Source organism: Diadema antillarum, unplaced genomic scaffold (assembly GCF_040938485.1).
Source record: "Diadema antillarum isolate AM-2024a unplaced genomic scaffold, OU_Dant_1.0 seq00000230_RagTag, whole genome shotgun sequence".
NCBI lineage: Eukaryota > Metazoa > Echinodermata > Echinoidea > Diadematoida > Diadematidae > Diadema > Diadema antillarum.
Genome location: NW_027271280.1, coordinates 1 through 62828, shown reverse-complemented (window position 1 = coordinate 62828; position 62828 = coordinate 1). Strand labels below are relative to the sequence as shown.

Here is a 62828-nt window from a genome sequence, read left to right as displayed (position 1 = left end):
GCGATGAACAATTTTGAAATTGCACAAATACAAAGGCATCATTCTAATATCATAATAAAATTTATAAAGTTGAATTCACTTGATGGCATGAACAGAATGCTACTGCGGTTTCAAGTCGTGATTAAATAATTACAAATCATGCTTGACTTAGATGGCACTTCATAAGAGTCTTAAAATATAGCGAAGCTTGATCATCGTATCTAAATCTGTGTACTGTAATACTGGTTCACCTACAATTGAATGCAAGATGGTTTAATGCAGAACAAAAATTTGAAATTCCACATACTCTAGGTTCAAATATTTCTACTCAATAATCTATGTGAGAGGAATATCTGCATAATACTTCTGCCATAAATCAACATGATGAAACAAAAGGATTGCTAGATGTGAGTAGTTTGACATATCCTCTCTTAAAACACTGTCTCTTATACGATTTTCCTGCACATCAACAGAAATTTGAAACAATCGGGGAAATCCGAGACTTGACTTGAATGAGTCTATGATATGTCTTTGCACACCTTCTAAAGTCAGAGAAAGAAATAACCTGTTCTGCAAATGCAAGACATTCAAGAAGTTTAACAATTTTAGGTGAAAGAAAATTGCTGTGCAAAGGATAGGGGGAAAAAATGAGGTCCCTGGACACTGATGGCTACTTGGAATGCAAGAGGACTACAAGATACATCGGCAGGGCAAGATTATACCACCATTCATGCACAGTTACTACTTCTGTTTGTTGGTGAGACTAGCTTTATAGATCACTTATAAATCCCTAGTGGCAATACTCATTCATAACAAAGCTTCTTGTGTTCAAAGTTTTAAACAAGGTTACTGCCTCACAACCACACAGTCAAAAAAAAAAAAGTACTTGAATCATTATTTAGTCCTCGTAACCAGGCTAGTGATGCTCATTTTAGGTGTTCAAAGTCTGAAGACACAAAAACTTGTTTGTCCACACTTGACTTGACATGATCAACCATCTAGAAATAATGCAAGCCAAATTCCCTCTCAAAAAAATGCCCCCCCCCCCCAAAAAAAAAGGAATCAGAGAAACATACCTGTTATCCTCATAAGTCTACAATGCTGTAGCAAATGTCATTTTTCACACCAACATCTCTAAATACACAGGAGTCGTATTAAAACAATTCCTCTTGCATTCCCGTATTTCTTTAGACTGTTATTATACCCTAAAACAGTAAGTTTATGAAAATGTGACATCAACATCTACAGAAAAATCAACAAAAAAAAGCCGAATAGATGCGACTGACGTCAGTATAAATTTTTGGTCCAAAATTATACTCTGGAATAATAACATTCAAGAACACTGTACACTGAATGCAATACTCGGTATCGCCAATGCGCAGAAAACTTCTGTGCATGCTAAAGATGCACTGGGATTCCTCGGTGCCATTGTCGCTTCCATGTCTCATGCACATCGCAGTTCCCATACAATTCAATGGAGTTATTTGTCTGTTTTTCCGTTGTTACTCCTTTTTTCTTGGCTATAAGTCAGCTTTAAAAGAGTTGAAAGTTCTAATTTTTGCCAATTTGTGGTCACTAGAGTCATGGTTCACTACTGCAAGGCTTCAATGTGCTGGTCACATGACGGAAAGTGAAGAAATTTTCAACAAAAATACTCCTGGATAAAGACAAAACGTAACCTGAGTGCATATGCAGCCAAAACTGGGGCAAGTTTGTCCCCTGAGCTATTCTATAATGCATCTCAAACGCTGCTCTGCGCACTGGTGATACCAAGAATTCATCATTATACAAAAACAGTACATGTACATGTTCACGAGAAAGAGTTGATACAATGATTCTATAGTAAAATAGCAAATAATTGAAACAATAAAAACAATAATGGAAAGTTGAACATGAGTGGAGTATGATTACAGAATTAAGCTATTAAAGAACATAAAATTATATGCTTGGTGTGATCTATATAAGTTGATGCTCAGAAACTGCTATACCATAAATTTAGACTAAGAGATTCTCTTTTTAACATCTTGCTAAATTGATTTTGTGTTGCTGAATATAAACGTTGAGCAATACCATATGATAACAATAGCTATAAAATGTCATAAATTGCAATGACTACAGCAGAGGTATCATTGGTACCCAAAGTTTTATACATGTATATTTTACATGAAATTGCCTAAAACTCTTGTTCAAGAAAAGTTTTGATAAACATTACATATCAACTCATTTTCATCAGGAAAATATTTCCCACCATAGCAATGCTTGGAAACCTTGAACGGATTTGACATAAATTTGCACAAGTGCACCACTACAGCCAAGTAGTGTTTGACATTGAGAGCTATACTGCTGTTGAAGTGATGCCAGCCAGTCACAGTTCCTACAACTGAAGGAGATATCAGTATTTAATGCATCAAAGTCGCGATAGGTTACCTCTATTTATTGTACTAACAAGGACTGCCAAATGATAAATCCAATATGGGCATATTCAGAGCATACAGTGTACATAAAACAGCAGCACCTGCAAAGTTAAGAATTACTTCATTCAGCAACATTATGCAACAGCTCAAACTTCTTTTGAAATATAACCCAAATGAGCTGGTATGGTTGATCAACTTTTCAATATAAATACATGTACGTTCATAAACAAGACTTGCTCCATAACTGCAATAGCCTCTAATTAAACTTTTGGTTGAGAGAATAAGCAAAAAGTCTCACTACAGACAGAATTTGTTTCCATCTTGCTTTATAAGATATCTAGTAGTATTCATATAAAGTGACCACGGCATTATTAGTGTTCCCATTTGAGAAAATATCCTTCAGAGGTACATTGCATTCCACTAGCACACAATCCAGTCTGGTGAATACAAGATAGAATGGCAGGATACCAGAGTAAAACCTCTTATGTAAATATGTTCCGTATATATATAAAGGATTTTATAATATAACGTATCTTGTAATACCTAACACTGCATATCTACCAATATTCTTACACTCCTACACCATCATTGAATTTACTGGAACATTTTCCCTTCTTTTTTCTTTTTTTTTCTTGTGTGTGTGGGATACAGTGACAGGTATCCCTTCAAACTAGTACTTACTGTGAATTACGCACCGATGTATCAGCAATCGATTTGTAAAATCTGAAAACTCTGCGTGATTATAATTTAGAGTACCTTACATTCAATGTGGCACACACAGCAAAGGTCTGTTTGAAGATTCACAAGTTCATTGCCTGTATTTAACTTTTTCAGCATACCTAAGCTAACTGGATTCATTCTTCTGTTACACTTTCCCTGATTTTGCAGCTACACAATTTGTATTCCATTTAACTTTGAAATTAGTGACTTTGAATTGTAATTATTCTTTGCTCTAGTAAGCCTAAGAGAAAAGAGTCACACCCTGTAATATCAGGGTCTAATTAATGATATTTGACACTGATTGTATATGACCTTGCATCTAAAAATGAGCTCTTCAGAATACAATGCCTCTTACAATATCTGATGTGTATTTGAAGAGAAACTGCAACTGTCTCCTGTCACCTTTTGTATCATTCGCACTATGGGAGCATCTGCACATTCAATACACCAGTAGTATACTTCTATAAATTCACTCCAAATCAAGTTACTTTCATCTGCTCTCAATATCAATATGCCAAAGAGAATACATTTTACAGCTAGGTAGGTTTACCAAATGGAATATATTAGTCAATGTATCTTCAGCACTCAAAAAAGAAAAAAAGTCCAGTGAAATTTCTCCAGTAAGGACAGAACATTTAGACATTCCACTTTACTTCTGCTGTCCTTAGATGTAATGCTTGCCTATGAACTTGACAACAAAAAATAATTTTGGTTTGAACAGCCCGTAGGCAGGGTATTTTTCATCCATGGTATACACTATCTGTATTTACCATTTAAACTAAGCATAAAATTCAAGCTTCAGAGGCCAGAGTGGTATGAGAGTTGCATGTAATCCTACACAGGATGGTTTATTTGATGAAATTGAATGATGATGAAAGTATAGATATGAAATGACATAAATGATCATAATGAAAAGATGAGGAGAAGAGGAGCTGTCATCGCCAAAATTAATACAAATGGAAGGCAAGGTACATATAAAGACCAACTTACATGAAGGTTGATGAAATTTATCTATGATGCCTACCACTCTACATCTGGCCTGAGAAACATTACAAAAATAACATCTCTAACATGTTACCATATAAACATGGCATAAGATGAATGGCAGAGATAGGGAAAGGTCACAACCAACTCCCTACCAATATCTCATGAACTTTATAAGGTGATGTGCTTCATCTCTGATAAATCTTTGGCCAGCAGTGCGTATGCATCCCGTGCAGTCTTTATGTTGGCTTCTGCATATACGACAAGAGATTTCTGAAATTCCACAACCCGTTGCCTGTTGTAGTTTTGGAGCTGTAGAAATAACAAAAGACGGAAGTGCTTCACAACAAAAACAAAAAGCATCATGTCTATGTCTTTTCTCTACATTCAGCTGAAATACAGCATGCCAAGACAATAAAGTTTAATAATCCTCAGGAAGCAAAATTGAGTGACTTTCTGATACAATTCACCCTCTGTGACATTCAGAATAAAAGCAAATCAAGGTTTTTTTGGTGTGATTTACAGTCAGTCTCAAAATAGACTTGTGATTTTCAACACCTCCGCCACGTCCCCCCCCCCCCCCCTTCTAGATAAAACAGACTATCAACTGCACACTTTAATGCATTCTGCCTAGACAGTTGTTATGCAATTCATAGTTACATTGTGAGACAGCTACCCAAATCGTTATCTAGGGCAGAGTTTTTAATGCCAAACTAATATTCCACGTTTTGATCAAGTTTAAAAAAAAAATAGAAATGTCGCTATGGCGACTGGTATGCCTCCGCCATAATGCATGATTCTCCCAATAGGTGTATAGTACAATGTCTTCACAATGTGTGATGACAGTTTCACATAACTGGCAAAATACTGAAATGACAGGTTTGTCAGAAATGTCTTGAATGTTCACTTTCCTTGAACTAGGTTTGCTATAATTGTCTAAGAGTGCAGTACATGTATTTGGGGGAATTGAGGATTTTTACTCGACTTTTGACCGACCCTTTTATAAGTTTATGCATTGAGTAAGTTTCAAGGTACAAGTGTATGAAGAAAAAGTGTAATTACAGTAAAGAATAGCATTTTTTTCTTTTACGTTTTTGCCTGGCCTTTGACCCTTAACTTTTGACCTTTGACCTTCTGGCAGGAAATTTCCCAGAGAATCTCCATTAGGTAATACATGTATATATTAAGTTTTAAAAATAATCCTGCAAGCATTGCATACTAGTATATGAGGGAAATAGTGAAATTTTGAGGAGTTGACCTTGATCTTTGACCCATGACCCTAAATTCCCTAGATAATCCCTGCCAGTAAGTACATGCATATGTACCAAGTTCCATGAAGATACATTGAACCATTTGCGAGAAAAGTGAAATTGTAACATTTTCACCTGACCTTTGACCTTTTGACCGTTGACCTTATGACATGAAACTCTCCCTGCAGAATCTTTACGCAGTTGTACATGTCTACACTAAGTTGCAAGAAAATACCTTCGTTCAGGCATTGCATAGATATAGGGGAAATAGCAACATTTTTACCATTTGACCTTGACCTTGACCTTTTGACCTCTTGCAAATTTCACTACAAAGCTACTCAACTAATGACCCATCATATGTCATCCTTGGACCAAGTTTGGTGAAAGTTGCTTCATCCAGTTTTCAGTTATCACGTAAACAGATAAATTTTAGCATTTGACCTTGATCTTTGACCTTTGTCCAATTTCACTCAAAAACTAATCAAGTAATTGTCCCATCATACATCACACTCAGACAAAGTTTGGTGAAATTTGCTTGATCCACTCTTTGAGTTATCACGTAAACAGATAAAACTTCATGATTTGACCTTGACCTTTGACCTTTGGCCTTTAGCCGATTTCACCCAAAATCTAATCAACTAATTGCCCCATCATACTTCATTCTTGGACCAAGTTTGGTAAGATTCCAGTCAATATTGCTCAAGTGACCAAATCGTCTGTTGAGAATGAGAAGGGCATTAAGTCTTCTCGAACACTATGGGTTTTGTGGTCACTTAACGCCCTTATCATTCTCAACTGACGAAATGCATTGGTATTCTCCTAAATTAGAAACTTGAAATTGAGCAACATATCTTTTATACACACACTGGAAAGATGAAAAAGAAAATGCAAAATCATCATTAAAACTCACTTTATTGCACTAGATAAATTCACTTGCATATCATAAACTTAGATGACTGTGAAAGTCAAAACCAACTTGGAAGCAAAATTACCTGAAATTGTGTGATATGATGTCTGTAAATGGCATGATCATAACAGAAACCCACATACAAATTATTATATTTCATACTGATTATATGATGGGAAAGTGTTTGGATACTATACTGTACCTCTTTCCTGGCTATGCTTGAAATGTCATTGAAATCCTTCTCTTTCTGATCCTTCACTTCCTCAGCCTGTGTGTCAAAGAGGCATTGTACAGGGTCAATGTATTGCAATGCACTGATTTGAGAATGAAGGTCCAACAGTTTCATTCCCAGTCAGGTTTTGAAATCCCCATATACAGTGCATATCAAAAACAAACAAACAAACAAACAAGATTTAATTTCAAATTTGTGAAGATTGTGTTAACTTTACACCAAAGTGAGTAGCAACATCTTAAAGCCACACATCTCCTCTTTCTAATTATATTCTATTTATTCTTACATGGTCATGGATGGTTGAGTAATCATTCTTTTTGGACAATGGGTCAAATTGGACTTGGGACCAAGTTTCAGTTAGTAAGACCAGCATAAATCCTTTTCAATTCTCTTTTTTTTTTTTTTTTTTTTTTTTGAATGTTCAGAGAGGTGAGAGAAAAGCTGAATGTCTGGGCTGGACTTTGTGGAAATGGTGTGCTCCTACGGCCCTTCTTCTTTGAAAACAACATGAACGGAAATGGATACTTACAAATTTTAAATGAACATGTGATTCCTGAATTAATGGAAAATTTTCCTGTGCAACAAAGGGGTGTGTTCAGACGCCTATGGTGGGCACAGGATGGTGCACCAGCCCATCGACTAGTTGCAGTAAGAAACAGATTGGCTGAGGTATTTGGAAATCGGGTGATTGCCTTGTATCATGATATGAAGTGGCCACCACGATCTCCGGATCTGACTTCTTGTGACTTTTTTCTTTGGGGTTATCTCAAGAGCAAAGTGTTCATTACCCCTCCACCTGACATTGCAACTCTGAGACAAAGAATCACTTATGAGTTTGAAGCTCTACGCCACCAAGCCTCAATGATTCGCAGGGCTGTGCGTGAGATGGAGAAAAGAGCTAATCTCTGTGTGGAAAGGAATGGTGGCCATGTAGAGGGGCATGGGATGTAATGTTAAAAAGAGATATCCGAAAGAAGGCAATGGTAATTTGCGATTATTAATTTCATTATTCCATTTGTTAAGTTAATTTCTAATAAGGTGCATTGATTCTTGCAGTATCTAAACCTGGTCCCAAGTCCAATTTGACCCATTGTCCAAAAACAATGATTACTCAGCCATCCATGACCGTGTATGAATAAATAAGATATCATTGGAAAGAGGAGATATGTGGTTCTAATATGTAGCTACTCACTTTGGTGTAAAGTTAACACAATCTTCACAAATTTGAAATCAAACTTGCGGGGGGGGGGGGGGTTGGGTTATATACGCATTGTACATTGTACATAACTTAGTAGGTACAATGCAGCTGTAGGGTAAGAGATAGGTCTCAACTACAGGCTCCACTACCTATGGGGTTTACAATTACAGCACAGAGGCCAGCAATTAAGACCACTAATACACTCACATCAAGACCTATCATACCCGCAGAAAGGAAGATAAATGTGAGATCAATTTAAAATGTGTGCAACATTGGAGTTACATCTCATTCATTGCAAAATACACCATGCACAAAAATTTTTAGTTTCAAGATTTCCTGTTCATGCATCTTTCAAGTGTTTGGCATTCTTTTCACTATAGATATTAGAAAGGGGTTTACAGCTAACCCCCTCCCCCATCCCCTTATAAATGGATTAGTAAGTATACAGTTGGCACACTCTCTGAAAAGAAAGGTACCAGGTAAACACAAATCATTATTAAAATGCATCATATGCATACATGCATCCAGTCTATTCAGTAAATTTGTCCAGTACTTCCAGCCTTGCATCCAGCATACTATACTGGATGTAAGGCTGGAAGTGCATGTATGAACTGAATTTGTGGTTTGAGTTGATGGCAAGCCAAAAGGAAATGCATCCATTACTTTTGCCATCAGGTCACATGATCAGAAACGGATTGCTGGCCCTGTTCTATAAAACAGATGATGCACATGTCTTTTCATGCATCAGTAGAAATAGTGTGCATGCAGTAACTATCAATGGTACTTTGACTAAATCCACTCCACTTACCTCATGGGTTGAACAGTACCTTATGAACGAAATTTCTACTGACCCACTGAGACTTGTGCATCATTTGTACAATAAAACACTGTGTATCATATATGCCATCAGTGTAGCCCAACAGGCTCTATAGTTGTAAGACTGTTCAGTTGTTTTGTTGTTCTTTTTTTTTTCTCAGTGGCAAGATATGAATACGATGCATGTCAAATGTGTAGGTACTCCAATTAATTTCTTGATCCTCAATAAGAGCACAATATTGTACAACTGCATGTCTAAAGAAAAAGGGAAATAAGTAAATGACTTTACTCACCACTGCTTTTTTCTGAGGGTTGGCTTTGTTCAGTGTCTTCACTGCATTATCAAACTCTACAAGTTTGACTGTTCTTCTGTGCAACATTTCCTTTCAATAGAGAAAAAAAAACAACAACTGTATTTGTACAATTGAAGGCTATGTGACCACTAATGCAGACATGGAACATGTTACTGTACAGACATTAGTCCAATTCAAATCAAAATCTTGTAATAACTGTCAAAAGACATCAGGGAAACAAAAAGGCATATATTCAGCAACTTGGAATAAAAAAAATATACTGACCTTCTGGTTCTAATGCAAGTCAAGATCTCATAAAAATGTAAATAAATTCTCTATGCTACCACAACATAAATACAGATACTCCTTACAATATCACAGTGAGTATTATCACTTATTATGAAGCTTGTCTTTGCTACTAGTATCTAACAAGTGTCTCTTACTTTGCAAATTCCCTATCAAATTTTAATCAAGACATATGATTGAATTATTACTCTACTTTATTCAAAATTTAATGAACAATTCTCTTCAAATTCATATCTACAGGTATGAAAGAGACAATAGCACATGTTAGCAATACCTTTTCAGCTTCTGCATATCTTGCATAAACATCAAGGAAAAATCCTAACGAAGACTCGTGGTTTGCAGTGAACACATCCACGGCGTGAGCATAATGCTCCATTGCTCTAGCAAACAAAAGCTGTGTCCTAACACAGGAAGTGAGACAGTGTGAGATAAAGAGAATTAGACAAATATAACAGCAAATGGAGAGGGTAAAATCATACTGGTAGAAGCAACATAAAGCCAATGTTTCACTACGGGTACCATCACTTCTGATGGCTATATTATGTAGATTTACTGAAACTGGTGATTAATAGCTGCAATATTTTCACAGCTAGGTGTTTTCAGGGCCTCATGAGAATTTTCTACTCTAGTTTGAATTTTTCCAAGAAGTGAATAATCATTAATTCATTGACTGCGGGAATCTACCAAGCCTTGTACAATTGTTTGAAACACGTGTATGATTTAAATATAAGAAGAAATAAAATGGCTACAATATGTATCAATCATTTCTTATAATTTACAATCAAGAAGTAAAAAGTCATCAAGCCTCAAAGGCATGTTCTGACATTGCCAAAAGTTGGAGGTAACCGACATTATATACTTTACAAATTATAATATCAAGGAATTACATCAGTAGTTGACAGAGAATACAATAATCCAATATTTTACATTCATATGCTTTCATATATATATATATATATATAAAAATATGTATATATATATATATATATATATATATTAATATGAAGGGTCTTATTGCAAAACAAGCCAACTCTATTTTCGATAAATTGAGATATTTGTGATTAAAGCTGCTTAAAAAAGAAGAAAATAACAAGAAAATACAGGATATTTTTAATCATAACTTCCAAAATATTCCTTGCTACGTTACAAGTGAGGTATTACTGGAGAGGTTTTGTTTTGCTTTATCTGATGATGGACTTTAATACTTTGAAATGTTTGAACATGGCGCTCAGCTCAATTTGCAATAAAACTCTTCATATATAGGGGTAATTCCGTGAAGTTGGGGCACAAAGTGTGACATTTTAGCATAACTCAATACTAATTATGCTATACATTTATTGTTTATAGGCTTTACATTTGTATTGAGACCATACATTTACCTAGAAATTTTGTGCCATTCAGACTCAATTTTGATGAAGTTATTAAAACGATATGTAACGGTGTCCTGTAGCATCGAGACGTGTCCATGTAGCATTGTGATAGTTAAAATCTGGTCCTAAAAGACAAATTAATGCACTTAGCTTGACTAAAATTTGATATAATATGCATAATTACTAGATTAGTCAGATGGCTAAATATCTTAACTCTCCTTTCCAGTTTTTACTTTAATGTGTCACTATGCTACGCGGTGTCCACCAAATGTCACAAAAAAGGACACCGCATAGCATCGTGATAAAGTTTGTAATTTTCTTTTAAAATCAAAACTGTGTACAGGAAATTTTAGATATTTAGCTACTAAATACGCAGTTATTTTCGTGAGGGTTTTATTTTCGCGAATTTCGCAAGCTTCGGGCTGATCGCGAAATTAAAGACACGCGAAAATATTACCCCGTCATACCTTATGTGCAAATTGATGACAAAATGCATCCAACGCTGGCCGGACCAGAACGCGGCTGTTACATCGGCTAGTACGTACACATACTATATTACTAGTACGTACGCTACGGTGCGACCAACTGTGGAAATGCAGTACGATGCTAAACGTGCATTAAAATGTGCAATCTCCGTGCTACGTTACCCTACACGAACGAACACCGGCTCGACATGGTTGGGTACACGGGTGAGGCCTAGAAATGCATGTAGCCCGACCAGACGCCGTGTGCGCAGGGCCGTGCAGACGCCAATGCGCAGCTAGGTGTAGCTAGCTAGCGCAACACTTGTGTACAGCGACAGGGCCATGTATATAGGATGCACGTAAAACTTTCGCTAGCGCTAGCGCAGCTCTGAAACTTTGTCGTCTATTGTTGCAACATTTGGTAGGTACTGAGTACTTGTGAATGCCGTAATTATTTCATTTTATAAATCTTCTACTGTGTCGTTTCTATTTTCATGTTTGGGAGTCACAATGCAAATGGAAAAACGTTACGAGTACGTTGGCAAGTGTTTGAACGTGTTTCTCGGGCTTGGCAGTAGACCCTACTACTACTATCAATCGCGAATTTAACAACATGCGAAAATGCCACTGATACCGTGATTCGCGAAAATATCTGTACGCGAAAATATTGGCGCATACAGTATCTCATTCATATCTTGTAAATATGCATATTGCATCAAATTTTGGTCAAGCTAATTGCCATAATTTGTCTCTTAGGACCAAATTTTAAAATATCACGATGCTATGTGGACACGTCACGATGCTACAGGACACTGTTACATATTGTTTAATAACTTCATCGAAATTGAGTCTGAATGGCACAAAATTTCCAGGAAAATGTGTGGCCTCAATGCAAATGTAAAGCCTACAAACAATAAATGTATAGCATAATTAATATTGAGTTATGCTGAAATGTATTTTTTAAATATCACGATGCTACATGGACACTGCCCCAACTGCATGGAATAATAGCACAACAAAATTAATGAATATTGGCAACACTGGATATGCCAATCCCAACAGAGAGCATCCATTACCATACTGTGTTTAACCAACGCAACCACTTCATTATTAACTATCTCTCTCTCAAAAAACAAAAACAAAATAATAATAATGAATAAGATATTGAATCCCCAATAATGTATGGGATATACACTCACTGGGTTCCTTCAATGAGCTTTTCATCTTTCTCTGCACTGCTGACAAGACACAAAGCTGTAGAAAAGTGGTTAAGTGCTGAAGATAATCCTGTATATGGAGGAATGAAAGCAAGACCAAAGAGATTAGAGTGAGCAATGCCTTGAGATCCCAAAATGAGCTTCTGCTTCACACAAAAACAGTTCAGTAAATATCACTGAGAAACACAGTAAAGGGCCTCTGTTTTCCTTTAGATTTTGTCCCTTAACTTGAAATGTCATTGTGATTAGCTTGTAGTTGAATCATTGTGAAAATTCATCATTTTCACATTGATTCAAGTACAAGATAATCACAAAGATTGACATTTTACCTACATGTAGATACGATTGCTTTTATTCCTGTAGAAGGATGTCTACATGAAAGGGAGATTAAAAAGGAAACTGATGGTTGATGGTTGGCAGTGCATCATGTAGGGTTGTAATTCTGAAAAGAACTTATTAGTATTCTTTCTTGGTGGAGTTCTGAAAAGATGTGTTCAGTATGCTTTCTTGGTGGAGTTCTGAAAAGGAAGGAATAGCATTCTGCACTATTAATGTTTCAGACAGTTTGACTATCTGAGTAGTTAGAATTGCCAAAACTCGACCAAAAGGAAATAATGTCAGTCCAATGCATGGTGTATTACAAAACACAGTGTAATACATGGCGTATTACAAAGCACAGTGTATCAGCAATCTAATGTCTCTCCTTTCAAGAACCAATCTGAAGAACATAACCAAAACTTATAACAAAAACTTAATATATTTCCCAAAATGTTAATCAACAGAAGCACACAAGTACCTTGTATCTATCTTTATATGAGTAATTAGGGACCAAACATGACAGATCTACTGCAAACTCAAGTTTTTACCCCATTGTAAAGGGCCATGCATCACAAAAACAACAAAATTTGCAGGCTCTAATTTTATATGAAAACTCAAAATACGTAAAATGGGTCAACCTAGTCAATCTTTAGTTTCTTATGTTATCTGAAAGTCAGAGCAATTCGGCATAATTCTTAAGTTTGGGATCATACAACCAAGAACAGTTTTTTTTTCATTGTTTTCTCGAAAAATTTTAGAATATATATTAGGTAAGTCTTAGAGGCCCCCTTTGATTTCTTTAAAAAACACCAAAAAAATACACACTCTTCACTTTCAACTCTTGATAACTTTTGACAGACGCTGATGCTACTGCTTTGGAAGTTAGCACTACGCATGGATAGCATAAAACTTCAGTTTATTTGATAATCCCTTAAAGGCGCATAGTCCCGGTAGTGTAGAGGGCGCTGTTGATGATACTGCCGATCACCGTTATCATTGATACGAAGATTGCTGAAGTTGAGCTGTCATCCAGAGTAAAGCGTGTAGGTCTTGCTAGGTAACGTTGCCTTCGTTGTCTTCTCTGCGCATCACGCAGTCTGTAGTAATGCCAGGGTGCGTGCATATATGTGCTTCTTATTATGACATCACAAAAGAAGTTTGCTACAGCTGTCATTCCCCTCAGCCGAATCATGAGCCGAACTGTGATCGGACCACTGACTACAGTGGATCGGACTTCTTCGGACTCGGGGAAATGGGTCATAGCGTAAGCGCTAAAGAGGAGTCGATAGCGTTGGTCTCTATAGGAAACTTGCACCGTGCGCCCACGTACGCATTCGACTAAACCCCTGGGACCATGTGCCTTTAAATGTGGTTGCTACAGAATTTTGCATCCCATCCTGTTTTTGCCCAATTCATTGCACAGAGTACAGCTTGGTGAGATTAAGCCCTTGACTACACCCTAAATGTCAAAGCCTCTTTTCAATACACACTATTTCAGAGTGTGCACTTTCTTTCAAATATTGAGATAAGTTAGGAGAGTCTATTTGTAATGAGTTATACATCATTTTAAAGCTTATAGTCTGCTCTTTCAGAATCTGCCCTTAACTTAAAATCTATGCCTAGTGACTTTTTGATGGTTTTGTGATGAAGGGTCACATATATCAATCATGTCTAATATCCATATTGGAAATAATCTTCCTGCAAGTGTGTAAGATCCTTATCATAGATACAGAATTTCACATTAACCTGGCATGAATATGAACACATTGCAAAGCAAAATGAGAATGATTTGGATGAAGAGGCACTCCAAACTCACGCTGCAAGTGATTTGTTCTCAGTTTGAAAACTCTACTGAGATCCTTCATGATAGGAAGCACTTGGTTGGCTCTATCCCTGTCCTTCTGGAACTCCGTGTCACTATCTTGGTGACTACCTTTCATCACTTCAGACATCTTCTGTGTCAGGTTAGATAGTAGGCCTCGCTTCACCTTGGCCCTCACTGGAGGCTGTGCAAGAAATAATAGGATATGAGCAAATGTGAAACTGTGAATATTAGGTGACACACACTGTTTTGCATTTTCCAAATAGTTTCTCTTTCTGGTCACAGAAAATATTGTTGTTATATTTTGTTTGTTTGTTTGTTTGTTTTTTTGGTGTTTTTTTTTAGGTCTACTTTAACCCTATTCTAACTGGGGGGGGGGGGTCAATTTGACCCCCCCCCCCCGCAATTCCGCAACGCGCAAAGATTTTGCCGCATCATTTCATTACTTTTTTTCTTTGAAGTCTCCCGCATATTTTGAGACCAAATTTGCGATGTCCGGGTACACCGTTCTGAAGTTACGTAAATGTTTTGCGTATGCATGTCAACCCGAAAATGGCTCAAATTCATGATATCGTGTGCAAATCCAATGCAAATTGTGTTTTTGGGTTAAATTGATATGAATTAGATTATTTCAAATTTTAACCATTGAAATTAATCAATTTTAATGTAGATAAGCTTGAAAAGGTGCCTGCAACAAATTTTGGCCAAAAAACAGTAGAAAGCAAAAGGTCAAAAAAAATGAAATACATAAGAAATTAACAAAACAATAAAAAACAAAAGAAACTGATTTTGATTGTGCTATTTTTTACAAGAAAATTGTTCAATGGGTCTTGAGGAACTCTTACAAAAAAATTTAGCAATCATTCAGTCTTTTTAATGGAGTTATAGGTGAAAATATGATTTCAGGCGTAAATTTGCATAATTGATTTACTAAAAATAGAAAATCAAAACTTTTATGTATGACCATGTAATCTTGTAGTTGAAATCCCGCTCTATGTTCAGGCAAAATTTTGTGGCAATCGCGCGATCGGCGGCCGAGATCTGAAGGGGGGGTCAAATTGACCATAGCCCAGTTAGAATAGGGTTAATAAAGTCATGTTCATTATTCCATTACAGTTACCTGGCTTCTGGAAATCTGCGCACATGATTACAGAAAACAAGCTGAGCACTGGATTTATTACTTTTTTATATATTTTTCTTTTAAACTGATGTGTTGCCTTTTTAGAATCCACTCACTTAAAACCACTTTCTCCTAGTCATACATTTCTCATGGCATCTTCATCATCACCTACCCCCCCCCCCCTCTCTCTCTCTCTCTCTCTAATAAAATATAGATAGGAGCATCTTTACATAATTTGTAGAATTTCTTTGTGAATATCATCTGCTATATATTATCTCACTGGTCACTAGACAACTTGGAAAGAATCTGCATGAACTGACGTGGGATGGAACAGTAAGCACTGTATCTTAATTAGCACAGCATGTGTGAATGATGTAAATGGGGTAATCCTATCAAAAGACTTACTGTAAATACTGTGATGCATACTACAGAGAGAAGATATATTGTGTGTTTCATCCCTAGCTGAATACCATCCAAGGCATGCACTATACAGACCTTACCTCAATCTCTGTCAGAAATTTAGCCAAGGTGGAATCTTTGCCCAGCACGTTGTGTCTTATCACATAATGAAGATATTTCTCTAGGTGACGACAATCTTTGTGGAACTCATCTCCTGGGTGGGGCGGGGTGGGGAGGGGGAAGAAAGAAAGAGAGGAGTGAGTCTAGAGCTCACCAAGCATCACAGTCTCAATTTTGGAGGTATTGCTGTAGACAGACACAAACATCTGAAGCACTGCACAGCTACACAAAGGATACTGTGCCATGAAAGTAAAGACAAGTGCTTAAACTCTTTACTGCATGTCTGCATTTAACTTTCTAAAAAATGCACTTTGTTCATCCCCTGAAGCTTGGTCATAATGGCACTCGGAGAAATGCACCTGGTTAAAATCCATTCCATTTTGATATTGTTCTCTCATGATTACAATGAAGTCTGATGAACCTACTTTGTGCACTACACAATGTTTGCTGGTTACCAACTTAAATTCCAAAGACATCAAAGCATTTACCTTCTATAACTCCTCACCCTTTGCCTCTATTTTTGCTTACCACAAATCAGTTTCATAACATTTAAAAAAAAAATCAAATCTGGCAAACTTATAATCATGGCAATCAAGTAAAGTTATGGAATGTTAAAAGAATCATACACTTTTATCAACATGCAGAAAATTGAAAGAGGCAATGGCTGGCATTCTGATAGTGCAGACTACAATGTGTAAGTTAGTCTGAGACTATAGTCCAGATTAGCAGCTAATTAACTGGCAAAATTTAGGTGAGGCCTAACTTTTAGTATTCCGATAGCAGTTTTTGCCATGACCCCAAACTAAAGTGTGAACTAAATCATACACTTTTTAGTTTCCAGTGACAGGTAGTTTTTTAGTCTGAAATAACTCAACAGTTCGTACAATATCGTATGTACCGTGGCTTGACTAGTAACGGCTCATCTACTGAAGCCAGCGTGCAATGCAATGGTGATCGGAAAAATCTGCTCAAATTTCACAGATTTTAACAGTGCGTACTGTGTATACGTATCTGCCCGTGTACAAATCTTCGAAATGCAGTTGTTAACTTTAAAGATAATATGAAGTTTTGGTACCTTTACAAAGTTTCCCTGAGATTGCCTTGTCTTAGTTTGTGTTTCAGGTTAAAGTACCTTTCATATAACCAACACAGTGAGACTTACTCGCCCCAAAGTGCTCTCATATCTTAGTAATCATGCAATAATGGTTTCGGATATTATATCATTCTCTTATGGCAATAGGATGTGGTAATTAGCAAATTTTCTCACCATACACGTATGTATGAGTCTGTAATATCAGCTTGTCAGGTATGTTGATTCTTCATTTTTTCAGTTAAATAGGTCCTGATTAAGTTCTGATTAACGAAGCTTATGGGTTAACTTTAGTTCAGGGTTTTGGGGGTTTTTTTATTGTAGAACTCCACGGAAACTTCCTCAGTGGTTGTTCACTTTCTGCACAAGACTGTCATGCCAACATACATTATGTACGTATTACAGTCCCCAGATATATGCAGTCTGCTAATGAGCCCAATTCAGGCCTATGCAGTATGCTAATGAGCCCCATTCAGGCCTATTCAGTATGCTAATGAGCCCAATTTAGGCCTATGCAGTATGCTAATGAGCCCAATTTAGGCCTATGCAGTATGCTAATGAGCCCAATTCAGGCCTATGCAGTATGCTAATGAGCCCAATTCAGGCCTATGCAGTATGCTAATGAGCCCCATTCAGGCCTATTCAGTATGCTAATGAGCCCAATTTAGGCCTATGCAGTATGCTAATGAGCCCAATTTAGGCCTATGCAGTATGCTAATGAGCCCAATCCAGGCCTATGAAGTATGCTAATGAGCCCAATTTAGGCCTATGCAGTATGCTAATGAGCCCAATTCAGGCCTATGCAGTATGCTAATGAGCCCAATCCAGGCCTATAAAGTATGCTAATGAGCCCAATTCAGGCCTATGCAGTATGCTAATGAGCCCAATTCAGGCCTATGCAGTATGCTAATGAGCCCAATCCAGGCCTATGAAGTATGCTAATGAGCCCAATTCAGGCCTATGCAGTATGCTAATGAGCCCAATTTCAAGTTTTTTTACAGCTTCTTGTCGATCTCGCGATTCAGGGGACTATGCCAACATGAGAGAAAAAGCTACATAGTTTTGGCAGTGTTGTGCTTCGTTGTGTTGCATCAGCCAAAAAGTGTGAGTCTTGTGTACCAGACTCTTTGTTGCACATTTTAGCTATGGGGCAAGTCCAAGATAAGGTCCCCTCAGAAGGCAAAATTTCATCTTTGCTCAATATTGACATATTTGGTATCATTTTGAAGCTTATGAGTTGAAGTTTTGATATCCATGGAGGAAAAAATGATATTACGTAAATTTATGCAAATTTCAAGGGCTTCATTTGCATAAATGTAAAACACAGCGTTACGTATGGGACATTTATAAAAATTCATATTTATTCAAAGGAAAGCAAATTATATTTGATTAATATGTGGACATAAGAAGTTCATCAAATAGTTTAGCTTGGTATGAAAATTTAGGGATTATGCAAATGATTATGCAAATTAGCTCGTGTCCTATCATGAGATGTCCCATACGTAACAAATTGAGGTCATTTTTTTAGGTTTTTTCTGAAATTGCTAAGGTCATTTAAATGCCCTTTTGGAAAGTTCTAATTTATTGTTTAGAGAAATTAAATACCATAGGAAAAAGAAAAAAAAAGTGAAAGAAATATCTTTTATTAGGCATTGAAATAATGTTACGTATGGGACAAATGCGTTACGTATGGGACATCCTCATATATATTACATGTGAATACATGTAGCTAGCTGGGAAGGTCTCTCAGTACACAAATGGTCAATCATCCTGAAGAAAGCATCCCAACTTTGTAGCTACTTTTTGAGTTAAAGACACTTGAAACAATACATGTACTTGACTGAACAATTTTCAGAAAGGGGGAGGGGAAGATGGCAAAATACACAATGAAAATCAGCATTAAAGGGATGGTATAGTTTTTGTGGAAATGGGGATTCAGTTTTCAACATTTTATGAGATGACTGGAAACCAATAATATGAACTAGACTAGAGGAATTCAAAGTTAATTTGATGGAGATCCAATTTGAAATGGTTGTGATATCAAAAAAATATATATATATAAAGTAGAATTATTTTTTTTTTAATTGCAAGTGATACACAAATTGTCCTTATTCAGTTTTCAATAGTAGCCATAACAAAATTCATGGGTATACATACTGAGGGTGTGACTCAAATCAATGACCTGACTGCTAGACAGACATCATACATCAGCTTGATTACTGGAATTCCATGCAGCAGGTATTGCTTATTTATTAAAATTAATATTTCTTGTGTCAAGTTGTTTTTTATTGGAACTAAATGGCAAACTGCCCTTCATCAATGGAAGTAAACACTTTAAACTATTCAATTTTTTAGTAGTAACTATCCTGATAAAAATAGGGCATACATACTCAGGTTGGTCATAAAAAATATAGAATATGATTGAATATGATTATGATGGTAAATATTTGGGGGATATTGCTCCCTTGACAATCTGGATCAGTATTTTAATAATTTCAACTGATTCCACCTCAATGATTATGCAAAAATTTGTTTATGGGTATTTTGCAAAATTATTAAATTGCAAAATACCCATAAACATAGTTCTTCACACACTAAACGAATGGGGGACAAAGGGCATGCATACTCAGGTTGGTCATAAAAATATAAAAATATGATTGAATATGACTATGATGGTGAATATTTGAGGAATACTATTTCCTTGACAATCTGGATCAGTATTTGTGTAGTTCCAACTGATTTTACTTCAATGATTATGCAAAATACCCATAAACATGGTTCTTCACACACTAAATGAATGGGGGACAAAGTGTCCCATACGTAATTGTCCCATACGTAACACGTCATGTCTGTCTTTAATTAGAACTTGTAATTAGAGCTTTTTGCCTAATGACATGAAACTTACCTGTGATAATCTTGAGTGTTGTGACTTTCATCACAGTGAGTTACAAGTTGTAGAATGAAATACTTTCAGAGAGTTTTGAGGTTGAAAAAAATGTTCAAAAAAACAAAATTTTTCTGGTCCCATACGTAACGGCACATATTTTCTCTTCTAGAATATAATTGTCATGGTCATTTTTCTAAATTTTTTACATGATTATACTTCTCCTAGATATCAATCATGATAAAGTTCAATATGATCAAAGGCCATTAACACTATTTTTCAGGTCATAAAAGTCTCTGAATGTCCCATACGTAACGCGCGTGTTATCTTGGACTTGCCCTATGATGAATATCTAGTCTACACTTAGTCTGAGGTTTAGGTACAAAGTCCTTGCTATCAGAATACCAACTACTGATAATCTATACTTGATTGATTTCATCACCTCTGATAATTTGAATACTGTAAAACGAGAAATGTTCGCGTGCATTTTAATTTCGCGAATTTCGCGAGCGCCAAGATTCGCGAAATTAAAATGCACACGAAAGTTCATGTCTACACTATATGCATTGAATGCTGGTGGCAGTTCGCGAAAATTTAATGCCGCAAAAAAGGCAGTCGGCTCCAATTCACGAAAAATTCATGCCGCGAATATATCATGTTTTATAGTATGATATAGTGGTAACTAATATCACTGATTTTCTGAAACCATGGGAAACTTTAGAATGCCTTAACTTTTAAATTTCATGCCCAATTTTGATGGAAATGATACTGAATTCACTGTTCAAACCAACTTAAATGCCATGTGGAGTTGTGGAATCAAATCTAGTTTTCTTTGTTGTGTACATTAGACACGGAGAACATAGCAAAGGCATATTTGGTAAATCATGACGGTATAGACGAGAAAGCATGATCTGCCACGCACAAATGTAATTTGGCACATTTTTGTTTTTTTGGAATTACACCACTTTACTTGGTGACATGGTCATTTTTGCCCAAGTGTACAATATACATGAACTAACCTTTCATCTTTGTGCTCTCTTCTCCAAGTTCTTTTTTTGACTTAGCAGCTGTGTCTGCAGCTGAAGCGACAGGTTTTGGTGGTAAAGGTGGCATCTATACATGGGGAGTAACCACAAGCAAGCATGTGAGATCAGCACGCACAATCATTTACGTACAGTGTGTAACTTTTGGCTGTAAAGTCATATTTTCCGCTACCATTATATTCATTTAGATTTTCTTCATACTCTCTATGAAAAAGATTATCAATTATCACATAATAAAAATCCAACCAAAAAAAAGTATGTGATAGCACACTGGATAATGAAAATGAGTTTAGTGCTGAAATGTCTGGCATTTCACTTCCCTATCACACGTTTGTAAGAAAGGCTCAAACATCAACATTTTATTAACAAAAACATTTTGCTCATAAATTCAAGAATTCTTCATCTTTTTATAATTCCTGTAGTATAATTCTAGCAACTGGAGAATGTAAAATAATAACAAAAATTATAGGTGCGTATATCCACCCTTGTACTGAATCACTGCTCTACCTTAAATGTTCAGGTGAATTCATTTTGATTCAATATTCAGTAATTTAGCAACCAGCCTAAAAATCTGATATTTGCCAAATACTACAACATATTACTTCACGTTTTAAAAAAAAACTAGAAATGTCGCTATGGCGACTGGTATGCCTCCGCCATAATGCATGATTTTCCTAATAGGTCTAGATAGTACATGTGGACAATGTGTGATTACATTTTCACAAAACTGGCAAAATATTGAAATGACAAGCTTGTCACAAATGTGTTGAATGTTCACCTTCCTTGACCTTGGTTTAATTGGATGAATAGGAGAGCATGTATTTGGGGATTTAAGGACTTAACTTGACTTTGACCCATTCATACATTTATGCATTCAGTAATTTTCATGGTACCGGTATGGAGGAAAAGTGCAATTTCTGTACTGAATAGTAAATTGTTACCATGTTCATCTGGCCTTTGACCCTAAAATTCATAAGATACTAGTAATAACTTTCAGGTAGAACAGGCATAAATATGCAGTAAGTTTCACGATAAATTGAGCCACTTCTGAGATATGGAGGAAAAGTTAGTTCAGCACTTTCACTTGATCTTTGACCTTTTGACCTTTGAGGCAAAAAAAAAAAGAAAGAGAAAAAAAAAACTCTCCAGAGAATTTCTATTAGGTTACACATGCATACACCAAGTGTAAAAAAAATAATAATAACTAGACTTAGAATTTGTCAACACTGACAAATTAGGTGATCCGATCTGTTTGGAAATCAATGATGTGAGTCCTGATCCAAATAGGCATGACCATACATGTTTTATCGGTGTTGAGGGGACATTGGCTGTGTGATGTTTGGATTCTCATTTAGAAAAGGGAGTCAGACCTGCCATCTTTGGTACCGAATTTCGTATACAGTAACGAAGATACAGAATGAAGTACAGTATACAATATGACCTTTGACCCCACTTTGCACTCCCAAGATGACATCTGAGCAAAAAGTGGTTATTTTGTGAAATGATTCTTGTAACATGGTCTTTGCGTGTGCAAAATGTGGAAAAAGATAGGACATGTATTCACCAAGATACAGGATGAAACATTTTTTATCTTTGACCCTAATTTACATAACCAAGATGGTGTCCGATAAAGTAGCTGTTATTTTTTTGAAATAATGTATGTGACATGAACTAAACATGTGCAAAATATGGGGGTAATAGGGAATGTCTTTCTTGAGTTATTGCAAAGAAAGTTGCAAAAAGAAAGAAATATGAAAAAAATACATCGAAGCTAAGCTTTAATTTTAGCAAAGTGTTATGACGTGATTTCGATGTCGTATGAGTAAACGAAGGGCACATAACGATAGCGCAAAGTCTCAGCTACAACATATTAAAATCTAGGAGAAACTCACCGAAGGGTCAGTGAGCTAGTGCTCAATAAAGACAATCATGTCAATTTTCACATCTAGAAAAATTCCCTCCCATAGAGATAACACGTCATTACGAAGATACAGAAAGAAGTACATATGACCTTTGACCCCACTTTGCACAGACAAGATGGCATCTGAGCAATAAGTGGTTATTTTGTAAAATTCAATACATCAAAGATAAGCTTATTTCAACCACGTTTTTTGACATGATTTCGTCTTCGTATGAAGAACAAAAGGCACACTAGCAATAGCGCAAAGTCTCAGCTACAACATATTAAAATCTGGGAGGAATTCACAGAAGGGTAAGTGAGCTAGTGCTCGATAAAGACAATCATGTCAATTTTCGCATCTAGAAAAATTCCCTTCCATAGAGATAACACGTCATATAGAGAAAAAGGTACATATGACCTTTGACCCCAATTTACACAGACAAGATGACATCTGAACAAAAAGTGGTTATTTTGTGAACTGATCCTTGTAACATGGTCTTTGCGCGTGCAAAATATTGGAAAGATAGGATATGTATTCGCCAAGATACTGGATGAAACATTTATGACCTTTGACCCTAATTTACATACCCAAGATGGTGTCCGATCAAGTAGTTGTTATTTTATGAAATAATGTACGTGACATGAACTAAACATGTGCTAAGTATGGGGCTGATAGTCATTGTTGTTGTTCATCTATTGCACAGAAAGTAGTAGAAAGAAAGAAAAATAAAGAAAAAATTATATTATTTTATAGAAATTTAAAGGAGAAGCATAAAAAAATCAGAGAAAGATGAAGCTAGGAAAGGAGATTCAGACGAACTAAAGAAAAAGAAGAAAAAAGTGTTTAAAAAATATTAAAAAAAAATATTGGCAGGAGTGAGCTTCGAACCAGGGACCTTAGGATTACGAGTCGGATGCGCTATGCAATGACCTATTTCATGCTCCATAGGCCCTGTGTATTAAGCAAAATGACGCTGCATCGAAACTACGTGCCATTTTCAACCAAGTTTTTCGACGTGATGCCGACGTCATATGAAAAAATGAAGGGCACATTAACGATAGCCCAAAGTCTCAGCTATAACATACTAAAATCTGGGGAAAATTCACCGAAGCATAAGTGAGCTAGTGCTCGAAAAAGATAGTAATGTCAATTTTCACTGCCAGAAAAACTGCTCTCCCATAGAGATAACACGTAAACTGGTCAAATTTTACAAGGATACTTTCAATCCATTTTTACGAGGTGATGACGTTATCCAATCAAAATGTTTTTATTACATTAATGAAAGAACATTTCGTAAGCTACAACATACTGAAATCTGGGTGAAAATTGGCGAAATTTAAGTGAGATACGCTCGAGTGAATTTGAAATTTGATGACGTCATTTTGAAAATTTACTTTTTTTACTTTATTAAGAAATTTGATATCTTTTCATCATTTTTTCAGTATCGCCAACCCATGAAATGACATGTACAACTCACCAGCTTTTAAAATATGTAAAGAAAATGGGGGGTCACCGTTCATCCTGACGAGTAAAATCAGATTTAAATTTGGCGGTTTTTTGGCATAGTTGCACTGTATATCGCCATTGACGCGCGCGCGGAATTTCAACTTTGACGGGCCCGTATGACGTCATATTGAGTCGGATTGACTTGAAATTTGATAGAAATATACCTTGGCATTTCAGACATGCGATGCGTGTGAAAAAACGGGAAATTTCTGTTGCATTTGAGCTGTGCGTGCGTATATATGCGCGCGCGTACGCGTCCGTCCGATTTTTTCAATTTTTCAAAAAATGCTCCAAATGGTCTGAAACGTGTGCAAAAAAAATTTGAGCTCGATTTGAGCATACAAATATTTCAACGCGCGCGTACGCGCACGTTTTAAGGCATAGATGAATTTTGAGAATATGAGTAGAATGCGCTTGACTTGAAATATATGTGACGTAAATTTCATTGAAAAACTCCATTCCATTAATGAGATATGATTGAAAATGTGTTTTCATATAATGACGTCATAGTGACGTCACGGTTGACTGATCACTATGATTTTACTTGCGCTGCCGTCTTTGCGATATGATACATATATGGTATAAGTTTGACATTGATAGGCAATGCACTTTCTGAGCTAACCTCTGCACAACTTTTGTCCAGAAATAAAGAAAGAAAGAAAGAAAGAAAGAAAGAAAGAAAGAATCCGTACAGATACAATAGGTGATCCGAGAGGATACTCGGATCACCTAATAATCCTGCTGGCATTGCATGAACATGAGGGAAATAGTAAAATTTTGAAGTGTTGCATTTGACCTTTGACCCCTAACCTTTGACCCCATGAACCCTACATTCTCTAGATAATCACTGCCAGTCAGATGTTCCATAAAGATACCTTGAACAATTTTCCAATTTACAGAGAAAAAAAAAGAAGTTTTAATACTTTTAATCGACCTTTTGACCTTTGACCTTTGACCTCCTGACCCAAACTTTCACCAGAGAATTGAAATTGGGTGATACATGTATACACTAAGTTTCAAGAAAATATCTTCTGGCATTGCATAGATATGGTGGAAATAGTGAAATTTTATGTATTTGACCATGACCTTTTGACCTTTGACCTTGAGCATGTGCACCCAAAAGTTGATAGGCACAACTTCATCCCCTAATACACATACATGCCAAGTTTCATTAGGATACCTCAACAGGTTTTGATAGTTACCTTGTCCACAAAATTCATTACGGACGGACGGAAAGACGGACGGACGGACGGAAGGACGGACGGACGGACGGACGGACGGACGGACAACCCGAAAACATAATGCCTCCGGCACCACTTCGTGGCGGAGGCATAAAAAAAAAATGTTCTACCCTCAGATGATAATGCTATAACTAAAGATTTTGAGAAATGACACTGTTGTGACAATCATTTGTTTCAACGTAAATTCTGCATGGTACATTCACTGAAGAATGTTATGAGACATACAATGTGTACACAACTGTATGCCCATGAGACAAAGGCATTGAATACATGCCACAAATGGTGGAAAAAAGACAAGTCATATCACATCTGGTTTTGCAATTAGATTGTTGCCAAGAAATGACTCAAAAAAAGAAAAGAAAAGAAAATGAAACCAAGAAGTGTCACCACACTGCATAAATGTATGTATAATGCTGGTGATAAGCATAGGTGACTCTTTACAATAAACAGACATCCTTGGGACTAAGAGCATGTGACGTGGACACAGACATTCAACAGGCATATGAAAGCAAGTTTTGTGAACTCTTATCCATGTCAATGTTGCTGTTGTTGTTGTTTGTGAACTCCTACCCATGTCAATGTAGAATTTTGATTGGTTGACCAGTGTGTATACTCCACTCCCATAACCTATTTTTGTTGACCTGAACACCAAGGTTGTCATCAGAATCATGTGGTAGGCCAAACCACACAGAGTGGCTGTATGATCTACATTGTACTATGCACAGTACACTATCTACTGACAAGGGTTGAAGACTAGTCCCGAGTATACTTGGAGAGGTGTGTATGAGAAATGTGTGTTATAGCAAAATCAGTCTGTCCTCAATGGGTTTTAAAAAGAGTAAAATGAACATATCATGTGTGTACATGTACTGTAATTGTTGGAATTGCCTAAAGTCTTACAAAGCTCTGACGCCATTCTAAAAATGAAGCAATCATACTCACTCCATATCATGACATTTTGAAAATTGTCAACATTATTGGTGGTAAGACATTATGACTTAACCCGTACCTTATGGGAACCTGGTATACCAGCTTCCCGTGGCGTCAACTGATATTATGAAAACTTGGCATACCAGTTTCCCAAAATGTAGACCAAGAGTGCCTGCATTTGTGGTCTAAATTCATATTTCATTTGTGTTATATGCTGCCAGAAAAATGGCTGTGATAGAAAGATCAGTGTTTCTTCTATCACTATCAGTTTTCTTCCTGTATGAAAATTTGTGTATCACAGTATCATTTGCCTTTTTTTTCCAATGTAGTGTGCGCTTATATTGCTATAAAGCCCGTATGAAGATGTGCGTAGCGATCAAGGCAGAGCTCATCAGATTTTTCTACCTATATTCCAATTCTACCTTCTTAGCAATCTCTTCCAAAATGTAACAACGTCAATATTAGAATGGTACAACACACTGTCATTTCCAGTAGAAGACAATGTTTAAACCAAGCTAGCATTTGTAATATCAAAGTCACAATGGCACGAAAAATGATGCATCACGCGTTACCCCGGGGTACCGTAGTACCCCGGGGTACCACGTTGTGTAGCGCCACCTCACGTCTACTTGAGGACAGCCGCAGAGAAATGCATGCACTGTGTGTGCGTCTACATTCATTCCCATGCCACTGCATGTGATACTATGCATGCATGGTATGCTGTGCTGGCAATATAGCGTGTGCTTCAGTGCAGTGCAGTGCAGTGCAGTGGCTAGCGCGTGCTAGCTCCAGCACCAAAATAATTTCCCACTTTTTGGCACCCAGGGTACAACCTTTTAAAAAAAAAAATAATAATTCAACAAAATGGCTGATGTTTATTTGGTACCCAGTGATACCATTTATGTCATCAAATACTGGTAGGTTGTAGGTTCTAAAGGGGCTCTACCAGGAAGTACCTTCAGTGTAGTGTAGACTGAAGGAGAATAAAACTCTCTTGATTCCCTCCATGTGACATAGTGAGGATGCTTTATCTACAGAATCATTCATGGGAGGAATAGATTTCAAATGTTCAAATTAAAATGTGTGGGTTGCATTTTCAGTACACACAGATTTTTTTTTTAATGGACCCCCCCCCCCCCCCAAGAAAAACTAGATATATCGCTACGGCGACTGATATGCCTCCACCATAATGCATGGTTCTCCTAATAGGTGTATAGTACAATGTCTTGACAATGTGTGATGACAGTTTCACACAATTGGCAAAATATTAAAATGACAGGTTTGACACAAATGTGCTGAATGTTCACTTTCCTAGAACTAGGTTCAATCGGATGAATGATTAAAATGTCAGAGTGCAGGTATTTGGGGAACTGATGATTTTTACTTGACTTTTGACCCTTTTATAAGTTTATGCATTGAGTAATTTTCAAGGTATTGAGAAAAAGTATAATTTCAGTATCAAATGGGAAAATAGCATTATCTAAACCTTGCGTTTGACCTTTGACCTCACAGTTCCACAGAGAATCACTGTTAGGTAGAACATGCATAAATATGTAAGTTTCATGATGATTTGTACCTCGAGTTACTTTCGAGATATGGAGGAAAAAGTGCAATTTAGCACTTTCACTTGACCCTTTACCTTTTGACCTTTGACCTTTTGGCAAGAAACTTCCCCAAAAATATATATTGGGTAATACATGCCATACATCAAGTTTAAAAAAAAAAACCTTCAGGCATACTGCATTTTAAGGAAAGTAGTGATATTTTGAGGAGTTGACCTTGACCTTTGACCCCTGACCTTTGACCCATGACCCCCAACTTCCCTAGATAATCACTGCCCATCGGTACAAGCATATATACTAAGTTCCATGAAGATACCTTGAACCATTTGCGAGATATGGAGAAAAACATGAAATTTCAACAAAAAAAATTCACAAAATAACCTGTGACCTTTGACCTTTGACCCTGTGACCCCAAATTCCACACAAAGTATTATCCCCCAAAGATATACCCTCATACCAAGTTTGATGTAAAACCACCACACGGTTCTTGAGATATCGACAAAAACAAAAAGGGACGGACGGACGGACGGACGGACGGACGGACGGACGACCCGAAAACATAATGCCTCCGGCCACTTCGTTGCGGAGGCATAAAAAAGAAGAAATAAACACAGGAGTGTATGGTAGTGTATTAGAACTAACTGTGAAAGACTGCTTTGTGAAGTATGAAAGAAATGAGATTTTTCTTCTTTTTTTTTTTTGTTCTTGAGCTGCAACTTTGGGATTTTAATGCTCTATCCTGTTGTATGTTACTCACTCTACTCACTGAAAAAAAAATAAATAAAAAAGTAATAATGATTGGAGAGTAATGTAAGGACAACCTCATAAGCTTCGCATTTAGTTTCAAACATAATCAGAAAGCTTGCATTTTATAACATGGAATATGATTCACTGAGTCATTTCTTGATTGCAGACTATAAAAGGAGAGACTGGTAGAGTGTATAGCCACTGGTTGTACTCACTATGATACCACCAATGTCGTTGTCTGTGCTGAGACAATGCTGAAGCCACTCAAAGTCTTCATAGATCCTCTCCACTGTCACCTCTGTCTGGTCTTCTTCAAGCTGTCATTCAATACAAATTTTATATTACGTGTTTAATACTTTGCATTCATATTCAGGGGAAACACAGGAACATACATGTATGAAATACATTTACATACAGGCTTACCATGGCCTTCAAATACCTGATCTCATTGACCGAGCTTACAAAAAGACTAAGGACTTGTTCATCGACTAAAGTCAATGCATTTTACATAAGTTCACTGACAAACATCTAAATTACTATTATGTGTACAAGTACACTGTATTTCAGTGTGCTGTGTGCATCATGCATTCATCTTTTGAAACATGTATGGAGTATGCCTAACTGGTGGGTATCAACGAAGCAATCCTATACCCATACCCATAGGCATGAAACAAATGATGGTAATAAACTACTACTAGTGGGATTCAGCACATAGATTTATATCAAGTCTTTGTTTGTTGTTGTTGCAGTTGTTGCTGTTGTTGTCTATTGATACAGGCACACGCACTCTGAGTGTGATTGTAAATATGAAATTTATTATGAAATAGCATTATCTCATAATTAAAAGAACGACTGAATAATAGTTAAATCAGCATATCAGCTCACTGATACATGTTTGGCAATTAACGTTTACTCAATGATAATACCAGGCCTGTACCATGCCAATATTCCTGGTTTCCTACTGGTTTTAGGTTCATTAAGTGTTTTGCTACCTAGGTGTTGTTTTTGTAACACAGAGCTCCTCACCAAGATACTTTGAGTTGTAGAATCCAATGAAAGCTCTGTACAGTCAAATCTGCCTTTAATGGCAGCCACCTGTCTTGCTAAGTTAATTAGGTCTCCATCGAATTGAAACTACATGTATCAGTAAAGGAAAGTTTTGCTTCACGATGGAAGCATTTCAGGATAAGTTGAGCAGACGTGGACATACAACCTAACATCTCTTCTCTCAGCACTTTCATATGTACAGATAAAGTCTGTTGAGGTGAAACGCAGTGAAAACAAAAATATTCAGGCCTAATTCCCTCATCTGTCCTACCTTAATAGCCTTTCATCTGCGCACCATATACCAGGTACACACTTCATGCAAACATGGACGTCATTACTGTGGTTCCAACTTTTAGAATTATGTTTAAAAAATTACATGTACTCATAAAAGGGTTATTCAAATAGGCAAGATCACTTACAAGTCTTATGCACTGTATACCGGTGTGCTTTCAGCAACACAAGGAATTTCAAACAGCACATGTTTTCAGACACTGCCTGAAATCCTCTCATCTGCAGCTCAAGCATGAATGTACATTGTACATTCAATGTACAGTAGACCGGCTATCAGGTATTTCACCAGCAGTGGATTGGTTCTTAGGACCAAACCCTCCCCCCCCCCCCCCTCAAATTTTAGAATTTGGCCTTGACCTTTAACCTTGGGTATGCATGCCAAAAAGTTGATGGGGCAGCTTTGTGCACTGGTACATGTTTATTCATATGCCAAATTTCAAAGTTACGCTCTCCACTAATGGATTATGGACGGAAAGATGGACGGACGGACAACCCAAAAACACAATGCCTCTGGCGACACTGGACAGTGTACTGTTTAAAAGCTCTTGCATTGTAACAAAACTGGATTGAAAATCAAAATAAATAATAATCTAATTTACAAATGTGTAGTTTCAGTTTTCTATAACCAATTATGCAGGGTGAAAATATAGTACTTGATTGTGTAGACTGAGACAATACTGATCAAATTCAATTTCCTCAAGGAAATAAATACTGTAAAAGTGGTTTCTTTCGCGGTGGTTTTATTTTTGCGCTTTCCGCGCTTTGAGGTTGAACCGCGAATTTAACATCACGCGAAAATGTTTTGAAAAGTCGCACGAAATTAACCACGCAAGGAAATATTTTGAACTCGCTGCTAGTTATCGCATTGAGTGTATTGATGGTCAACACATACACAGCAATACCGCACAATGTAGGTACAAGCATGTTATAAGGTATTCAAGAGACGGGATTTCAGGTAAGCCTGCATTTAATTTTAATTTCTATTTAATAAATAAAAGAATAATTGGATTATAGTTTGGGTTTTCATGTGCATAATGAAACAGTTTTTGCTGACTGTGAATTCACAGATTTTGCCGACCGCGAATTTAAACACACGCGAAAAAGTCGGCACCGATGGAAACCGGGAAAGTATCTGTACGCGAAAGAAACCACTTTTACGGTATCCAAAAAACATGCATGTTCACATGTATATTGCAGACATGCATCATTGTTTTTAATTTGCCAATAATCTGTAAACTTTGCATTCAAATTTTGTTCATACATGGGCAGAGCTAAGTACTGCATTCTTTTATTTCCTGCTCTTCTACACTGTATTCTCTTCTTTTTTTTTCCTATTTTCTTTTTTTTCTTTTGCACATACATCTGCATTGATATGCATCATGATCAGAAAATGTTTGTGTAGTTCATAATGTTTATAATCCTGGTGATTTTTCAAACCTTAGGCATGTTTTAGGAATACCATACTTCCAAACTTGGTGTTTCTATCCCTCTATGGGAGCCAGTCTCATCTGTTGTCAATCTGGGAGGAAGTATCCACACAATGTGTCTGAGATGTCACTTCCTCTTTGCCAGACTCAAGCCTTGCTCTCTAGTGTGGTCATGAACTACATGCTAAACCTGCTTAAATACAAACTACAGCTGTACTGTCAGGCTCAATACACAGACTGGTCCTAAGGACTGAATATTAGAACTTTAGAGGAAGCTTCCTTGACATTGTGTGGGATTCTACACTTTTTATCTGTCTTCGCCCCCCCCCCCCCAAAAAAAAATAAATAAATAAATAAATAAAAGAGGTTTCCATTGATACAAAAGACCCGATACAAAAGATGCCATGCTCACCCGACTATCGTAAGTTCCCCTTCCACGCATTCTAGCACACTATAACCAGAGAACAGGTCTTAAGAAAACTTTGGGGGGCAGCTTTGAGGGCCTCGAGGGGGTATGGTGTTCATTTGTGTATTTTATTTGTTATAGGTTTTATGATTTTGGGGAGGGGGATGTTCTGGCCTCAATGGCACTGGGGTCATGGTGCCCATTTCTATAAATTCTGTCACCCTGATGATAATGCTTGTCAAGTTTGGTGACAAATGTGACCATACACGTATTGAACATTTTGAAGAAGAAAATGACAAATGTGAAAAATCTTGGCCAACTTAACCCCCATACCCTATCACCCACCCATCCCTGGATCTGCAATGAATAAACTTGAACCTACAGTATAGTCACCAATCTACTTGCTCACATAGCACTACTTACAGGCTGTAGCTTATCACCTCCAGATGGTTCTATAGAAAAAGATTAGTAAAGATTGTATGTAGGCCTACACATGTGTACATATTTCACCAAGCTGGCAATAATGCCTACCAAGTTTGAGAAAAATTTGTGATGCATCATGATGAAAGCCATGTCGGGAAAACATATATATTTTTTTTTTTTTTGGGGGGGGGGGGTTGGGGTTGGCAGATCAATGTTATACTTTCAATTGACATTTCTTCAGAGATTACTGGTTTTAAAGTTCTGCTGTCACACAATAACTTTTCATCCACTGTTATTGCTCTTTTAAATCCCTGAGTAGGCATACTCTCAGTGAATCTTCCCCTCATCACTGGATCAAGGCTAAAAAGTATTTTGCATAATAATACTATTCTGAAGCACAGCTTGACACACACTCTACATATAATTAATACCCCTCTTATAAAACATTACCACAATTTGCTTAAAATGGAAGAAAAAAAAAGGTTGTACAGGCATTGTAGATGAGAGAACAGAGATGAAGTTTGTACCTTAAGCGTCTTGATTTTGAAGTTGATGTTTTCCCCATTCTTTGTTGCATCACTGATGGTAACTTGGTACCATGGTTCAAATGGCACTGCTGAAGGCCCATCCCCATTTTCTTCGACTGGTTTGTCCTGGTGTTGATGAAAAGATGTTTAAATCAAAACAGAAAGAGAAGCATGTAAACATTAAGAATCACAGTACGTAATTAACATGAGACAGAAGTAGAGCCAATGAAAAGGACAGAAGACATTGGGAAATACCGGTAAATGTAAAAAAATTAATGGCTTTAAGTTCACCTATACCGTACCCTGAGTATATATATGAAAGTGATATTTTTCACAGCTGGGTGATGGTTCAGGTGTGAGTCTCTTCAATCTGTCTCCCTCTACAAATTAAATTTGTTAAGATCGCAACTGCTGATCTGTAAATTGATAGACATGTCGGAAAAAAAGTAACCAGTGGGACTCGAACTAATACTGCTTTCCGACATGTTTGTTAATTTACAGATCAGCAGTTGCGATCTTAACAAATTCCATTTGTAGAGGGAGACAGATTGAAGAAACTCACCAACAACGAGTATTATGTTTGCATAAAAATATCATGTAGAATCTACCTGAGGCATGACCTCTGCAAAATATTAGAATTCTTGTCCCTCCAATTTTTATTAAGTGGGGCTTACATATAAATTAAGAGTACACACAAACAAAAACAACTTGAAATGGACTAGTCAATCACCCCATTCTTTCAATTGAACAATGGCGCTATTGATATATTTTCCAAATACGTCTTGAATGATAGTGATGTATGCAATGCATGTGAGTGACTGATCGACATGGAATCATGGATCATGGATATTATTCATAAAAACGTACACGAATAGTAGAAGGTGCACACATCAGTACTGGCGCTTACAGAGCAGAACTTACACATATGTACATGCGCAGCACACAAGTGCCAAATTGTTAGCGATATGATCTGACTTATTGAAATGTGTATACTTTCAGGGGTTATCATGTGAATTATGGCTGTTTCTGGGTGTGTGTGTGTGTGCATGTGTGTGTTTGTGTTTGTGTTTGTGTTTTCTGACTGGACACACTATGATTTCCAGTGTATTTGGACACTTTAAAGCCATTATTTACAATGTGCAGATGGAAAAAAAAAAAAAAACAGGTTTAGTGCTTCAAAATAGTTCTAAAATGTGAGTTAGGGTAGGGATCCGATACGGCGATAGAAACATCCAATTAAGAATGTAAAAATGTTAATCAGTATAACCATATCAATTTAGTATTGTTGAATATTATGTGAACAATAGTTTCATTACAATTCATAAACCACACAGCTATGGTTCACTGAGAAAATTAGTGACGTCTCCTTATATTTGTGGCTTTATTGCAAAATTCGATATGGTACCTGTATTGCAATACAACTGAACTATGCATGATGTACATAGTTTATGGTTCTTTCCATAGAATTTGGGCACATCTAGGCAAAATCTCATTAATTACCTACACATAGGCACCTACAAATGCAACTTTTACCCAAAGTTTAATGTTTTGTGTATGTGCATGTATGTATAAACATTATGGAATACCAAAAAATAAAGAAGTTATACTTTAAAATTTAATCTAATTGCAGGGCTGTAATCAATCGACAGCCATGGCCATCCCTGCCTCTTTGGTTGGTCGTGATGACCCCTAGAGTAATTCTCAAGGCCATAAATTTACCTGCCCTTTTTCTTTTGGCCGTCATGCCCCTGTGGTCAAAGGTGTGCCCTTTTGCTTTTAATCAAAACTAGACAGAAATTTTCTTCTTCTCATCATTTATGGAGAGTGGACATAGCGACATGTGTGTGTAACAAAAAATCACAGTGTGAACTTGCCGCAACCATTTTTTTATATCAGATGTGAGATGGATGAGAAGTGAAGAGGAGGTCTCATGAGCACTGCTGAGAGGGAGCCTCTTGAGTAGGGTAATACCCCCAGTATTCGGTCACTTTTAAGCTTTTTTGCAATATTTTTCAAACTAAAATAATACTACATCATATCTACAGCAATGTATGTGAAATATATCAAATTTCTTTAATCTCAATTTTCATTTAGTTAAATATCACACAGAATTTCACAAAATCCCAAAATATATCACCTTGAAAATTCCCCAGAATACGGTCACCGCGACCAGTATTCAGTCACGCGATATGCGCGTTCAAAGTCAATGCGTGTTCAAGGCAGCTGAAAAATGCGCCGCATGCTACCTTGTTGGCGCAAAATTGCATCGGCGACGTTGCGGCGCCCGTTGGTGACCGAATACTGGGGAATCGGCACTTGCATTCAACCCTTGTACATTGAGACACAGTCTGTATCGGCACGTAAGGAAATTTTGCTTTTCTTTTGCGTTTTTGAGGATACCATCACACCCCAAGCTTGCGATAAGCAAAAAATCCCCCGAGAGAACAGCATATTTCTCGATTTTTAGCGCTTTTTCGGCAACCCGTACTCTTATAATTGGATTCAATCCGCGCGCGCTTTTGGAAAGTAGCGCCGATTCTGCACTTTTGATGGTAACATTTGAAATTTTGGATGGATTTTTGGAGGGGGCTAGGAGTTTCCTGTTGTGAATGAGTGTGCAAGTATGTGAATTGATGTGATTTGAGTGTGTTGTGACAGTTGAACTTACTAATACTGGCTGGTGGCAAGTGATAAGTGATGGAATACCGGTAGCTGACCGAATACTGGTACCCTTACCCTACCTACTACAAAGGTGCTCATGAGAAGGAGAGTGCCTTGTGAGACTGAGCCCCCCTCATACTCGTGAGCAGATTTCCTGGACTGATATACATACTTGTACTGTAGATGCACTGTGTAGAGCACGTAGAGCACGTAGAGCACTATTCAAACCTTTACATCGTTCCTTCACACAGTTGTCAGGCTGGTCAGGGTTTAAGTCTGGCGAATACTAGCCCGACCAGACGCTGTTAGACTCTAGTACACTGTGCAAATACAGCCCTGTCGCTAGACGTATAGCGACTGGGCTGTGTATTGTATAGTAAGGTGGAAACTAGATCTATATCTATTCATAACTTCAGCGCCAGAGGCAGAGGTCTACCCCCTCAGCGGCCTAGATAACCCCGGGGCGCTCCTTCACACAGTTATAAAATTAAAACTGTGGTGTGGGAGAACTGGTCGCAGTTTACCACTTGGTTACCCCCTAGCCCCGGAGACCCGCCGCTCTGCGTTGTACATTGTACGTTGTACGTTGGGGCTGCTGGTCGCAGTTAGTTACCCCCTAGCCCTGGAGACCGCACCGCCAGGCGCGGTCCTGGCGGCTTCCCCGCAGTTTCGCTTATGTGAGAATAACGAATAGCTCCCCTATTCTGTGTGCTTGTGCAAGTGATTGTTAATTCTGTGAACATCGGTGAGCTGCTTATAAGACATCATTTTGTGCATCACAAGCAATGAAATGCCACAAACAGTCGCCGATGATAGTCATTTAGGTTTCATCGACCCATGTAAGTATTCCTAGTAGTTTATTCTGTTGAAAAATTAAGGAAATATAGCGCCGTAAAGGCACCCGTTTGTTCAACATTAAGATCTGAATGGGAGCACGGCGCAGCCGCCACACGCAGCCGCCACACTGCGTGTGGCGGCTGTCGCAGTAAGTTACCCCCCTAACTTGTTGGGGCCTAGATCCTAACGTTAGACTATTATCGTACGAAATTATCTTTTTCCTCTTCTTTTTTTTTCCTCCGTTTTGCTGGGGCCATGGCTATGACAATGTCAGTCCGGGAAACCCGCTCATGAGGACCGCCCCCGCGTACGAGGATGGTCCCTCCTCATGAGGACCTCCCCCCGCCTCATGAGGCCCCCCGCGAAACGCCTCATGAGGCCCCCCATTCACTTCTTATTCATCTCACATCTGACGTACAAATTGTCGCAACTTTGCACGGTGATTTCTTGTTACACACACATGTCCACTATCCATGATGAAAAGAAGAAAAAATCCTGTCTGGTTTTTTTTTCAAAAATCGAGTTTTAATCAACCGATGCAGAGCGCCCATCAAAACACGGGCGCCAGTGCGTTCGCACAATGCAAGACTGCCGCACCTAGCGGCCTGATCCGACTAAATATTTTCGATGCTTTTTTCTGCGGCTCTCACCTCTCCGCGCACGAATCAGCCTCGTGAAGCTGAAGTCTGACATATTTTTACACAAATTCGTAACGAGAAAAATTAAATCAGTACTATAAAAACCTGATCTTGTCCATATATTCCAAATTACTATTCCACACTGATAGAGTAGGTGGGTAGATGACATACTCCAGTTTGTTAGCAAAATAATCACTTTGTAGGTATGACGAGTTCACTTTCTTCGTCAATTCCGCCCACGATTCCGCCGCCCGCTTACCGTTTGGGCGCTTTCTCTGGAATCATCCCGTGACGCGACGTGACGTACGTCGCATCACATCACGCATCCAGCACATACCAGTCTGGTATGTGCTGGATGCGTGATGTGATGCGACTGGTATGTGCTGGATGCGTGATGTGATGCGACGTACGTCGCGTCGCGGGATGATTCCAGAAAAAGCGCCCAAACGGCGGAATCGTGGGCGGAATTGACGAAGAAAGTGAACTCGTCATACCTACAAAGTGATTATTTTGCTAACAAACTGGAGTATGTCATCTACCCACCTACTCTATCAGTGTGGAATAGTAATTTGGAATATATGGACAAGATCAGGTTAGTATTGATTTAATTTTTCTCGTTACGAATTTGTGTAAAAATATGTCAGACTTCAGCTTCACGAGGCTGATTCGTGCGCGGAGAGGTGAGAGCCGCAGAAAAAAGCATCGAAAATATTTAGTCGGATCAGGCCGCTAGGTGCGGCAGTCTTGCATTGTGCGAACGCGCTGACGCCCGTGTTTTGATGGGCGCTCTGCATCGGTTGATTAAAACTCGATTTTTGAAAAAAAAAACAGACAGGATTTTTTCTTCTTTTCATCATGGATAGTGGACATGTGTGTGTAACAAAAAATCACCGTGCAAAGTTGCGACAATTTGTACGTCAGATGTGAGATGAATAAGAAGTGAATGGGGGGGCCTCATGAGGCGTTCCCCGGGGGGCCTCATGAGGCGGGGGGAGGTCCTCATGAGGAGGGACCATCCTCGTACGCGGGGGCGGTCCTCATGAGCGGGTTTCCCGGACTGATGTATGGCATGGCCCCGGGCCCCTGACCAGTCCTTGGCATGCCATTTCAGTTTGAGGGGTGTTATTAAATTTTAATTTATATAAAAATGCCTAAAAAACGTTAGCTTTGTTTGAGTGAAGTCTGCCCATCATACCCTTTGACCCTGGTTTCACTAAGGTAATTTTATAGACTCCAATTTCATTTTGGACTTGCACAGCCTAGCGACCCATCTCTCAAAATAACTTGTAACTAGAAAACGTAAGTTACGATTAAATTAGAGAGCTTACCGTGGACATGACAGCTGAGCAGCACTGGTGCAGACTTTTGGCTTGCAGAGTAAACACCTGTGTGTGTGACTTCTTATGGTAAACTTCCGGAAAGTGTTTACACCAGTCCTATGAATCAAGAGGCTATTGGTGATAGATAGGCACAGGCATAGGGCAAGGCGCTAGGCATTCAGCGCAACATACACACTTCAATGGAGTGCCGAACACCCATAGATCAGTGAGCAGGTGAACGTACGGAAAGATATGGCTACGGCTGTACTTGTTTCGTGCACCTCTGTAGTGCAAGCACAACGTGTGTGCGCGTATTGTTGCAGTGTGTCGGCTGTTATGCGTGGGGGTGGTTCATGCTATCTGTAATCGCGGCCACTGCCCACTTTTGAACGAAACATATCACGACCGTACACAATCACAGTATCTTTTGGACAGTACAATCGTGTAGCTTGTTTCGTGGGAAGTACCAGTAGAGCGCCACCTCTACCTGATAGCTAGCTCAGGGGCCTGTCTCTTATAAGGACTTGTGATAGAAATCAATCACAAGTTTCTTGTGAGCTGCAATGCAAGTTGCGATTGATTTGAGGACTCGTGATTGATTTGAAGGCTTTATAAGATAGGGCCCAGACGGGAGGCGGGAGCTCATGAATGTGTTAAAAATTGGCGTCTAGGAAAGAGCAATCATCATCTTTTGCATCTTTCATCACATTTTCAAATGATTTGCATCCTGAAGTAATTTCCCCCCATGATAATATCAATTGATATTGATGTATCTTACACGGATATTATTGTCATAGATGAAAAGTATGTACATTGGGACGTACCAGTAGTAATACTTCATTTGCTGTTATACTGCTCCTAATAGGGAGCCTTCCCCATTGCTCATTAATACCGCGATATAAAATGGAGATGCAGATGTTTTGTGTTGAAACTTGAAATCAGGATTTAGCAGTTTGCCTTCGTTTTTCTCTATCTCCCTCCTCTTTCTCCCTCTGTTCCTGCTCACTCTTTTTATCTATCTATCTGTTTTTGTTGATCATTTTTCTCTCTCTCTCTCTCTCCTCTTTTCCTTTCCCCTTCCCTTCTCTATTTTTGGAATCCTATTTATGTCCCACTTTTGTTTTTTATTTTCATTGTTTTTGACAGTTTTAGGTCTTTGCTTGTAAATACACGTACACTGTATAGGTATGTGTATATCACAAGGAACAGATGATTAAATGTAAGCAGTGTTCCAGGAATATTTGCAACTTTTTGAAGGATTTCTTTTCTTTCGGTAGATAGGGTCAATGAACTTGGGAGTTCAAGTTGCGCGTATTTGAGGTTTGCATACATGCACTACAGCACGTGTTCTGTTCAGGTGTTGAACAGCTAGAAGCTGATGACGTTAATAAAACAAAAAGCTTCTATACTGGGGAAATTTGGGGATTTTCAACATGGGTGGAAATGAGCTGCTTGGTGGAGGGCTGTACTTTCCGAGTGCTTTAACTAGTTACATCAAACTATTTCGCCTTTCCAAGAGAGCCAACATCTTCAAGTGTGCACACCCATGCACACGTGGAAGAGGGCTCTATTTCCTTTCTATGCACACCTTTATGTTTCACCTCTTACAAATAATGTAGGCCCTACTAAAAATGAATCCCTCATACCCATGTCCATAACAAAACTAGGGAAAATACATAAAAATAATATACAGAGAGATATTAGTGTTTTGCATGAAATCTTGCTACTCTGATCCAAGCACTCACAAACACACACACACACACACACACACACACACACACACACATATCTGGTATCAAATATCAAGTCTTTCATGATTTGTCTAAATGTTGAGATAACTGTAGCTACCATAATATTTTGCAGTGCCTTTATATTTGTAAATTCTGTTAGTCAACTGTTGATAATTTAGAAATAGACAAATAAATGCACATGTCCAATTTCAGGAGTACTTTTTTTATTCCACTCCCTTCCTCTTCATTTGTGCATCTATTCTACTCATGTTTTGCAACACATATTATTCAAGCACCCTGTCATTTCACACGTACCTCTAAATAGCCATATATTTTGGGACTCCATAGCAAAGGGAATTTCATTGTTCTTTCTTCTCAAAGTTCACTCAGTACATAGGAATGACAGTAAACTTTTGGATAATTCATATTTAGTGTTTATTGTATGAACATTGTGCCTGAAAAGAGAGGAAGCCATTCTAAATTCTTGAAGCCACTTTATATAAATCACTGTTTTTTGGGATGTTGCTCAACAAGAAGTATGACAGAGATATCTTATACAATACAGTCAAATGTGGAAAAAAAAATACTTAAGTCTGCCATCTGGATATCAGGTAACTCTCATATAATTGTCATTTGTATTAGATCAATTCAAATGAGAATTTCTCACTTTTCAACCAAGTTAGTAATGATTATGTCTTTATGATGTTGAAATGTCTTTCAAACTTACAACGGTCAAGAGTAAGTTGATTTTTTCCTAGTTGGCTTCAAATATGTGTACAGTGTATACACAAAAATGCCTTGAGTTCTTCGGAAGAAATAACATTCTCATTTTTTAACATAGATGAAAATCCAATACAACCTGTCAGCATTCACTACAAACAAATATTGGCTTTTCTTTATCTTGACCTCAAAATGACATAGATGTCACAATTGACACTTCATAAAATCTAAACCCAGTTTAAGAGGTATGCTCATTAAACACAATCATCCAAACTCATGTCACCCTATACTTGCTAATCCTAGTATTGCTGAGACAATGCTTGAAATTACTGATAGCCTATGCAAACTATGTTGACTATCTGTTTTAGAAAGAGGGTTAGGGGAGGATCTACGGTGTCTCCATCACTGTTATGACTGTATATTCTTCTTGGCACTGTATGCTGTATACCAAACAAGTCCTGCTACTGCTGTGGCAACGAGTTCAGTGCTGACCCATGGTCCCTTGGACACACCCTGGAAACAGGAATTAGGAAAAACAATTCAAAAGTCACATATAGTTATGTACATACAATATACGGTGCACTCCCATAATAACGAACAAGGTTATAACGAAATTTTGTTTACAACAAAATAAAAATTCAGGCCGCAACATTATCGGCTCTACATATTTTTATTGTTTATTTGTTCGGTTATAACAAAATTTCAATATATCGAAAAAAACTGCCGGTCCCGAGGACTTCGTTATAACGGGAGTCCACTGTACACCTTAATGTAAAATGTTAAAATACATTTATGAAAATGCTTCGAGGAAAAGCAAATCCTTAAATTTCTTAACAATTCATATCACACAGTAGTAGAATGTACTCTTCAAAGCTTTTTCTTCAAGGAATGATTCTAAAGCGACATTAAATTTTTTTTTAATAAATGTGCTGTGAACCCAGGTTCTTTTTCAGGGAGTTGGTGACACTTGAAAACTATAGTAAACGCACAGTCTCTCCATTCCCATTATGATACTTAGTTATACTAGGTGTTTCAAAAAATATTTCCCACTTTTGATCATAAATATTTCAAAAACTATTGATTCGATAAAATTGTCATTGATATGAGTAATAGCTAGATAGTGTACAATTTGGTTGAAGGTGATTTGCACGTGAAAGCATAAATCAATTTCATTAAATCTAAGATTGATTTTGAAGTAAGGTTTCAGATTTTGGTCAAATTTTAACCCTCTGTACAAAAATTGAACTTCGCACAGGAACCAATGATGTGTATGTGAGTGTGTGCTGACAATGGCCCTGAACAATGGACATGCCTGAACCACCTGTTGACTAGGCGTCAGTCTGGCGCTCCCTGGCACATGAATGCTTAATCAATAATTCATGTGGATTCCCCTGGGCACTGCTAGTCTGAATTCATGCACGGTAAAGTGCTTGTAAACACCACATTTCATTTCAGCTGGCACTCATTTTCAAATTTTGCTTCACATATCACTAAATTTGGGATATAAATAAGCATAAATGATCTAAAGTTCCTCATTTTAATACAACTGTCTACTAATAGTCTGATATTTTTTTTTGCTTTTTCGATAAAAAGAGATCATTTTTGGTGAAGAGTTCAGCAGCATTTATCATTGGGGCGATTTGTTTCAGAGTAGATTTATTTAAGTCTCCATATACACAAGTGTAAATATACTCTAATTGATTTTCTTTACTTCCTGTCACCACCTTTACGATAGAACAGAAGGTATTCACTGTAATTTTGTTTTTCAGAAGTAGGGAGAGCACTGATGCGACTCAACGACAGTATCGACAGGCGTTTGACTTTACACAGATACTGCCAGAGGCTGAATAATGACTAGTTGCGATAGTGGAATTTCTCATGAATGAATAATGAAGCATTCAAACCCTGGCCATTGTTCAGGACCATTGTCAGGGTGTTAACCACACACTCCCATACACACCCATTGACCCCTGTGGAAAGTGAAATTTTGTACAGAGGGTTGAAAATAGAGCAAAGTCTGGATCCTAACTGTGAAATTAATCATGGATTTCATGAAACTTATTTACGCTTTCATATTAAAACCACCTTCAATCAAATTGTACACTATTCAGCTATCACTCATATCAATGACAGTGTTATCTGATATATAGTTTTTGAATTATTAAGAATCAAAAGTGGGAAATGTTTTTTGAAACACCTAGTAGTATGTACACATCTTACTTTTATTTTTTCACTATTTATTTGTATTCAAATGCCTATAAAATACATATTGCATGTCCAGGTACATATCAATGATCATGGAAATGGGACAAACTGGAGCCTCTCCATGTTGAGGAAGAGGGAAATCATGTGGAACGTAATTGTCAATTTGCAAACAGTAGGAAAGATTCCTTTCTTTCAAAAAAAAAAAAAAAAACGAAACAAAAATACTATTCTCCTCTTCAACACTATGCTTGACACACAGAGTGCAAATATGCTAGCACCATCATCCAGATAGAGAAACAATTATCTGGCATACATTTCTTCTGTTGTTCTAATACATGTAGTTTATCTTTTGGTTATATCCTTAGAGAGTTATACTCCAGGAGGACAAATCACTTAGAAAGTTGTACAGTAGTTGTTCATGACATGCAAATGGAGTTGTGTATTCATTTTGAGTTTTAAGTATGGGCCAGTACTTACACACAGCTTTAAATATATTCTTTTTTCCATTACGACTACACAGATTTCTCCACTTATTTTGCCACCACACCAGCAACAGAAAGCTAGATATCATATTGATGAAATTGCCTTAAAATTTGGACACATGTGTTTGAAATTAGTTTATTGATTATTTAGAGTCTAGTTCTACAGGCAAACATCTTAAAGAAGACTCTGTGGTATTACATGCTACAGATGGTCATATCTACTCTTTCGCAAATCAGAGGATAATGACATTTGAAATGGCAGTTGTTGATGTTTGGGTCCTGTACCATTTACAAATATATGCTAAGCAAACATGCATTTACCTCACTGGTCATTGTAAATTCACACTATGTATCACACTGGATCATTTCCTATTTGAACATACAAATGTAAAGCCAATACTTACAGGGTGCTCAGCTGGAATGGTGAGAAGAGGCTTCACTTTTGATTCTTCTCCTGCTCTTTGTGCCTGTGAATGACAACAACAATTTTGTTGTTGTAGTTGTTGATAGATCTTACACACTCTTCAAATCATTTCTCATAATTTCAAAATCATTGCCAGCAGTCTCAGAAAGCATCCATTGACTAGTAATCTAGCATGGTTATCATTTTTCGAACCACAATAGACAAATCATATTTATAACTCATAGGTATTAAACTGTCATAATTCAATTTTGGCTTTAAAAAAAAGGATTATACAAGTTAAAAGTTTGTCTGAAAAAGAGTAAATTTCACAAACACAACTGAAAAAACTTTGGTTAAATTGGATAAAAGTTAGGGAAGTTATGAAATTGTGAAGTTTTTCTAATTCTCACAAGCCATAGAGTTTGTATGTAAAATCTTGTAATTTCAAATCTTATGTTCCAGAGCAGTCCTGCCCCAGTTTCAAATCTTAACATATCTGACTAATCATTACATTGAAATCATTCAGTCACAAAATACCATTATGCTTTTCCCTTTCTTAGCACAAGAATTCAATTTTTTGCCATTTTTTCCCCTCCACACAATGAACGGAAAATTGTGAGGTGATGACATCATCAGCTAACTCTCATATTCATATCAACTGTTCAGGAACTGTTCTGCAAAAGTTAGTGAATCTATAAGATTTCAAAATTTGCTTACTTGTAATATTTTTTTTTTTCAAATCAAATTCTTATTTTGTGCTTGTAAATTGTGTTTCTGTCTTTTCTGATTAGCTTCAAACTGGTCCAAATTCCTCTGTAAAAGGAAGACTTCTTAGAATTTCAAATACAATGAGAGAAACTTGTATGTGGTAAAAGAAAATATGCACATGATGTATTTGGCTCTACACGACACCACACAGCATTTCTCAATACAAGGAAATTCAATGCCATACCTTCCTAAGTGCACTGAATCCTTCTTCGTCATAAATGCGGACATTGTAGGTTCCAGATGGAGCCTTTTTATGTTCCTCAGTCCAGCTCACCTACAATTTTCAAATGATCAGAGTAGGTATATGACAGGCCACTGAAGTGGTAACAGAGCTTAGACATTTATTTATTTATTTATCTACTCAGTTATATTTAATGAGAGAACAAAGTACATTGTAGTCACATTCAGGGCCCAAGGGCCTGCTTTTCAAGTGATCCCTGTTACAAATAGCAAATATTGCAAGTAAAAATCACATAATACAACAGCAACAAAAGAGAGAGTATGAAATGAACATGTAGAAACAAACAAGATGTGATATCTACATAATTAAAAAGATACAAAATTAAAAGATAAGAGCTGTAAGAAATAATCAGATGCAAGGTCAAATAAATCATGTTAAAAAATTGTACAAAACAATGAACAAGAAGTGATATATATGCTAACGAGTAGAAAATGATGACATAAATGGTATCCCGGGGTACCAAATAAAAATCAGCCATTTTGTTGAATTATTTTTTTTTTAAGGTTGTACCCTGGGTTGCCAAAAAGTGGAAATTATTTTGGTGCTGGAGCTAGCGCGCGCTAGCCACTGAACTGCACTACACTGCACTGAAGCACACGCTATTGGTAGCACAGCGTACCGTGCATGCATAGTATGACATGCAGTGGCATGGGAATGACTATGTACACACACACACAGTGCATGCATTTCTCTGCGGCTGTCCTCGAGTGGACGTGAGGTGGCGCTACACAACATGGTACCCCGGGGTACTACGGTATCCCGGGGTAACGCATGATGCATCAAATACACAGTGAACACACTTTGATAATACTGGAATATTGCAAATAGATATACACAGTGATGATGGATGTAATGGTAGTGTTCTTATCACTGTATGGCACACAGAGTTCAATGTTTGACAGAAACATAAAAAATTAAACACTTTTTAGAGGAAAAAACAATCTATGAATTCATATAAGACCATTGCTATATTAACAATCTAGCAAGCTTGGGGTAATTCCACGATTATGTACATAATGTATTCATCTTTTTCCCCTTAATAACAAAACTTGGAGGAAAAAATATCAAAGGAATCCACTGTCATTTGCATTAAAGTGAATTTGATTGTCTCCAATCCCACACGTACATTTTAAATGATGGTTTGAGATCTTGCAAAATCAACGAAAAGAACAAACTAGAGCACTCACAATCGAGCACATGTATCCCCCGAACCCGTCCCATACCCCATCTGGATTACTTTTCAGACCAGAATGTTGTATAATATGGCAACTGTCGCAGGATACAATAAAATCCAATGAGAAATGAGGCTAGTATACATCATGTATATCTATAGCACATACAAGGAATATGGCATGTCATGCTATAAAAGTTTTAACAATGAGAGCGCTGGCAATGAAAACTTTTGTTACCTAGAATAACTCCCAATAAACCTCCATAGCAAGTTTGAATAAAATCCGACAAGAAATGTGGCTTATACAGCATATACAGGTAATGTACAAGAAATGTGACATGGCCTCCAAGTTGGAACACTGAGGGCGCCATCACCACAAACTGTTATGCCCTTCATGCAGAATGACCACCCATACACCTCTTTAGCAAGTCTGAGTAAAATCCAGTAACAATCAAGTTATTGCCTATTACATGTATAAGCATGCATTTTTGCAAATTTTGACATGATCAGGGTGACCTTTGACCCTGTAAAAGGTGGAACAGTGAGGGCAGCATTATCAATAGGTGTAGGTGTATAGATTTGACTATGATACATTTACATACCGAATCTGAAAAAAATCGGTCAAGAAACAAGGCCAGCGTTGCACACACAAGCAGACCCCGTTAAATTTACCTTTTCATGTATAAAGATGGAACAAGCGAGGGCGCCACCACCAAAAACAATATAGGCATCTTCATTTTACTATAATGCACCTTTTTGCCAAATTTGAAGAAAATCTGATAAGAAATGTGGCTGAAAGAGCACACACAAAAAATGTGCATTGGCATCCAAGTCGGAACACTGAGGGCGCCACCACCACAAACTCTTGTGTCCTTCATGCAGAATGACCACCCATACATCTCCTTAGCAAGTCTGAATAAAATTCATTGAGTAACAATCAAGTTATTGTGGATATAAGCACTTCTGCCAATTTTGACATGATCAGGGTGACCTTTGACCCTGTAAAAGGTAGAACAGTGAGGGCAGCATTATCAATAGGTGTAGGTGTATAGATTTGACTATGATACATTTACATACCGAATTTGAAAAAAATCGGTCAAGAAACAAGGCCAGCGTTGCACACACAAGCAGACCCCGTTAAATTTACCTTTTCATGTATAAAGACGGAACAAGCGAGGGCGCCAACATCAAAAACAATATGGGCATCTTCATTTTACTATAATGCACCTTCTTGCCAAATTTGAAGAAAATCTGATAAGAAATGTGGTTGATATCTAGAGCACACACAAAAAATGTGCATTGGCATCCAAGTCGGAACACTGAGGGCGCCATCACCACAAACTGTTGTGTCCTTCATGTAGAATGACCACCCACACATCTCCTTAGCAAGTCTGAATAAAATTCATTGACTAACAATCAAGTTATTGCATAAATAAGCACTTCTGCAAATTTTGAAATGATCAGGGTGACCTTTGACCCTGTAAAAGGTGGAACAGTGAGGGCAGCATTATCAATAGGCATAGGTGTATAGATTTGACTATGATACATTTACATACCAAATTTGAAAAAAATTGGTCGAGAAACAAGTCCAGCGTCGGACACATAAGCAGACCCTGTTAAATTTACCTTTTCATGTATAAAGACGGAACAAGCAAGGGCGCCATCACCAAAAACAATAGGCTTCTTCGTCTTACCATAATACACCTTCATGCCAAATTTGAAGATGATCGAAGAAGAATTGCAGCCAGTAGAGCGATCAAAAGAAAATCTCTGCGGCGGACCCGCTGGACACAGCGGACGCGTCGCAACGAGGCCAAATCCATAGTATCCTCCGAACTCTGTTCGGGGGATACAATAACATCTACTAAATTTGAAAAACCTTTATGATTTCTGAACATCCATGGAATTAGTTGATACCTATATCAAAGATTAAAATGAAGACATTTCTTTTATTGATGTCATGTTCTCCTAACTGTGGAATTGCCCTTGGGCATTTGAGTAAATACAGATACTCTGGTAAAACTCTACAAGTCTATCATCAGACCCACACTAGAATATTGCAACTCGGTATGGTGTCCAATGTCAAAAAAAGATGAGGATTTGTTAGAGAAAGCACAGCAAAGAGCCACACGTCAACTTCCACATCTTTGCGATGTGGAATATCCAGACAGACTGGAAGCCCTGGGTTTGGAGACTCTTGCATACAGGAGACAAAGAGCAGAGGTTCTACAAATCTATAAGATCATGAACGGGATTGATCACCTTGATGTACACAAATTTTTCCAATTGGTAGATAGCTCCAGAACCAGAGGCCACAGCATGAAAGTCAGAAAACCCAGATCCAGATATATGTTACGCCACAAGTCCTTCTCTGTTCGCAGTTGTAACAACTGGAACTCCTTGCCAGACGCAGCTGTCAGAGCAACAAGTGTAAATCAATTCAAAACTATCCTTGAGAAACACTGGAACAGCCATCCCTAAAGTACAGCCCATATCAGAGGGATAGTGAAACCTGGAGGGGCAAATAAGCAACACTTTACGTTTCTACATCCAAGTAAGTAAGGGGCTAAATGTATTGTGTTGTGGGAATCATTTCAAACTCCTTAAATGTGACAAATGAGATATTATGATATTTTACCTGATATTTGTTGTCACCAGATTTAGATACAGGCAGCTGCATTCCTTCCACCTCTGCATACAGGAAAAGATTCTGCAAAACACATCACAGACAATAATAGATGGAGAATGGGAGGAGCATAGATAAAATATAACAAATATTGTTCTTTTGAATAACATCAAATAATCAGCTACACAATAGCTACAATGTGTATGTTTGAAATATGAAGTTGCTTCACCAGTTTTTATTGTTTTTAAAGATGCAAAATGAAGTTGATTCATTCTTTATCGTCTGGTTGTACTCTATGTTGTTCATAACGAAATGAAGGATTGTTTAGCATGCATACAGTTGCATTTGATATAAAAAGGTAAGACAAAGTAAAAAAGCTACAGCTTGAAATGTAGTAACTTTTACATTTCACAATGCAACTAAGGACTAAAAGGTCAATAAAGGCTTAGGTCATGGTGAAAAAAAAAAGGAAAAGAAAAGCGAGACAGCCTGAGTTTATATACCTGACCACGGCTTACAGAAGATTTGCATCATTTCTTACATCAAGAAGATAGAAACTACACTATCTGTACTAACAAATACACGTTTGTAGGGTCTACTTACTGAAACACCATTTTTGCAGGTAAGCCCAAATTCCACCAGGAACACAGTTTCTGAAGACAGGGCTGCATCTGTTGTGGTGTACACTTGATTTGTTGAGCTTGCACCAATGCAACTTTCAGCTATGAATTAAACAAGAGGAAATGGTCACAGTAACTTCCTTGGTTCAACAAATTTATCATGTACAATGTAGACATTAGACAAACATGATTGTTGTAAATCAGAATTAGATCTAGTTCTTTTAAATTGATGATACAATACAGTCAATCACTACCAGTTTGAATTTACTCGTGGGCATACGCAATACATTACAATTGTAACTGTCAGTGTCACTACTGTAGCAGACGTCCAGTACAGACTACTAGACTAGACTTTGGCATCTTCACTCTAAACATGCAATAGAAAAGGTTTCTACACACATCAATATAGACCTAGTGTATGCCACAGACAACTTCAAACATTGTAGTTGAAATGGACACTTTGCACTTTCCACTTCCAATAATCTGAGACTGATGTGGTTCAATTTCTAGCAATCTGATCGGTTGTACTTCACTACTTGTGCTTATTGTAGCGATGATGATAGATACTGTGTGATAGATCTGTGACTGTAAACTTTACTAATTACAGTAGGCCCTAAGTGATATTAATTATTATTTTTAGTATTACGCGAAACGGACAGATTTGATATTTTTTTGGGGAAAAAATTCTCCTCCGAATACGGAATTCAGAGCCACAAAAAATTTGATACGATCCACTCTCCTACTCCTAACGTTAGTCCTAATACAACTAGAACCTAGTCTAACTAGGTCTAGCTACGTCAATCTACTCTAAACCGTCGTCACATTCACATACTCCGTACCGTACACTGAAATCAACGTATGGGACCATTTGCTCACTACTGTACTGCTGTATTCATGCATTTGGAACCAAATCTTTTTGTGTAGCGTAATTTAGACACATAACTTTTGTGCAACAACCGGTGGCCTGCAAAATATGATTTAAATATTAAAGTCACATAAATTTTGCCAATCCATGACATACCAAGGCTGAAAAAAGGTGCAAAGGCGATGAAACATGCACAGACGATAAGCACACGCTGGAAAGCCATGGCGAAAGGAAGCGATCACAAAGCGACACGTAGAAAATTGTCAGAGCACGTTCATACCGCCTCCCATTTCATTGTCGCATGGCCATGGTGCGGTGTGGGGCAGCTGGCGATGAACAATGGCAATGCAAGCGATAATACCGTTGGAAAAAGGTGCGTTCTCACCGACAGCTCAAAGACGTGTTTGATATTACAATACCCATGTGAACTACTAGTAATAATAAGTATTTCTTCTTCTTCAAGATACTCCTCAACGTTCTGTATGGAACCAAACGAGGAGGAAATGGGGAGCGCGCGATATTGCTCTGTTAGTCCTTGTAGCTTGAGTCTTGGTTGCGGAAAAAAAGTGGTTGCTTGAATGAAGTTTAGAAGTGTCGCTAACAGGGGCCGCGGAATCGGGGGGGGGGGGGGGGGGGCTGCAGCCCCCCCCCCCCCCCCACACACACACACACACACTTTTGGTTCGTGAAAAAAAAAAGAAAAAAAGAAAAAAAGGAAACAAATAGGGGAAAAAATCACAACACCCATGAATTTGAATTTTCAAAGATTCCGCCCTTACATAAAGTTCCCGTCTAAGTACCAGCGTATATAGCAAAAAAAAAAAAGGGGGGGCGATGGGGTGGTGCCCCCCCCCCCCTTGAGAATCTGAATAATTCTGAGTGCACAAGACTTATCACTTACATTCCGAAAAATCAATAGTTCCCTCATGTACAAGGGGGATATCCCCTTTTAATCAACCCTTTCCTCTCTCAGTTCCCCCGATCATTTTTTTTTTAATTATTTCCCAAATATTCCATCAAATATGTGTATACGAGATACACCGTCTCTCAATTTCAACTTTAAAAAGGCAAAAGCTCCCTCGTACGGGAAGGGTGGGGATAGCACTCTCCCACGCTTTCTCCCTGATTGCCCCCCCCCCCCCCCCCCCGCCCTGTGCATACAAGTAGACTATAGCTACACTATGAGTTATCCCAATATATGCCACAAAATGTGTACACCAAAACGTTTAACTTGCAATCAGAAAATACAGAATCTCCCTCGTATAGGAGGGAGAATAGGGGTTATCCCCTCCCACATCATCCTGTTATGTCTCCTTCCACAGACTTGCACTTCTCTGATTGACAAATTTCCAGATATTCCAACAGAAGTGTGCGCCAGATTGTTGAATTTCAGTATAAAAAAAAAAGCTCCCTCGAATATGGGAGGGGTATCTTGCCACCCTCCCATTGATTGGTCCCCTCTATACACTTAGTACACTTTATAGGGGAATGACAATTTCCGAATTTCCCACAAAGAGTGTGCTTCATATCGTTTTATTTCAATTTTAAAAACGCTAAAGCTCCGTCGAGCGGGAGGGGCCATCCCCCTCCCACACCCTCCCCCTCTACCTCATTAGACAATTGTTATAGACTTTGTACATACACACATGCACACGCGGAATAAGAGCTAAATGCCGTGATTTTGCTATTAACACTTCCGTGAAAAAAAAGCCCATATTATTTCCGTTATTTTTTTTTTTGGGGGGGGGGGGGAGCTAGAAAAAATTCCAAGTATTGCATCAAAAGTTTGCACCAGATCGCTGAATTTCAGGTCTGAAAATGTAAAATCACCTTCGTGTGGGAGGAGAAATATCCCTTATGTACATCCTCGTGTGCATGTCTTTTCTGATTGATTGCTTAACAGACAGCGTTCATGAAATTCATTGAAAGAATTAATATAAGAAGTTTATCTAAATGCTACCACTTTATAGGCAAATAGTATTGTTCAATAATAATCCACATCAAAATATCCTGCTACCTTAAACAGTGGTGCCCTTTCAAGTCGATAAAACACGCAAAAACATGCATCAAATTGCACCATTTACAACATCAAAATGCAAAAAGTTCTCATCGTGGGAGGGGGGGGGGGACAACCTCCCCCCCCCCCTCCCACACCCTCCCCCCCCCCCCCCCTCCCACAGGGGATATGCCCCTATCTACACCCTCGTGTGCATGCTTTTTCTGTTTGATTGCTGAACAGACAGCGTTCATGATATTCAGTGTAAGAATTAATACAAGAAGACTAGTGTATCTAAATTATACCATTTTATAGGCAAATTGTTCAATAATAATCTACACTAAGATATACTGCAACCTTAAACAAGTGGGACTGTTTCACGTCGATGAAACACGCAAAAACATGCATCAAATTGCACCATTTGCAAAATCAAAATGCAAAAAGTTCTCGCCGTGGGTGGGGGGACACCCCCCTCCCACACCCTCCCCTACCCCCTCGCTCGCTCCGCTCGCTCGGGTTCAGTCGCGTTCATGATATTCAGTGAAGAGAATTAATACAACAAGTGTATCTAAATTATACCATTTTATAGGCAAATTGTTCAATAATAATCTACACTAAAATATACTGCTACCTTAAACAAGTGGGACTGTTTCACGTCGATGAGACACGCAAAAACATGCATCAAATTGCACCATTTGCAAAATCAAAATGCAAAAAGTTCTTACCGTGGGAGGGGGGACGCCCCCCTCGCACATCCTCCCCTCCCCCTCGCTCGCTCCGCTCGCTCGGGTTCAGTCGCGTTCATAATATTCAGTGAAAAGAATTAATACAAGAAGTGTATTTGAATTATACCATTTTATAGGCAAATTGTTCAATAATAATCTACACTAAAATATACTGCTACCTTAAACAAGTGAGACTGTTTCACGTCGATAAAACGCGCAAAAACATGCATCATATTGCACCATTTGCAACATCAAAATGCAAAAAGTTCTTACTGTGGGAGGGGGGACACCCCCCTCCCACACCCCCCTCCCACACCCTCCCCTCGCTCGCTCCGCTCGCTCGGGTTCAGTCGCGTTCATGATATTCAGTGAAGAGAATTAATACAACAAGTGTATCTAAATTATACCATTTTATAGGCAAATTGTTCAATAATAATCTACACTAAAATATACTGCTACCATAAACAAGTGGGACTGTTTCACGTCGATAAAACGCGCAAAAACATGCATCAAATTGCACCATTTGCAACATCAAAATGCAAAAAGTTCTCGCCGTGGGAGGGGGGACACCCCCCTGCCACACCCTCCCCTACCCCCTCGCTCGCTCCGCTCGCTCGGGTTCATTCGCGTTCATGATATTCAGTGAAGAGAATTAATACAACAAGTGTATCTAAATTATACCATTTTATAGGCAAATTGTTCAATAATAATCTACACTAAAATATACTGCTACCTTAAACAAGTGGGACTGTTTCACGTCGATGAAACACGCAAAAACATGCATCAAATTGCACCATTTGCAAAATCAAAATGCAAAAAGTTCTTACCGTGGGAGGGGGGACACCCCCCTCCCACACCCTCCCCTCCCCCTCGCTCGCTCCGCTCGCTCGGGTTCAGTCGCGTTCATAATATTCAGTGAAAAGAATTGATACAAGAAGTGTATTTGAATTATACCATTTTATAGGCAGATTGTTCAATAATAATCTACACTAAAATATACTGCTACCTTAAACAAGTGGGACTGTTTCACGTCGATAAAACGCGCAAAAACATGCATCAAATTGCACCATTTGCAACATCAAAATGCAAAAAGTTCTTACCGTGGGAGGGGGACACCCCCTCGCACACCCTCCCTACCCCCTCGCTCGCTCCGCTCGCTTGGGTTCAGTCGCGTTCATGATATTCAGTGAAAAGAATTAATACAAGAAGTGTATCTAAATCATACCATTTTATAGGCAATTGTTCAATAATAATCTACATCAAAATAAACTGCTACCATAAACAAGTGGGACTGTTTCACGTCGATAAAACGCGCAAAAACATGCATCAAATTGCATCATTTACAACATCCAAATGCAAAAAGTTCTTACTGTGGGAGGGGGGACACCCCCCTCCCACACCCTCCCCTACCCCCTCGCTCGCTCCGCTCGCTCGGGTTCAGTCGCGTTCATGATATTCAGTGAAAAGAATCAATACAAGAAGTGTATCTAAATTATACCATTTTATAGGCAAATTGTTCAATAATAATCTACATCAAAATAAACTGCTACCATAAACAAGTGGGACTGTTTCACGTCGATAAAACGCGCAAAAACATGCATCAAATTGCACCATTTACAACATCCAAATGCAAAAAGTTCTTACCGTGGGAGGGGGGACACCCCCCTCCCACACCCTCCCTCCCCCCCCCCCCCTCTCGCTCGCTCCGCTCGCTCGGGCTCGGTCGCTTCGCTCCCTCGCAGACTAACCGCCCCCCCCCCCCTAAGATGAAATCCTGGCTACGCCGTTGTTCTAGCAGCCCTTCTTTGGACCTTGCCAATCTCTTGAATGTGTTCTTAATTGGTGTAGGGCAACCTATGGGTCCCAGACACTAGAAGAGAACTGTATTCTACAATTGGGCGAACTAGGGCCATTCTCAGAAAAAGTGTGCAATTAGGCCTACCGTTGTACAAATGACAAAAATTCAGCATCAAAGATTTCATTCATTCTTATCGATTCAGAAACTTCAATACCTTATTCAAGGAATACAAAACAGTCAATGGGTGATTTTTGAAAGCTCATAGTGTTTCTAGAAACATTTCCAAACGAAGAGTCCTTTTTAGCATGTTAAAACCATGCACATTTCAGATCCTTTCAGAGGTAGCATCTTAGAAAACTGTTGATGTCTGCTTATGTAAAACTACAAGCTTAAACATAAACAAACATCATGAAAAAATTCTTAGCCTTTTGAGTCAACCTTGATCTAATCTGTAATAAAAATGATCGTAATTTATAAAGTGAAGGCTAAATAAAAATCAAGAACATAACACATATTTCGGCTTAAAATATGTTACCCTAAGTTAACTTTTTACCTGCATTTGAATTATATCAATAATCTCATTGATTATGTATGAAACTAAACGAACAAGTAGGCCTATTATACTTCTCATAAATAACAAATGCCAGGTAACATCTCTGCCAGATTAAATACATTTTGGATCGAAAGAAGAACGGTGTACGTATTTGACGCATCAGACGTTCTGTTTGCATACAATTTAAAACCCAACACCAATCATGCCAATATATTCATTTTAACTTGTAAGAACATCACAATATGATTATTTTCGTTAAAACACCGCACTCTTCAATAAAACGTTGAGATGTTCGTGAAATATGAGAACCAAACAAGCACACAAAATCCACAATACTTTTTTTTTCTGATATAGTTCTGAAATTTTGCAATATGATACACGGAAGACGGTAAAAATGAATTTGGAAAAGATTTATGCAAATGACACACATGAATTCAATTTTCCTTTGTTGCTGTCTGTAATCAATAAACAATGGTAACGTATCTGACAAAATTTATGTTCATTGACACAATAAACTACCGATCAAACCCCGATCAGTGATTCAAAAACCTGATGCAAAACGTTAGACATCAAGTCCTGTTGTCATTTTCAGAACATAAACATGCAACGAAGGAAGTACTCTTGACTTTAAACATAATGCTAAGCGCATTTTATGTAGATAAGATGCGAAATTATAATGAACAAAGGTAGACCGTTCATCATGTAGTTGCGTTTGCTGTGAAGTTAAAAAAAAAGGTGGGTACCACACTTCAGCTCTTAAAGTCCTATAGCTATGTTATTGTGATACTAAACACACACACACACACACACACACACACACACACACACACACACACACACACACACACATACACACACACAAAACACAACAAAGCAGAAATAAAATGAATTTGCAACGTGCATCTGACGGCCTTTTTTGTGTGTGTAAATGTCACAATTCTAAGGGATAGTGCAGTTCTGGTTTATAGATGAGTATTTAGGTTTTAACTTTTTGCAAGAAAATCGAAATCCACTTGTACGAAATCATGGGCGTAAAATTCAATCGGGGGGATGGGGGGGTATGCATCCCCCCTCCCCCCTGAAATGGAGGAGGGGGGATGGCCTGTACAATCATTCCCCCCCCCCCTGAAATTTGAAAAAAAATGGAGGAAGCAGAAATGTGATTGTATCAATTTTGGCATATTGCATGACGTTCGTACGCCCATCTTCAGAGAGGTAACAGAGCTGAACAGTATTTTATCTTATAGGATAATGTATACATAATTTTCTCAAGCGCTCGCTCGCGAAGAAAGTAATATCGACATAAGGTATGGGGGGAGGGGCAAACATATCATTTTGATCCCAAAAGATTCCTGAAATGAGGAAAATTTTCTTGCGTTTTTACAGAAAACTGTCCAAATATCTTATCCAAGTGTGCACCGGATTGCAGAATATCAATTCTGAAAATGAAAAAAAAAATCTCTCGCGTGGGAGGGGGATACCCCCTCCCACTTTCGGTCATTTTCTTTTTTTTTTCTTTTTAGATTGACAGATTTCCAAATGTTTCATCTTAAGTGTGCACCATGCAGGTCTGTCACTTCAGTAACAAAACAAAAAAAGAACACAAAAGATCCACCGCGGGTGGGAGGGGATATCTTCTTTCCATCAACCCTTTCCCCGCTTGGTTTCTTTAGTACACTTTGGTAGACTTTGGGGATTGACAGCTTTCCGAATTCCATCAAAACTTTTCATTTGTATTTGTATTCTAAGAATGCAAAAGCCCACTCATATGCAGGGACGTCGATCCTGGAGGACTGGGGGGGGGGGGGGCAAACCTGTCATTTTGTCCCCCAATAATTCCCGAAATGAGGAAAATTTTCTTGCATTTTTTCCAAATATCTTATCCAAATTGTGCACCAGATTGCTGAATTTCAATTCTGAAAATGCAAAATCTCTCTCGCGTGGGAGGGGAATACCCCGTCCCACCCCCTCTCCCGTTCTGTCCTTTTCCTATAAACTTAGTACAGATTTGGATTGACAGATTTCAACATGTTTCATTAAGTGTGCATCAGATGTACATGTATTATTTCAATTCTAATAAATCTAAAAACTCCCTCATCCTCCTCTAATTTACTCCCCCCCCCCCCCCCCCCCCCCACGCCCGCTCGGTTCCTATCCACTGATTTAGTCTCTGCACACTTTGGGGATGGACAATTTTCTGAATATTCCACAAAAGTGCACATCAGATCATTATAATATGTCAATCCTAAAAATGCAAAAGCTCCGTCGTGTGGAAAGGGGCTACCCCCTCCCATACCCTCCCCCATAACTTCCATGTATAGGCCCCACTGGCGTAGTCAGGGGGGGGGCGATGGGGGCGGTCCCCCTCCCCCCCCCCCCGAGATTTGGACCGGGGATTTGGAAGGCGGAAAAAAAATTGCGTGCATACTGTATGCATGTATATAAAGCGGGTCTCCCTTTCAACCTTTCCTCAAGCAAGATCATAATCTTTTCAATATGTCATTCAAAGTTTGCACCAGATCATTGAATTTCAATTTTTTTAAAAAAACAAAATCTCTCTCTAACCCTCCCCCTCTGTGTCCCTTTCCCTAGCTTTTGTACACTTTTCAGATTTACCACACACAAAAAAAAATCTGAATAGTTCTGAGTGCACTTTTTATCTCTTATATTCCGAAAACTCGAAAGTTCCTTCATGTACAAGGGGAATATTCCCTTTTAATCAACCCTTTCCTATCTCAGTTCCACCAGATCAGTTGTTTTTATATAATTTCCCAAATATTCCATCAAATATGCGTATACGAGATATCTCAATTTCAACTTTAAAAAGGCAAAAGCTCCCTCGTAAGGGAAGGGTGGTGATAGCCTTCTCCCTGCTCGCCCCCCCCCCCCCCCCGCCCCATGCATACAAGTAGACTGTGGCTACACTTTGAATACAGACAGTTTTCCAAATATAGGCCTATGCCACAAAATGTGTGCACCAAAACGTTAAAGGGATGGTACAGTATTGGTGGAGATGAGAATTGGACTTTTAACTTTTTTGCGAGATATCAAGAAAACACTTATGAAATAGTAAGGCTATATACAGAGCATACCTTTTTTTAAGAGGAATTCAAAGTTTATTTGATAAAAATCGGGTTTGAAAAGACTGAAACATCCAAAAACATGGTAAAACAAGGAGATCTTAATAAAAGGTGGGTCCCACACTTTATTAGAATCGCTCTGTTTTGGATATCTCAGCCATTTCAAAACCAGTTTTCATCTAATAAACGTTGAATTACATACTCTTTCATATTTCATAAGAGGTTTCTCATTACCTCACCAAAAAATGTTAGAAACTTGAAATTAGGTCTCAACCAAAACTATACGATCCCTTTAAATGCAATCAGAAAATACAGAATCTCCCTCCTGTTAGACGGGGGGGGGGGGGGGAATAGGGCTTATCCCCTCCAACCATCTCTGATTGACAAATTTCCAGACATTCCAACAAAAGTGTGTACAAGACGGATTGTTGAATTTCAGTTCTAAAACTGAAAAAAGATCCCTCGAATATGGGAGAGGTATCTTGCCACCCTCCTATTGCTTGGTCCTGTCTTTAGACTTAGTACACTTTGGGAATGACAATTTCCACAAAAATTGTGCTTCAGATCGCTTTATTTCAATTCAAATAACGCAAAAGCTCCGTCGAGCGGGAGGGGGAATCCCCCTCCCACACACCCTCCCCCAAAGCTCTACCTCACTAGACTTTGTACATACACAGAGATGATGCACACTCGGAATAAGAGCTAAATTCCGTGATTTTAACACTTTCCTGAAAAAACCCTATTTATTCCATTTTTTTTTTTTGCGCCAAAAGTTTCCACCAGATCGCTGAATTTCAGGTCTGAAAATCCTAAATCACCTTCGTGTGGAAGGAGAAATGCCCCTTATCTACACCCTCGTGTGCTTGCTTTTTCTGTTTGATTGCTTAACAGACAGCGTTCATGATATTCATTGTAAGAATTAATACAATAAGTTTAGTTAAATGATACCATTTTAATAGGCAAATTGTTCAATGTAATGTACATCAAAATATACTGCTACCTTAAACAAGTGGGTCTGTTTCAAATCGATAAAACACGCAAATATGCATAAAATCGCACCATTTACAACATCAAAATCCAAAAATTACAATTACAATTAAAGGAACAAAACTAAAGTATACAATGAAATACTACAGCATACAGGGGCGGATCTAGCAGGAATTCCGTAAAGGGGAGGCGCCTTTGCAAAATTAAAGGGGGGCGCAAGCACCCCCCTTTTTTTTTTACTTTTCATTTCATTTGTTTTAACCAAAATATAAAGAGGGGGCGCGCGCCCGGTGCACCCCCTCTGGATCCGCCACTGGCATATCATAAAACATTGGTTTTATAAGATAATCATAAAAGGCAGCTACAAGCCTACATTTGATTCAACAAAGAAGGAAGACTGTAAGCATTTAAGCATGGCTTGACTGGGTTGCGACCATAATTATGAATGGGAAAAGTTAGCTTAGGTTTAAATGCCTCTCTCAAAAGGTAGATTTTACACAAGCATAATAATACTGTATAAATTGAATATTTAGTGGGAATAAAATAATATAGATATAAGGTAACGCTGTGCGAAGAGTAGCAATAGGAGCGCAGCAAAACAATAGTAGGGCCTATACGTGTATACGGCAGTTTGGAATCTCTGTATATCAATATTAGTCTACATTTAGCTGCTCGAACAATAAACCATTATGCGCTGAATAAGCACTATGTGAACATACAATCTAATTGTATATATATATATATATATATATATATATATATATATATTCTTCTCTTTTTTTGGGGGGGGGGGGAGGCAATAAAAACAACGAATTCATTTGCGTCTAATTGCCCGAAACAATACATACAATTATTATTTTATATAATGAAAAATAGTGCATTATATGAATAATATTGACGGCTATATGGGTATCGCATCAAGATGACAATCTGTATCTTTCTGGATATAACAGAGTTGGTTATAATCTTTTGATCATGCCAGGTAACGTATAATATTCAAAATTAATATTAGAAATTTGGTCGACATTATAGTGCTATAAGCGATAAAATAATTATTTATGCCATCTATGCGAATGTTGCATTCATGGATTGAGAATGTTAAGTATTTCATGATATTGCAAATGAAGCATGGACTAATTTTCAGCAATTCAGAATTTAAACCAGTTTTAAGGGTGTCAAAATTTCAGTGAGAAAATGAAATATTTTTATCCGCGGAAAGGATAAACATTGCATAATTATACTTTTATGAAACGTATAGTCCTATAAATAATGGGACCGAATTGAAGATATCATATTGAATAATAGCAGTCCCACGATGGAACCTTGATCGAGGGACACATTTTATTTCGGTCGTTGTGAATCTGCTGTTGTAAATTGAACATGTTGCCAATTCTTCAAATAATCTACGAACCATGATAGATTAAAGCATTCACTAAATGTCTCGCACCCAATAAAGGACAGAGTCTATGTACACTTGTATTGATATATTGTGATCGCGAGCTATAAATGCCTTACTATTTAAGGTGCATATTATACCAATAACAAACTGAAAGTAAGAGATTATTAAAGCAAAGGGGTGGAGATGTGTTATGACACATTATCAAGGTTGCCTCTTTGAGAAACCTGTCTGACAAACTGAACCAGTTTTCAAGTTCACTGTCACTGCAGGCAACCAGAGATAGCCTGGTAGTATGCATAAACTGTCGCAGCCCTGCAGGAATGCAATAGATGGTAGATTCGAATCCCAATGGTTCCTTCTTCCGACATGTTTCAGTTGCGATCTTACAAATAGACAGATAGAGGGAGACAACTGATAAAAATATGTCGTGATACCACATCTTTTCCCCTCAGCTTTAATAATCTCTTGCTTTCACTCAATACGCCTTGCCGCCTTGGACTACTCAACATAACAATGTTGGAATTTCAGAGCCTGGGTATTGTTTCAAGTTCATCGTGTCACTGCCGGCACCCAGACTATAGTGGTAGTGCGTATATAGCTGCCCGGAAAGCAGTGTAGATGACAGTCATATTCGAATCCCAGTGGTCCTTTCCCCGATGTTTGTTAAAATATAGATCAGCAGACTTTGCGATCTTACAAACGCAGATGTACAGAGGGAGACAACTGATAACAATCTGTCATAGCACAAGGACACATTCTTGACAAATCAAAGAGTTTATTGCTTTATGATAAAGTTGAATTACAGCTTGATCCGTAATTGAATATAGACATGACAGAATTTTCTAGATGTCACAACAGGACAACGATATGAACAAATTTTCAGAAAAGTCCACAAGATTTCGTATCTTATGTCAAAGCACATGACATTTCTTTCCGTTATCAGTGACAGATCCAGAGGCGCGCGCTCCCTCTTTGTGTTTTGTTAAAATTCAATTCAATTCAATCAATTCAATTCAATTTATTCATTTCATAAAATCACATTCAAAATATTTACATAGATGTGTGAGTCAAAGGAGGAAATCATGCAAAAGCCTAGGGCTTGGAAATGGAGATTTCCTTTACAATGTAGTTTAAAATCACAGTTTTGAATGAAACATTATATACACTCAGCAAAAAAAGTAAGTTCCCCCCCCCCCTAACATTTTTGGATATATCTCAAAAAGTATTTTACGGATGTTCATAATTCGAACGGGAATGGATAGGGAATTTCATTACTCATAACATGAATGGCATATCATTGCCACCAGATATCATTATTGGTGTAAAAAATCGCATTTTATGTCAAAATGCATGGGAAAAAAGTTGCACTTTAGGCCATAGGAAGTATATTGTATACATTTCCTATGTAAGTTATCAAATGATCTTTTTAAATTGTGTAATTCTCAGGAATTTCTTCAGGTATAATGTGCTTCCCTATTAAACAGATGTTATGCATACTTTTTGAACAATAGGCCTTCTCAATATGAATTTATTGGTAGAAGCCATGTGATTTGTAATTCCAATTTAGGTTGATCACATTAATGTGCCTGTGGGCATTTTGCATCATGCCCTAAAGTTGTAGATCAGTTTGCTGAGGGAAATGACATCGAACGTATGGAGTGGCCTGCAAGATCCCCTGACTGTAATCCAGTAGAGAATCTTTGGGATACCCAAGTGATATCATTAATAAAGTGGAAAGCGAGCAAGAAGTTGAAAGATGACACTTCACTGCAAGAATTTCAGCGCATCTTGCAGAGAGCATGGGCCAACATTGAGCAGCGCCAAGTACAAACTTTAGTTAACAGTATGAGGAGGAGATGGCGGCTGGTCATTGCGGGTGGTGGACATATCAATTATCAAATACTTCACTATATGCTCATGAAAAGAAAGAGATAGAGAAATATGCAATAACCCATGCTTAAATGTTCAGAATCATGAGTGATTGTTTGATTATTTGTGTAAAAGTCATTGCAAATCATTAAAGTGCAACTTTTGTTTCCATGCATTTTGA

At 38.0% G+C, this 62828-nt stretch overlaps 2 protein-coding genes across 2 annotated transcripts; both read right to left on the bottom strand.

Annotated features, from left to right (window-relative positions):
* Positions 1-3796: 3796 nt before the first annotated feature.
* LOC139729254 (sorting nexin-5-like) lies at positions 3797-38573 on the bottom strand. Its single transcript, XM_071640185.1, has 11 exons — positions 38419-38573; positions 32955-33080; positions 29049-29150; positions 20923-21016; positions 15911-16023; positions 14285-14474; positions 12133-12220; positions 9374-9500; positions 8794-8883; positions 6457-6522; positions 3797-4409 (listed from the first exon to the last, which is right to left on the bottom strand). Exons 1-11 carry the CDS (start codon positions 38425-38427, stop codon positions 4269-4271), a joined length of 1146 nt encoding a protein of 381 aa, XP_071496286.1. The 5' UTR covers positions 38428-38573; the 3' UTR covers positions 3797-4268.
* A 2005-nt stretch (positions 38574-40578) lies between these two features.
* Positions 40579-50486, bottom strand: LOC139729253 (translocon-associated protein subunit delta-like). The gene is made up of 6 exons (XM_071640184.1): positions 50397-50486; positions 49359-49477; positions 48768-48839; positions 44902-44991; positions 43951-44013; positions 40579-41372 (listed from the first exon to the last, which is right to left on the bottom strand). Exons 1-6 carry the CDS (start codon positions 50461-50463, stop codon positions 41268-41270), a joined length of 516 nt encoding a protein of 171 aa, XP_071496285.1. The 5' UTR covers positions 50464-50486; the 3' UTR covers positions 40579-41267.
* Positions 50487-62828: the final 12342 nt, after the last annotated feature.

What these genes read in the sequence shown, in the direction of transcription:
- LOC139729254 (XM_071640185.1), bottom strand. An exon ending in TCAAAATCAAGACGCTTAAG is followed by an intron (nt 29,151 to 32,954) that starts GTACAAACTTCA and finishes ATTGAATGACAG; the next exon opens with CTTGAAGAAGACCAGACAGA. An exon ending in CAAGCATAGCCAGGAAAGAG is followed by an intron (nt 4,410 to 6,456) that starts GTACAGTATAGT and finishes TTATTTCTACAG; the next exon opens with CTCCAAAACTACAACAGGCA.
- LOC139729253 (XM_071640184.1), bottom strand. Translation starts at nt 50,463, where the DNA reads ATGGCTTTCCAGCGTGTGCTTATCGTCTGTGCATGTTTCATCGCCTTT. An exon ending in TGCACCTTTTTTCAGCCTTG is followed by an intron (nt 49,478 to 50,396) that starts GTATGTCATGGA and finishes TTTAATTCATAG; the next exon opens with CTGAAAGTTGCATTGGTGCA. An exon ending in CTGGTGACAACAAATATCAG is followed by an intron (nt 44,992 to 48,767) that starts GTAAAATATCAT and finishes TGAAAATTGTAG; the next exon opens with GTGAGCTGGACTGAGGAACA.